At 38.3% G+C, this 59,252-nt stretch overlaps 4 protein-coding genes and 1 long non-coding RNA gene across 7 annotated transcripts; 3 read left to right on the forward strand and 2 right to left on the reverse strand.

Annotated features, from left to right (window-relative positions):
* Nucleotides 1-22,351: 22,351 nt before the first annotated feature.
* LOC147522099 (uncharacterized) lies at nucleotides 22,352-22,996 on the reverse strand. The gene is made up of 2 exons (XR_015212193.1): nucleotides 22,889-22,996; nucleotides 22,352-22,574 (listed from the first exon to the last, which is right to left on the reverse strand). It is a non-coding gene; the product is annotated as an uncharacterized LOC147522099 (long non-coding RNA).
* A 16-nt stretch (nucleotides 22,997-23,012) lies between these two features.
* On the forward strand, nucleotides 23,013-24,246 carry LOC147522100 (expansin-A4-like). Its single transcript, XM_086567167.1, has 2 exons — nucleotides 23,013-23,022; nucleotides 23,442-24,246. The coding sequence occupies exons 1-2, from the start codon at nucleotides 23,013-23,015 to the stop codon at nucleotides 24,152-24,154; spliced, it is 723 nt and encodes a 240-aa protein (XP_086423293.1). The 3' UTR covers nucleotides 24,155-24,246.
* A 1,349-nt stretch (nucleotides 24,247-25,595) lies between these two features.
* BGLU40 (beta glucosidase 40) lies at nucleotides 25,596-32,289 on the forward strand. Of its 2 annotated transcripts, none has more exons than XM_086590974.1 (13): nucleotides 25,596-26,115; nucleotides 28,066-28,132; nucleotides 29,247-29,305; nucleotides 29,411-29,486; nucleotides 29,596-29,667; nucleotides 29,866-29,953; nucleotides 30,059-30,314; nucleotides 30,453-30,568; nucleotides 31,051-31,274; nucleotides 31,389-31,420; nucleotides 31,517-31,619; nucleotides 31,710-31,818; nucleotides 31,949-32,289. In XM_086590974.1, the coding sequence occupies exons 1-13, from the start codon at nucleotides 25,972-25,974 to the stop codon at nucleotides 32,121-32,123; spliced, it is 1,521 nt and encodes a 506-aa protein (XP_086447100.1). In that variant the 5' UTR covers nucleotides 25,596-25,971; the 3' UTR covers nucleotides 32,124-32,289. The 2 variants fall into 2 exon arrangements, with proteins under 2 accessions (XP_086447100.1, XP_086447108.1); XM_086590982.1 differs by lacking the exon at nucleotides 25,596-26,115 and adding an exon at nucleotides 27,832-27,918.
* Nucleotides 32,290-32,300: 11 nt separating this feature from the next.
* On the reverse strand, nucleotides 32,301-33,815 carry LOC147522102 (expansin-A1-like). Of its 2 annotated transcripts, none has more exons than XM_086591002.1 (2): nucleotides 33,599-33,815; nucleotides 32,301-33,002 (listed from the first exon to the last, which is right to left on the reverse strand). In XM_086591002.1, the coding sequence occupies exons 1-2, from the start codon at nucleotides 33,798-33,800 to the stop codon at nucleotides 32,389-32,391; spliced, it is 816 nt and encodes a 271-aa protein (XP_086447128.1). In that variant the 5' UTR covers nucleotides 33,801-33,815; the 3' UTR covers nucleotides 32,301-32,388. The 2 variants fall into 2 exon arrangements, with proteins under 2 accessions (XP_086447128.1, XP_086447119.1); XM_086590993.1 differs by having other exon boundaries at nucleotides 33,587-33,803.
* Nucleotides 33,816-43,627: 9,812 nt separating this feature from the next.
* Nucleotides 43,628-44,008, forward strand: LOC147522103 (G-type lectin S-receptor-like serine/threonine-protein kinase SD2-5). The gene has a single exon (XM_086567172.1). The coding sequence runs from the start codon at nucleotides 43,628-43,630 to the stop codon at nucleotides 44,006-44,008; it is 381 nt and encodes a 126-aa protein (XP_086423298.1).
* The last annotated feature ends 15,244 nt before the right edge of the window (nucleotides 44,009-59,252 follow it).

The raw sequence follows: 59,252 nt of genomic DNA on the forward strand, positions 1-59,252 counted from the left end.
TCGATCCAAAGAAGGCCTAAATTCTCGCCTAGGGTTCGGGTGGTGATCAAGTAAGTAGATGCATGATTTTCTCTAATCGGAAAAACTACTCCTCTGTGTCATCACACACAAATTACTCATGTCAAGGCTTTTGGTTAGATTCTCACAGGATTGATAGTTAAAGTAACTAACCATTGGTTCTAGAAACTTACTACCATGTACAATCGATGATACTCAGTACATGAATATTCATGAAAAGATGTGTAAACTATTGCATGCGTGTTATCTAAAGTTTCTTAAAAACAAATCCTAATTCGGATACTAATGTGAGATTTCTAGACAATTTTCATCATTGAAAAGGAAACAAGACTTTGTCACTAAGTACAATTATTAATATGAAAAAATAAAACTATATACAGGCTACAAGATGCCTAAGTTTTTTTACTCTGAGTTTTTAAAGCACCTCCAAACAGAATGATGCTTAGTCCTCGAAGGATCAATAAATAAAGAGAGAAAGTACCTGAGAGCCGTGAGCAAAATTAGGGCTAGATTGCTGGAACAGAGAGGTTGGAGATCATAATATATTATTCAGAAAGAATAAGAAAATGTTCAATAGCACACTAAACATAGCACATGAAATAATGAAAAACAATAGCATACGAAACATGACAACCAATAGCACACCAAACATGAGGTTTATCTAGATATATGTACAATGGCAAGCGCAAGTTTACCATCCAGCAGGATGTGAAGGTCTGGAGTCCTCTTTAAGGAAATGCATTTCCTTAGCATCGCGCCAATAGATAATAGTCTGCCAAATTTTTGCCCATTCTTTGTCTCCGGATTCCCTCAAATTGGTCTTCATCTTTTCGTCCTTTGGGTAATATCGAACATGCCTCGTATCGAAAGGACGCTTCCATTGACGAAACCTCAATGAGCGAATGATTCTCGTTTCTTTCGGGCACATGGAATCCACCTTGACCCATCATGAAAAGTAGCCGCAAACTATGGGAAATGTGTCTTCATGATCCGCAAGTGGATGATCGTAAAAGTATATAATCGATCCCGAAAAGTCGCGAGCTCGTTTTCAGCCGAGATAACACAACCTAAAATGTTAAATAATGCATGACCCGAGCTAGTGCAATCAATACAACCGCAAAGCACCCTCATTGGTAGTAGAGAAAAATGTCAATCTCCCATAATGTTCGTGAGTACAAATAACATTGCAGTCCCATGTTCATGGTCATGCTTTGCTAATGGAATGGTGATGTTAGCGCCATGGCACATGGCCATCTCCTTCTCGTTTGATCTCAAGACCATCACCATAAGAGTCGCCAAACGCTTTGCCAAAAGGAACGGTAAGAATTATGATAGATGTAATGCCAAGATGCAGTAGGTTCGTGGTATGGAAGGTCCAAAGTTAGGGTAAGTTGTTGTTCAGAAAAGATATGAGGTGTGTCACCAACTCGGATTGTGAACCCGTCTAAGTAGAAACCATGCTCATGGTTGAATGCTGGTGTGTCTTCCATATTAGCATAAAAGTATGCAACCAAACTCGGAGAATAAGTTTGGTCAGGTTGAAGAATTAGGGAAGACCACCCAATGTTTGTGATGTAATCATGGAAGAGATGGCCATAGGCATTGGAATCCATCATAGACTGAAAGGATTGCTCAGGAATGAGTTTGGGAGGTACCATGGATGATGAAGATGCAATGTTTGATGAAGATGCCATGGTGGATGAAGTAAAGAAATGGGTAACGATCTGAGGCAAATTGGATGGAAAAATGAGTATGTAAGAAAATAGACCCTCCCCAGAAGCACATGTTAAAATTATATTAGTCACAACGAAATGATGACAATCCTACTAAGCATTGCATACAAAAGAAGACAAAAAGATAAGACAAAATACATAGTACGACGGAAAAACGTAATAACATATATGATTATATACTTATTGACTTAGTAATATCATGGATTCTTATGTTGATCTTGAGATGCATATTTTGCACCGTGCATCGCTTTAGGTCTTCTATTTGTTGGCCGAGCTGCATCTGAATGTCCCCTTGGCTGGCAGAGAGTGTAGTTTGATTCTTCATAAGGAGAGCGTGATTCTGCAAGGACTGAGAATGAATTCCCATTAGTTCCTCCTGTTCAACATCATGCATTGCTTGACGTTCTTGGAAATCCTTAAGAGTTGTAAAGATGATATTTTGACGAGTGTGTAGTTCCCTCAAGCCCTGATGAAGAAGTTGAATGCCTTCCATAGGATTAAAAATATTAAACATGGCATTTTCATTAAAGACATGGTCAGGATTTAAACTTGGGTCGTGCTGTTCATCTATCTTTGTATTAGGAGTCCAAAAACCAACGGAGTAGTCTGTTTGGAGTACATTTATATGTGCTCTTTGAAGGGGTGTCTCTGGAGAAATTACTGGATAACCCCAACGCATCATAATTTGCGTGACTAAAGTGGGTAGAGGTGCTGACCTTCTTGTTTTCTTGGTGATTACGCTCCAGAGATGTTGGATTAGACAAAAATCATCTCTTTGAGTCTGCAAAATCCAAAGTAGGTGAAGTTGAGGCTTTGTGACTTCGATTGGTGTGGACGCATCCTACCATATTGTGTCCCAACCAGTGGAGCACAACACGTTGATTCTGTTTCAAATAGCGTTGAAGAACACTGTGATGTGTATTTCCGTCTTTGTCATGAGATACGGTAGCTCGTAGTAAAGATTTGGTGGAATCAAATGATGACTCTTGAAAAAGGGACTCCTGGGTATTCACTGGGATTTGAAGTATGTCGGAGAGCATGTCCTTAGTCAACTCCGATCGTCGTCCATAGGCATTGAAGTAGAATTTTCCATTTTCAGATCCGCTAAATTGGTAGAACATCAAAACCAAATCTCGGGAATAACCAGCTGCTGAATGATATAGAAGAGGCATCCATCCGCGATGTATGATTTCGGTGTCAAAATAAGGAGAAAACCGGCCATCTTCGAAAGTTTTCAGGTAGTCTTGTTCAGCCGTTATTTTTCTTGGTTGATCCATTGGTAGTATTACCGAGGGAAGGAGAGTGAAATTGTTTGAATAAGAATGGCTGAAAAAGAAGAGATTTATAGCCAATCAATGAGTCTGTACCAAACTGGAATTCAAGTGTAGTTAATGACCCATGTGATAATGAACAAAGATCAATGGGGATCCATAGTAAGGCTTGTCATGTCAGATTTCCAAAGACAATTAATGAGGTGGGTCAATGTTAGAAAAAATGAAGGAAAGTTTCACAGGGTAGTTAGACTTACACGTAATTTCAGAACTGATAATCATAACGCAGTAATAAAATATGGATCGAGCTGCATGTGTGACAAGGGTTATGTGTATCTTGTAGCGTGCGCTATCTTCTCTGAACACCATGAGTATCAATTAATTATTTTGGTGAGTTTTGTAAGGTGTTTCTTTTTTTTTTTTTTTTTTTTTTTTTTAAAGAAAAAACAACTAATAAGCACAAATATTTAATACGAAGCTTCTCCATTTAATACGTAACCCGTACAAATATGTGAGAATTATTTAACACACCATACTAATATACAAAACAAAAGACAAAGAGATGGTTACATAGATCTAGATGTTCTGGATCATGTTATGCATGAGTGACAGCAGAACAATGATAAACACTGTTATCACGAATATTGTGATAGCCCATTCGCGTTGCTCCTTTTCCCATCGCTCTATTGGATTCATTATGTTCAAGAAATTAAGGATTTGTGAAGAAGAATTTGTGAAGAATGAGAGAAAGGGGTTGAGTGAAAGTGGAAAAGGAGAGTTGTATTTATAAGTAGATTTCTGACCGTTGGGCATCTGACCGTTTGGCATCTGACCGTTTGGATCAGGCCGTTGGTGTCTAACCGTTGGGCTTAGAAAGTAGGCCCATGCATCAAGGAATATATGAGGAAGTACACTACGTGCATAACATAAATAATTTCTCATTCAAAATATATATATATATATATATATATATATATATATATATATATATATATATATATATATATTTATCACTAGAAAAATAAAAATGCAATGCATAAGGGAAATAAATGACATAGTCATTGCTAAGCCAAGGAAAATAAACAGCTACTGGGAATCCTCCGGGTTAGTAGAAGATGAACCCGGTTTTTCTCGTCTTCGCCACGACGAACTTCAGCCGAAATTGACCGGTCCGAATGTATGCATATATAGAAAGAAGCCGATCTTGGAATTGCTTTGCTGATTTGCCATCATCATTCTCTGAAACGGTCTTGGCGATTTCGCATTTCTTCTTTGGAAGTCATTCCGGGAAGTAAGCATCTCTTCCCCGGCGAAGAAACATCCTGCGCGATACTAGTATTCATGTGCCTCAAAGGCCCATAGGAGTATTGATTCGGGCATGGTATCTTCATTAAAACAAAATGCAATGGTGAAGGAGGAGGAGGAGGTTGTTATCATGCTCAATGTCATCTCTAGCTACCGGGTCCCAGTGGTCTAAAACACAAGTCTCAAAAAATTCCAAAATTCTCGAAAGACCTTGTTTCAATGAAAGGAGTAGCGGACTGGAACCCTAAGTTAAGCATAAGCTGAGTAACAAGTACAGCAAGAGGAGCTGACTTGTTCGACGCGGTTGTAAGAATATGGCCCAGGAAATGGACCATACAGAAAGTGTTCTTCCTCTCCTGTAGGATCCACAAAGAGGTGCAAGAAAGTCTTGTTCACGTCGACGCGTCTTTGAAGTTCCAATGACGTTGTGCGCCCGACCATTAGTGATGGCTAATTGGTTACGCCTCGAGCGAATCTTTGGTACACGCATTCGAGCGGTGTTGTACTCTCCCTCGAGAAGCATGTCAAACATCAAATCCCTCATGGTTGGATACTCTGACAATAACAAGGTCGGACTATTAGAGTTTATCGGAATCTGTGCGGTATTCGAAATCAACTCCAGCGTGAGTTCACGTTCCAACCCATCCGCCGTAATCCAAAATTCGTCACCCCGGAAACCTCCATTGTTGTAAAATTTCAACACTAAATCTTCGGAGTACTGAGCTGGAATTCGGTGCAATAGATATTCTCACTCTCTACTAGCAATTTCTTCATCGAAAATTGGGTGAAACATCCCGGAATTGTAGAGATTTCCAAAATTTCGCTCAACTGTGATTCTCCTTCGCCATTTGCCATAGCTGCGTGTAGATGATCTTTTGAGGGTGGAAATAGCTAGGATTGGTGGAGGAGATGGTGCTGGAGGAAAGGGGTTTCAGTTTGGAGGACTTTGGCCCGCGTGTGCGGGTTGAATTCACTGCTGGCGAGTCGCGTGCGCGAGGGGTGTGTGGGGGAGACCAAGATCCGGATTTTGAGGGGGAAGAAATGAGAGGGGTGGACGCGTGGGTGGCTCGCGCGTGGGTTTTGTATACGGATCCGTGATTTTGGGTCGGGTCAAATTTTTGGCCCAAGCCCAAATGAAGTCCAAAAATTCCCCCTATGTCCCGAAATGTTCCGAAATTTCAAACGTGGAAATTCGATTCGTTTTAACTCCAAATTGAACGGATGAGATATCAAAACGATCGGCATTAAAAATGTCATCCACTAGAATATGACAAAATCACATTCAACATTTTTTTTTATGGTGTTTATTTATGTACACATTTATATACAAATGTACAAGTCGAGAGGAACGTGTCAACAACACCGGAAGTCCAAATAAAACAACACATCACAACAGCTTAACTCAGGCAACTTTCATGTCGGCTGCAGGCGACCCAATCCAGCCGACCGTGGCTTAACCTTTATATTTTGGGGGCCTAGGGTTCAGGACGGTACCATCCCTGACCAATGTGCAATGGTCTAATAATAATATTATCCTTAGTACATATGGTATAGCCTCAAACCGCCCCGAAACAGTCACATAGAAAACTGATCGGGGTTGACCTGGTAGAATCCATTGCCCGTACGAACTAGGAAATGTCCAATGGTGCATATCACGACTCTCTTTGAGCACCATGCTGGGTGCTAAAAAAAAAAAAAAAAAAAACGAGTATATACATGTTGAGTCTTTTTACGTCAGATCCTCAAGACGAATGTGAGTCTTTTAACGTCAGATCCTCAAGACGAATGTGAGTCTTTTAATGTCAGATTCTCAAGACGATTCCCAACCTGTGGGAATAACGGGGTGACGACAAAGTTTATCCTGCTGCTGTGGTGTCAGACAATAATATACCTTATACCGGCTCATCTCGGATAATAGATCAAGACCTGGACAGAACCGTTGTTGACAATTCATACACCACCCCATCCTTCGCGCACGTCGCTTTCAAGCAAAAGTACTACGACCATTACCAATTCGAGATGGGTGAGATTTACACCAAATGATGAGTTGGAGTTCACGAGGAAGAGAATAGAAAAGGGAAGAGAAAGAAGGATTTGAAATTTTTGGTACCCATTATTTTCCGGGAGAGGCACGCTTGCTTTCGATTATCGAAGACATTTATACTTTCGATTCCTGAAGTAGAGTTTTGTGGACTAAGGTTCCGCGCTTGCAACCACACACTCTAGGGATTTTTAGAAAAGAAAATAGAAGAGGGCCCGCTACCCTAATGGCATACTTTTCCCTTAAATACAATTAAATACATGGAAAGAAGTACACCAAATAATCTATTAGTCCAGATAGACTGGATCATTGAGAAGAGTCTCTTCGACATCTGGAGAGCGCAACTCATGATAATGTTTAAGGCGCTAGCCATTTACTTGAAATTCGCTACCATCATTTATGTTTTTCACAGAGATAGCCCCATAAGGGGTGACAGCAGAGATAGTGAAGGGACCAGACCATCGAGTTTTTAATTTTCTTGGAAAAATGTGTAATCTTGAGTTGTACATCAAAACTTTTTGACCGACTTTGAATTCTTTTCTCAATATGTTCTTGTCATGCACTCTTTTCATGTTGGCTTTATAGGATTTCGAGAGATCATAGGCATCACTCCGAATTTCCTCAAGCTCATTTAACTGCAATTTTCTCTTTTCGCCTGTCGCGTTAGTGTTATAATTGAGGCTTTTGATGGCCCATAGAGCACGGTGCTCAAGTTCAACCGGCAGATGACAAGTTTTTCCAAAAATGAGGCGATACAGAGACATCCCTATAGGTGTCTTAAAAGTTGTTCCAGATGCCCACAAGGCATCGATAATCGTAGAACCGATCTTTCCTAGATGGATTGACAGTTTTTTCCAAAATGGATTTGATTTCTCGATTAGAGACTTCTACTTGACCACCGGTTTGAGGATGATACGGAGTTGCCACTTTGTCGCGTGACTCCATATTTCTTTACTAATGATTCAAAAATTTATTGCGAAATGTTTTCCCCGTCACTAATTATAGCTTTTAGAACACCAAATCGAGAGAAAATATTTTCTTTTACTTAACAAAACAACCGCTTTTATGATCGTTAGCACGACATGCCAATGCCTAAATCCATTTTGACGCATAGTCAACTGCTACAAGTATGTATAGGAAGCCATGAGAATTTGGAAATGGACCCATGAAGTCGATGCCCCATACATCAAAGATTTCCACAATTAGAATGGGATTTAAGGGCATCATATTGCGTTGAGTAATGCGACCTAACTGCTGGCAGCGATTGCATGCTTTGCAATGCTCATGTGCATCTCTAAACAATGTTGGCCAATAAAAACCACATTGTAGAACCTTGACCGCAGTTTTCTTACTACTAAAATGACCACCACAAGATTGTTCATGGCAGAAGGATAACACATCGTTGTGTTCCCAGTCGGGAATGCAACGGCTGGATTAGTTGGTTTGAACAATACTTGAAGAGGTAGAGATCATCCCAGAAATAGAATTTCACAGTGGATAAAAACTTTTTCCGGTCATTACAAGACCAAGATAAAGGGACTTCCTCAGTAACTAAGTAATTTATTATGTCGGCGTACCAAGGGGACGAAAAAATAGAGTGCAAGTGTTCATCTGGAAAGGAATCACAGATAGGTTCGATATCGGTATCAGTATCAACATCACTGACAAGTCTTGATAAATGGTCTGCAACCACATTTTCGCAACCTTTTTTATCTCTAATTTCGAGAGTAAACTCTTGCAAAAGGAGAATCCATCGGATCAACCTTTGTTTTGCATCTTTTTTCGCTAATAGATAACGAAGTGCCGCATGGTCAGTGTAGACAATAGTTGGAGAACCCACTAGGTAAGGATGAAACTTATCCAACGCATATACAACGGCGAGAAACTCTTTCTCAGTGGTGGTATAGTTACGTTGAGCTTCATTAAGGGTTTTACTTTTGTGATAGTAAATGACAACTAGCTTATCTTCGGCGTTGCCCTAGTACAGCTCCAATAGCATAGTCGCTTGCGTCACACATTAATTCAAAAGGTTTAAACCAATCAGGTGGTTGAATTATGGGAGCGGTAGTTAATGCGGTTTTTAATATCTCAAAGGCTTGTTTGCAACTGAAACTGAAATCAAAAGCGGCATCTTTAAGCAGGAGATTAGTTAAAGGTCTAGCAACCTTTGAGAAATCTTGAATAAATCTCCTATAGAAACCTGCGTGTCCTAAGAATGCGTGAATGTCTCGAACTGTTTTTGGTATAGAAAGTGAAGCAATTTTTTCTATCTTAGCTTTGTCGACTTCGATTCCGTCCTTTGAAACGATGTGTCCTAAAACTATTCCTTTAGTAACCATGAAATGGCATTTTTCCCAATTAAGAACAAGGTTTTCTCTTCACAACGTAAAGACCTTTTCAAGATTTGATAGACAAATTATCGAAAAGAATCTCCATATATTGAGAAGTCGTCCATGAATACTTCCATAAACCGTTCAACCATATCACTGAAAATATGAAGCATGCAGCGTTGGAAAGTACCAGGTGCATTGCAAAGGCCGAAAGGCATTCGTCTATATGCAAATGTACCAAATGGACAGGTGAACATTGTCTTTTCTTGATCAGCAGGGTCTATGACTATCTGAAAATAACCTGAATAACCATCAAGAAAACAGTAATAGGCATGACCGGCTAAACGTTCGAGCATCTGATCGATGAATGGAAGTGGAAAGTGATCCTTACGAGTGACGGCATTAAGTTTGCGATAGTCAATGCATATTAAGCCATTTCTTGGGGATCTGAAATTATAATCGGAAATGCATTCATCTTTATCATTTCGCACAACCTGTAATGCCAGATTTCTTTGGAACCACGTGTACAGGACTCACCCAAACACTATCAGAGATAGGGTAAATAATATCCGCATCTAGTAATTTTAACACTTCCTCTCGGACCACATCTTTCATGGTAGGGTTTAGGCGACGCTGCGGTTCACGCGATGTCTTAGCATTTTCTTCTAGGTGTATGCGATGGGTGCACACATTAGGTTCAATGCCTTTAATGTCATCGAGGGACCATCCAATAGCAGAACGATGTTGTTGAATGGCATTAATTAAACGAGCTTCCTGATCGTCAGTCAATTGTGAAGAAATAATAACTAGGTGACGACGATCGATTTCTTCCAAGCCGCAAGATTTTCAACGAATCGTATTTTTAATTCGAAGGAAGAGGTTTTAAATCAGGGGGGGCGGAATGGGTATTAAAGATTCTTGAGGAAGGTCATCATCCATGCAAGAAACAGATTGATGATCATCCGCTTACTTGACATCACCGTTTTCTAGGGTCAAATAATGGTAATGCCCATACTCTAATAACTCATTTACTTCTTGTGTATAATCATCGCCCTCAAACTCGGATTCACTCAAGGAAAGAAATTGGTACACTTCATCTTCGTGAAAAGAGTTTGTGAAATACTCTTTGCGGAATGTTGTCAACCCCGCTGACCTCACCATCAATGTCGCTCGAAGTTGTTTCATCAACTTGAACACATTCACCTCGACCGAAAGATTTCCGAAGAACATGGTCATGGAACCATCTCTACAGTTAATAAGAGCATTAGCAGTGGTGAGGAACGGACATCCTAAGATGATAGGAATGGAATCACATGCAACTTCTGTATCCAAAATAACAAAGTTTACAGGATAGAATAAATCTTGGACTTTTACAAGGACATTTTCCACAATTCCTTTTGGATACTTTATGGAACGATCGGCTAACTGTAGAGTCATGGTGGTAGGTTTAAGCTCATAAAGACCTAGTTGTTTAAATAAATAATATGGAAGTAAGTTCACACTAGCTCCTAGGTCTAGTAGTGCAGTAGTCGTGTATTTGTCACCTAAGGTGCATGGAACCGTTGGTCTACCAAGGTCCTTGTATTTTACTATACCATTGTGTTCGGATGATGGAAACCGCTCAAAATGAGGAACGCTTGTTGAGGAACATTAGTTCTCCTTTTGTGGTACACATATCTTTCAGAAATTTTGCATGTTTTGGTAATAGTTTTAAGGCATCGAGAAAAGGTAAGTTGATTGTTAAATTTTGAAAAGTCTCTAATTTCAAAGAAAATTCTCATCGGGTTTATTCTTTGCCAAAGCCGCAGCAGAAAACGGTGCCTTAGGGCTGAATTTGGCAAAGGGGTCTACTTGCTTGTTTCCTACATTCGGGTGTTGACTTTGTTGGATCCGGGGAATCTTCCGTAGGTTCATTATTAGAAATAGATTCCTTGGAACCCTCTTTTTCCTTTGGTTGATCATCTTGCATACTTATCTGATTGTCTACAGTTTTTCCAAATCGTAGAGTAGTGATTGCATGCACCTCACCTTGGTTGGGGGTGCTTGTACCAGGGGCATTGGTGAGTTCAAAGGCTGTGTTTGCTGGTTTAGGGTTTGGAAATGCTTGTGCAGGAAATACGCCTTTCTGACTCTTTTCTTGCGCCAATTGTTGAAGTGATTGTTGGATAGACATTAAAATTTGAGACTGTTGGTTCATGTAAGCTAAGAAAGTCTCGTTTGTCCTATCTAAAACGAGTTGCGGAGGTTGTTACAATTAGTAGTTCACGATTATTCTTTGAAAGTTGTTGATTATAGTTGGGATCCGGATTAGCCGGAACAAAGTCAGCGGTTGGTTTGATAGTTAGCATTGGAATTATTTTGAAATTGACCTTGTTGGTATTGTTGATTATTTCCTTGGCGGTATGGAATAAAATTGTTGGTAGGTCGAACAGGTGGATTAGCGAAACCTGGAGGAGCCCCCATTTGTTGGTTATTTTGGCGCCAAGCTAAATTCGGATGTTGTCTCCACGGTGCATTGGGAATGTTGAATGCACATGCCTCCTTCGATTGTTGAGTAGGGGAAGCATATAACAAGGGACAATATGCATCAGGATGTTCAGGACTAAGACAAAAGACACAAGGGGCGGTGTCAACGTTCATGACCGATTTAGGTAGTTGATCGCTTACTTGAACCAAAGGGCATCTACTTTTTAGTTAGGGATTCTATCAAATTTTTATTTCGGGATCAGGTTTTACCTCAAAAATAGATGTGGCCTTTGTAACATTGTCCTTTGATGATCGAGACGACTCAATGTTTACCCGTGTGTACCTTTTTTTTCTTGTTTTTCAAAGAAAAGTATAAGCTTCGTAGCTCCTTTGTCCATGAAGCAACCGCCGTTCATTATATCAAGAGTTTCTTTTTATGATCGAAAAGACCATTAAAAAATGAACGAACAAGGACAACTTTGTCCAGTTGGTGATGAGGACATTCTAACAGAAGATCGCGAAAACGACTCCATGCTTCAAAAAGGATTCATGAGGATTTTGACGAAAAGAATTGAATTTTCGAAGCATTTCGGTTGTTTTTTTCGAAGTGTAAAATTGAAGCATGAAAGCTTGAACTAGTCTATTCCATGTATCGATGGATCGTGGCTGTTGTCCCGCTAGCCGATTGACGCTTTTTCGCTAAAGTGAATGGAAACAAATGGGCAAGAGTTGTTCCTTAGAGACTCACCCGGATGGTGAAATGTTGTTGCCACTTGTTGAAGCTTCACGAAGATGATTGTAAGGTTTTTCATGCTCCAAACTATGATATATAGGTAACAAACTGAAAACGTTTGGTAGGATACGAAAATCACCGACAATGTCCTCAAGTTTGATGCAGGAAGAAGGTCCTTCCTGTAATGCAGTATAGAAGTCCGAGAGGGGCTTCTCTGCTGGTGGAGGATCATCGGCCATAATGACAGAAGTTGATGGCGACGAAGGATTGTGATGAAGGTAATTAGCATAAGAAGAACAATTTTTAGGTGAGAACTTACGCAATTGCTTATCGTATTTTTTTCGACGATAGGTATGTTCAATTTCTTTAGTGGAACCAGACCTTAATCTCATGCAAGCATAAAATTAGATCTAACTTACAGAAGGAATTTAGTAGGACTCGAATTTTATTATTATCTTAAGCATTAGAGTTTAACAACATATGTCAAAGCTGCTGCTAACGTAGCAATGAAGCTAGGAATACGTGTGCATAAACCAACAGCCAGGTCACAAGAGAGATATGAGGGAGGTTTTCCGTGCAAGCACGGTTCTAATTAAGTAACCTCAATCTTTCAAGTTTCCTAGACACCATTGGAATATGATTAAGATTTATGGAATTAAAATTTATACAAAGGCGGTATTAATTTTAATTTATTTTTTTTTTTTTTTTTTTTAAAGATTTATGCAAGGGTTAAAATACAAACATACAAATCTTGTCATCGATCTACTATACATACAATACTAGGTGCGATAGCATGGGAAGATACTCCTATCTAAATACATTAGCATGCATATATAGTATATACTGAATAGGTAAGCATTGTGTCATCGATAAATATTTCCATAATACTCATTGAAATAAATATACATCGAAAGATACTCCACTCATAATGATATGTACACTAATTTGTAAATCGATATTACATTAGTAATACGTATATCAATAGTAACAATAGTAACAAAATTTGAATCACTCATAATATCTAAATACATTAGCATGTGAATATAGTATACATAATAAATAATACGACAAAACTAAACATGCAAAGTATTATACCTAAACTAAAATACGACTCTTGTATTGCATAATAATTGATTTCGACAATACTCATTGAGATTGCAAATGTCATATAGAGAGCGCTTTACCCGTAGGGGTTTAGAAACAACTTACCCAACTCAGATTTTAACCCTCGTTGGAATGTTTTCCTCTTTCTTGACAAAATCGACTTATTAGACAATACCGTGTATATATACGTAGAGAATACTAAACATGCAATAATAGGCACTTATACATATAAATATAGATAAGCATGCAAAACAGTACCATTGGTATGTACATATACATTAATATGCAATTCATACCCACTTAATCGCATATAAATATTTACGGGCGTATTAATATGATTCATGCATATTTCTAGCCTAAGACGTAAATAATAATCCATAAACTAATTTATAATAACTACGTACATGGCATTCATGCAGAAAAACGAAAAATAAAAATAACACTGAAAATTTGGAACTTGTAGCTTCCCGCTAGTCCGCCTTTGAACTGAAACAGACGTTTCAATCCGTCGACGCGATTAATCCCAAAAGAGATTCGAATATTTAGGTACTGGTCCAGATAATTAGGCCTGGCTATGGATCAGGCTATATCAGTGGATGCTGGCGGTTGAACAGGAAAGGCAAAGTAAGAAATTCACCCGCGGACGCGGGTTAGTACTGCGCACGCGACTTCACACACGCGCACGCGTGTCAAGTAATTCAGAATGAGTTCAAATTTTTCCAGAACTCTTATAATTTCCTGCAGTGTACTCGCCCAGTCCTAACTTTTGGTACCTGGAAATGCAACAAAAATTTTTTTAGCGAACAGGTCTATTGCGAGGCAAAAATCCGAAAAAATAACAAAAACGTAATAACGAACGAAAAGGAAATGAAGGAAGAGAATGGGGGTTCCCCCTTGATGCAACTTCCGATCTGTAGCACAAGTCATATGGCTTTAGAACAGCAGCGGCGCCATTTTGATATTAGCTTTTCCTTACATTAGAGGTTATAATCTCTAATTTGGTACAAAAGCAACTCAAAGTTCCTTACTCACGATTTTCGTTTTCGTAGAGCTAAAATAAGGATTCGAACCAACCTAAAGTCTATGACAACTACAAATTGTTTGTTACTCTTAGGGAACTAATAAGTAAGGTTATATTACTAATGCTAGGTTTCTTTCCTACACAACATTAAGAAAAACATTAAAGTTTGAAATCATGCACTTAATACAAAAGACAAATTACTAAAGAAAAAAAAATGGAGAGCTAATCCTCCTCATGTGAAACTAACATTTAGTTGTTGATTTGAAAAGTTTATTGATTCTTCCTAGACTCATAGACAAGCCCCTAATGGAAGAAAACTTGATCCCTAGCATGTATGGCTCACTTAAGAGCTCATACATGCTAGCAAGTGGAACCAAGCAATGACTTATCTCTAAGCTCATTGCTTTGATTCCTAACTAGACACTACACCAACTATCATTTTGGGATAGGATGTAGAGCTAGTTGTTCTTCCTAACAACCTACCAAACCAACAATAATTGTTTTTCCCTCACATGAGTTGGATTAATTAGCTCATGATCTTTGGGACAAGAAAATTACAACTAGAAAAACAAAAAGAGAGAGAAAGAGGAAGAAGATAAACAATCAAACTCACTTGCTTTTTATTTTCTAGAAGAAAACAAATGTTTCCTCCATTAAAACTATTACAAGCTTTCTTACCAAAAACTAAAAACTAACTAACTCCTTTTTTTTTCACTAAGGAACTAAAATAATACCATGTAAGAAAAATAAGTCAAGGGAGTAAATGGAGTGTCCCCCACCCTTGTCTAATTTCTTCTCTATTTGAGAGAAATCTCATTTCCTCCCACGTGAATCATCAAACCACATTAATTCATTTTTATCTACCACATTAAAACAAAGTGACACCTTGCCTTTTTTTCAATATTAACACCTAATCTAATTTATTACATGCAAGGTGTCAACTTTGCACCAATAATTTCTTATTTTTGTCTTGACATGCTCCATGATTGATGACTCATCCAATCTTGTGGCCCCGCATAGTGGGTCCATGTGCAGTCCAGTGGCGGTCCGGTATTTGGGCGCTTTTAAACTTCCCCGCCTATGCGTAGAGTTCATCGCCCTGATTGTCTAAGTAGCTCTCTTGTCGCATTCGGAGTCCTGGTTCGAGAGGTAGGAGCTTTGGAAGTTTGATGCTTCTGTGCGGATTTGGAAGAATTCATATATACGCCGTTCTTCGTGCTTTATCGCAGGTTTAACCAATATTTCCATATTTACTGCAAATACCTGCAAAAGTATGAAAACATATTTATTTCATGATTATTAAACACATAATTAACCAAATTTATATGTCTCAATGGGGTTTCATAATACACTTTTGGGTGCTTATCACCTTGCGAGCCCTAGCTTTTTGCTCTAGTCTCTTACGGTTGATTTTCTTCCTTCCACGCCTCTTAAAGTAATGTGCAACCTCCCCCAACAAAGCCTGTTTATCCTCCAAACTCAAACAAGCAAACATTTCAATAAAACCATTCTTCGTACGAGAACGGATTATAACCTCTGCAAAAACAAGCCAAATAAATCAAAACGTCCAAATTATAATTTAAAACACACACATTACGACCTACAACCAATGACTTACCACGAGATTGTACAACACATTTATCAATTTCCAAACCAGGCGGGCAATATCTACCAACAGCCAACAACGGCTTACGCCCATTCCTCCTTACTCACCCCCATAATAATAGGAGACTTCTCTTTATAAACATGAAAACTAAAGTTCACAACACCCGACCTTCTCACAACAAAGTGCTCTGTCACATCATTTAAATAGATGTTGTAGCCCCTGTCATTCAACAAATCTAACACATGGAGAATCCTCCAACTATTCCCCACGAGTTGACAGGGGGCTTTCTCCAAAAAATTCAAAACCTCCACAGTAAGACGGAAAAAGGGCAGCCTCATCCCAGCCTTCAACTGCTCATAACAAACAACTACTCCTCCATCCCAAGGAACGTAGTCGTTAGTATACAAATTTTTCTCCCCAGCCAGACACATACAGATCGGATTTCACCCAACCAAACTCCTTCCTCAAAGCGGCATAACAATCCACCGACTTAGGCTTCCTCTCATCCACCGTCTCCAACGAGGAAGACGACAAAGCCTCATCACCACTACCCCTCTCCTCAACTTCTTCGTCACTTACCGTTCTCTCTCTCCATTTACCAACTTCAACCTTACCACTAAAACTATCACTAGTCATAGACATTGCACAATCAAAGAAAAAAGGAAAGCTCAGATTTCTAAAGTTGAAAACACGAACGTGATGGCAAGGGATGAGAAGTTTTTTTCTTTGCTTTCTTTCCTTTTCTTTCGCTCTGGATTTTTCTTTTTTTTCCTTTGGTTGAAAAGTGAACAAACAAAAAGCTTTCACAAGTCAAAAAACCCCTCAACTGCCCAAACACCTCGAGACAATCAAAATGTTTTGTGTTCCCAAAACCTAAATCATTACTTGCCCACAAATCGTCGTAACTCTGGGCCCACGAATCCAGCCCAACAGTTCCCGCACATTCCCCGAAACCTAAATTCAAAACAAAACAGCTGTCAGACACGTGCTTTCAAACTTTACTTTTTAAACCGTTCTCCTTCCACGCAACAATGTCCAATGAACGAATAAAAAATAAAGAGGGCTGTATAAGTACCCTCCGTTCTACACTACAAAGCACATGTCCACAAGGTAGGACGTCTTACTTCAGCTCGTCTCTCAATATCATATCGTACCAATGACCCAGCATCCAGGTCGTCACCAACAGCAGTTACAGCCATTCATGGAAAGATATCAACTAGCACAATCTTGGAGCTCAATTAACGCCACAATCAAGGAAACATTAACTTTGTAACAACACATTAATGGTGAATCACCAAGATAGCACACAAGGTGGATCTGTAATTCATAACGGTTTAAGCACACATCTATAAATAGAGAGAGATGAACTACGTAAGGCTTAATTCAAGTTTACCCCGAGAAACTTAATACATAGGCAACTCTTATCCCAAGAAGAGTGCAGCCATTTTCTATCCAACAAATCATCAAGTCGTAGTACCAAAATAACCAACATCTACACTATACAACGTTGTTACTCGTAGATACATGAGTATATGATCTAAAAAGCTAAAAGAGTATGATACAAGACAAGAAACTCGGTGCCTGCTTTAACAAAAAAATATGTAATCAACGTTAGCATCCCTGTTGGCAATACTAACAACAAATCTGCTGATGGATTTCGTGAAGCCCGTAATCAACGCAGTTGAGTTTGAACTGATACTCATATGCACGATACACTGTACACTTTGCCGTCCAAGTCTATGATGTCGTCCTCTAAGGCTCTAAGCATGGCCCCGTTCCCTTCCTAACCCTTGGCCTTTACAGCCTTACTGGGCAGGGAATTCCACAACTGAGCCCAATATTAAGTGCGCAGAAAAAGAATAGGAAACACATGACAGTGTTAAAGTGTTAGTACGAGATGCAATGGTGTGAGACTGTAAGAAGTACTGGAGGCCCATGTACCCAATGACGAAAAAAATTAAAGCCCACAGTTTCAATTGTTGAATGTGACCAAATGCTGAAGGAGAGTATTTATGCTAGGAGTATACTTTTATTTTGATTTTGCACACATAAAGGTAGATTGGGTAATTAGAAAAATACAGCAGCCAATAGACGGTAGATCAACTCGGTGGAGGGTGTAATAAGGTTGCACATCTATTAGTGATCAGTGCTTATCATTTTAGAGACTGTTTTTGGGAGATGGAAGCACCCACTTGGTTATTACGACTTTTGCAGGAAGAACTTATGTTATTTAATATTTAGGTACCTTTATATATATATATATATATATATATATTGGTATTACCTAAAAAAAAACTCGGTCGAGGACCAAAACCTAATAAATGGTATTTTGCTTATCAAATTAAGCTCAAATATGATATTATTGGAAAGACCAAAACCAAAATAACGCGAATTTTCCTGATTTGTCATATGAATATTGATGGAGAAGAAATACTAAAATATGACATGAGGCTTGACTGATCGATCATACATGTAATTACCAGTGGTTGCATTGTCATATTATTTTTTTCTCACACCTACATCTTACAAATATAAACAAGGACCCTAAAAAAAAAAATACTATATTATATGACAATCCATACAAGATTGTGTGAAACTACAACACTTCGCTCTTCCAAAAATATTCGAAAGAAGTTTTAGTCTGTTGAAGCATGCATAGTCCCATACCGAATTGAAAGATGTATATATATATTAACTAAAGGAGTATCTAATAGACCATGTTTTTTGTTACTTGTAACTAGAAGATAGATGTAGGGAGTTTCCATTAGAATTAGAGCCCAAATGATTATATGCCATAGTGGAAACTTGGGCATTGCAGTGCAATCAAGCCCATAATATTTTTTCTTTTCTTTTGTTTCCTTTATTTTATTTGGTATAGTAATGAAGAGTATTTTATTCAAATGAAATTAGTGTTAAATGGTTAATTTTATATAATGACTCTTTCACCAATATGCAATCTTAACATCATATATATATTATATATGATCCATATGAAATTAATGTTATAGAGTCAATTTTATATAAATTACGCTCTCATTAATACACAATCTTATAAGTTATGTTAGAGAATAATATGCAATCTTACAATATTTCATATAATCTCTATCAAATAAGATTTGTTGACAAGTTAATGATTCTTATATATAGTTGAATACCATGTATTTTGAGCTTTCGAGACAATACCAACAAAATAAAATGGATACTAAAGTTTATATTTTTGTTGTAAACATGGCATCAATTCTTGTCATCGCATTTTCACAGGCTGGGTGGGAACCAGCAACAGCTACATCTTATGGTGGTCCTGGAGGAGAAAAAACCCTGCGTAAGTATATATTCAATTTATTCTCCTCGTAATGGAGAAATGGCATCCATATTAAGTTATCGATCAACTATATAAAGGCTAAAATATTTGCTATTTAAATTGGTAAACTTGATTGGACGATTTATTTTCACTAACGTCATGCACGCACATTGTTTGTCTTGTTTAAAGCATGAGAGAGGTAAAATTATCAATATAGGAAAAGAATATGGGCAAAATAGTAAAAACAAATCCATATAAAATGTGGGATGTGACAGCTCACTCGACTCATTTATATGTTTACTCCTATCCTAATTTTAATTAACATTTTTTATACATTTTATTGGGGGAGTTAATTTTTTTTTTATAAGGGTAAAATTGTTAAAAAAACATAAACAAAAAGTCAGATGTTGACAACTCACTCGACTCATTTACATTTTTACCCACATCTCAAATTTAATTGCCATTTCTTATATAGCTTATTGTATTGGGAAATTTTTATAGTGGCAAAACTGTCATACAAAAAGTGACCAAAAAGAGTCACATACAAAATTATTAAAAAACTATTGCGGAAGTTGAGCAATGATTTTTAATTAAAACAGTCAGAGATGAGGTGAAGAGGCAATATTTGTTTCCTCATCACCTATGCATTTTTTTTTTTTTTTTCGCTGAACTTCCTCACTTATGCATAACTTTACAATGGCAGCCTTGAGGCTGTGGGGGCCTAAAGCAAACTTCACAAGTGAGGTCCCCTATGAAAAAATTAATTAGTTGATTTTGCAAATTTTACATGAAAAATATGATTTAGCCGAGTCGAATGAGAGACCTTGTATTTTACAACATTCAAGAAACTAACGGGACTAAAAGTACAACATGCTTGACATGAGCATGAATAGTCATAGTATAGTTTTTTTTATTGTGGATGGGGCCCTAATTTTGAGTCACATTTTGGGGGGCCAAATGGATGCCTGTGCTTAGGGCCGCCCGTGATAACTTAGCTATATCATATTACTTAATCGGCACCATATGGGAATATCTAGAATTGAAGCTCACTCTATTAGTTTAATTGTTTGAGTGCTTTCACCTCTCATCACAATAAGTTAAAATGTCATCAAAGATGAAATGAAAAAATGTTTGAAATGGGAGTATATAATATTCATCCTAGTCACCTACATATTTCCATAACACAAAATTACGTCCATAGACATATATGGACTAGTAATTTCGGTTACAGTATCGGATGACCAATAATTTCGATTTTAGAATATTTTTGGGCTAACGTCAGCAAGTTATTTTTGTTTAATACCAATTATGATTTTCTTCTCCATCTTAAAAAAAAAAAAAAAAAAAAAAAAAAAAAAAAAAAAAAAAAAACTAACTAGAAACTTGTAAATATTTTTGAGATATAGTTGTTTCCATTTTTAAGCTAGTTGATTTGTGTATTGGGGTTAATGATTTAAGATATGAGAAATCATCTATCTTCTTCTACATCTAACAATAAAATACTCCAACTAAAAACTTGTAAATTTTTTTAAGATCTAGTTGTTTCTGGTCATATTTGAGCTAGTTGATTTATATGTAGTGATTAGTAATTTAGATATGAGAAATCATTTACCTTCTTTTCCATCTAGCAAAAAAAAAATTCAACTAAAAAGTTGTCAATTTTTTGGAGATCAAATTGTTTCAATCTTTGTGCTAAGTGATTTGTGTGGTGTGATTAATGATTTAAGATATGATAAAACATCTTATTCTCTCATGACAAACACTCTTCTCACTTTGCAATATGTTTTTTTCACTTTAATTTTTAATTATAGGTTATTGTTAATTGAATAATAATTAGGTTGATTCAACATCGGTTCAACAATCAATTGAATAACGATTGAATTTCATATTCAAATCCTTGAATCTTATTTGAATCAATTGTGTGATTTATTTCGATTTCAATATTATTATCCTCGATGATATTTTTAAGTTGGGACTAGGGAATAATAGTCTAATATATATGCACACACCATTATGCACGTGTACAATATACATGCATACACCATTATGCATGTGTGTAACAAACACTCACTGCATGTGTGCAACAAACACTCACTGCATGTGTATATATTACACTTACACATGCAAACACCATTATACATGTGTACAGTACCACACCATTATACATGAACAATACCACACATGAAAACAACACTATGCATGTGTATACCACACATGCACACACCATTATCTATATGTACAACACACATGTAAATACCACTATGTATGTGAATAACACACATGTAAGAGCATCTCTAGGTGGAGGCATCAACTGCATATATATTTGCCTTCACCATTCGGAATTTCGCTAAAAACTATCTCTAGGTGGAGGCAAATGTTGAGGTATCAACTGTCGTCTAGCCGCATCCGTAGAGGCAAATTTGCAATTTCAGATATAGATACGGTGTGACAGTGGTAGTGTCGCGCGTCATTTCTAATGTCGCGTGTTTTTTTTTTCCTAGCGCAATAGTGGGAATGTCGCGTGGGGTTTTTCTTAAAAAACTATCACCACTTTTTGAGGTTAAAGAGAATTTTAATAATTATAATTAAAGACTAGTTTGGACCCACTTTTAACAAAAAAAAAGTTAAATAAACAAATTGGCCACTATTAACTAGATTTGTTTATATCACCTAAAATTGGTCATTGTTTGCGGTTGTTTGCTTCAAATCTAGCCTCAAACATAACGCTTGATGCCTCCACCACCTAGAGATGCTCTAAAGTTGTATGCTAAATATTATATATATACTTTTGTTTGAATTTGTTTAAATTATATTTACATAATTGTTTTACTTATACAAATTTGCATTTTCCCATTAATTTAAATTTTACATAGTTGTTTTTGAATGTAGATGTGATAGAGTGGTTATTTAATTGGATGTGGTAGAATAGTTATTGAGAATGTCCACATTTATCTTAATTTTAGTGGATCCCAAATGATCAAGTCTGATTGGCTAATTATGTTTTTATTTATTTATTTAAAAAAAATTAAAACACTTAAAAAGGCAAAACCGTCTTTTTCTACGTTTTATGTCCTAGAACCATAATTCCCACCCGCGCATGCCTAGAGCCATAATTCTAGGGCTGGTCATCGAGCTACTTGAGTTGAGTATTGACATGCTCAAGCTCGACTCGCACCTTTAGCGAGCCTGCTCGAGCTCGACTCGAACTTGATTTCGAGTTTAATATTGGGCTCCAACTCGACTCGCTCAATTGTTTGAAGAACTCGAGCTCAACTCGACTCGTCTCGTTTTACACTACGAGCTTGAGTTCGAACTCAAGTTAATACTCATTTGAACTCGAATTTCAGCTTAAACTCGAAAAAAAAAATGTCAACAAGATTGCAGCATCAAATTTAAGTGTATTTTGTCTACTCTGGAACAAAAAAATAGATAACCCTGCATATACCATTGCATTGCTAGTAGATTTCTTCCAATTACAGTATTACATTCCAAAATCCAAAAGAATTTTAATACAAAAAAGAAAAAAGACAACAACAATCTTGCTTTAAATGCGGAATGTGCACATTGATCTTTTAGTGTTTGCACCTACAAGTACTTTGTTCAGCTCTAGCTCCAACTCTCTGAAGAGCATTTGCGAAGTTCTTACTGCAAAATGGGTTGTTTTATAAAAAACTGGTAACTTTCAAATAAAGATAAACTGAAAACCAAAATTATATACCTCAACAATCAACTAATATGTTAAAAAAACTTTTTCATGAAGGATGAATCTCATTGTCAATACCAACAGAAAAACAAGCTCTCAATATGAACTCAATCACAATTTAGGACGACCAATCGGTCACAACTTCAAATCAAATCAAATACCATGCTTTTACCTAAATTTCTACAAATACCACACACCCAAATCAAAATCCATATAGTTGTTTTACCTAAACAAAACATAAAATGTAATTACAAACCTGTGTATTAAAAAAAGTGTCAATATATTCCCTTGAGCATAGCATATAAGATGAGAGTGTGAGAGTTAGGGTTTAAAATTTTGGGTTGTTAGATGTGGCTGTTGATTGTTATGGTTGATGGATAATGACTTTAAGTATGTTGGGGTGTTGGGCTTGGGCAACTGGATAGTGGGTATGGGTCATAGCTTTTGTAGACTTGTAGGACGTAAAATATTGAACTGGATATGGGTTTATAAAACGAGTAGCTCACGAGCTACTCGAGCTCGAGCTTGACTCTAATAGTTCGCGAGCTACTTGAGATCGAACTCGAATTACTCGCTATCTAGAATGAGCTTAAGATTAAGCTCAAGCTTGGCTCATATTTTTATGCGGACGAGTTTGAGTTGAGCCTTCGGCGAGCCGAGCTCGAGTTATCGCGAGTAGCTCGACTCGATGACCAGCCCTACGTAATTCCCTGCCAAATCTGGCCTATGGGTCCGATTTCTGATTTCGAGAAATGGCTTCAGACCAAAAAAGGTCCATATCAAGCATATCTTGTATAAGCCCAACTCAGGCCTGGTAACCCTGATCCCCGTCCCAAAGCAAACTAATCACCATTACCTTAACTCCTTAAGTGCTCTGAATTTAATTAAATCGATCTTAATTTTGGTTCGCTTTTTGTGCATCACAGAGGGAGCTTGTGGCTATGACGACCTAATCAAACAAGGCTACGGCTTAGCAAACACGGCATTGAGCTCAGCCCTATACGATAACGGCAGTTCATGTGGTTCATGCTATGAGATCAAGTGTGACAACTCTCCGTCGTGCCACCCAGGTTCAATCACGGTGACAGCTACAAACTTTTGCCCTGGTGGGGGCGATGGCTGGTGTGACGTACCTAAAAAACATTTCGACCTATCACAACCCATGTTTCTGAAAATTGGCGAATACAAGGCTGGGGAAATTCCAGTTCAATATCGCCGTGTTCCATGTGCAAAATCCGGTGGAATTAAATTTGAAATAAATGGCAATCATGATTTCTTACTTGTATTAGTTTTTAACGTTGGAGGTGCTGGAGATGTTCATGAGGTATCAATAAAAGGTTCTGCGACTGGTTGGATGAAAATGACAAGGAATTATGGACAGAAATGGCAGAATGGGACACCATTACAAGGGCAAACCTTATCGTTCCAAGTGACTACTAGTGATGGTAAGATGGTGCAGTCTGATAACGTTGCACCCACTAATTGGCAATTTGGCCAAAGTTACGAAGGAAAGCAATTTTAGTTGTATGGATTATTTAGAATAAATGTTCTAAAATAAAAATTGTATGATGAGATTGGAATTTTTCTCTTAAGAAATAATAATCATTCTTCTGGCCAATAGCATTTCTGTAAAAATAATCTTTAGAGACGCATATTACAACTCTTTAAATTAATTTGCTCAAGAAATATTTAAAGATAAAGAAAACTTAGAAATCACCACTTCTGTCAGTTTCAATTTTTGCCTAACAGACAAAAGAACGGCATTTTGTAAAAATAAATAAAAAAATGTTCCTAATCTATCATCAAATAAAAAAGCCTGTATTTTAATAAAAGAATGTCTTCAGTGCGTCGAGATGTATGGGCTTTTGGATCAGTATTTCTTTGTTGAAATACACTCTCACTTCTGTGTGTGAGCACCCTAGATTCATCTTCACTTTCTCTTTTCTGCGCACCCTAGATTTACCTTTTTAATAGACGGGTGATGAGATCCCACCAACAAAAAAAACCACTGGTTTCTCAAAACTCAAAAGAGCGTGAACTGTGATTAGATTGCTTCCAGAAATCATGCTAGAACCATATATCTGACATAATAAATAAATAAAAGTCTCAACGACCCCCTTGAACAGTTGAACATACCTACATAAATTCCTGTTATGGCACATTGAGTATTTGAGTGCATTATGGAAACTGGAAAGTAGTCACTGCAGTGAAATTCGTGACACAATGTTCTTAATCTAACTGATTCCATATATGTGCATTGATATTTTTTCTTAAAGCTTTCATTTCAATAATACGTACCATGGCATGGCATACTAATAGTACCATAAATAATTGGGTTAAATAATTTCACTCAAACTCATGGTAAGAAATGGAGCTCAAAGAAAGAAACTATGTTTTTTCCTGCCGGTTTTCCTTCATTCGAACTTGAATAAACTATAAAGTATAAGCTACTGAACTATTCACCCGTTTTATTTTGAAGTAATACCACTTTTCTTTATGAGAAAGCAAATTAAGGGAACAAATTAATTCCAAAATATATGCATAGTACTATAGTAGTACTGTGCTATACAAAATCACTCGAAGCTGTTGAACACTTGCACGGTTGCACCAACAATGTATCTTGTTCTTTACCAAAAAAAAAACAAGATGAATAATGCATCTTGTTTACTCCAGCGTTTGTACAGCTGGATGTATTGTTCAGAATTGGCGTCATTTGTTGATCATTGAAGTGGCCAATAGACTTTTCACAATTAAATTCCTTTCACATTACAAGGCGAGAAGGCAAATCCTCATTCATCATTATAAGCCAAGAAGCAGGGAGATCTACGATTTATCAACACGTACACTAAACACGATAATCACATTTTTGCTGTGAAATAAGTCAAATAACTCGTCTGTATACAATATGAACATAATATATTATGAGTCTGTATAATATAGTACATATATTATGTACTAGGACGAAGGAAAAATATTGAGGGGAATGTCGGCCAACTAATGTAGATGGTGGGTAATGGCCTAATGGGGTATGTTACAGGCGTACAGGAGTTACAGCAACAATTCAAATTAACCACCCAAACACACTTACACACTAGATAACAGGAAAACTAAATTACAAGAACAGCCAATAATAATCCAATCCAAAACTTCAAACAACACTAATTCCAAAGTCATATATGAATACGTGAAAAAGGAGACTAACTTGTATAGTTGCATTTATCAGCCTCCTCTTCCACCACACTCTATATCTTTCTTTCACATTTTCCTTTCTCACTATAAATTCTGATTATTAGTTTTTTGTTCTCAACACAAGAAGTTACGTAGGCCTTCAGAGAAGATATGATGTTCAGAAAATGCTTTCTTCTTGTTTTTGTTTTGTTAGTTTTTGAGACTAGAAGAAGTTCTTCTCAGAATACTTCACAGATTAATAGAGGAAGTTTTCCAAAGGGATTTGTTTTTGGTACTGCATCTGCGTCTTATCAGGTTGGTGCTTCTCTCTTATTTTGATATACTTCTCACTTTTGTGGAATTATTGTTCATAAGAAGAATTTCGATATATGAAAGCCAGTGTTTGTTTTCATAATCAAACTATGTTAAAAACTTTATTTTTGAAGAAATATCGAGGGATTAGATCAAAATAAGACCTTGTTTAATTTTCTATTCGTGATGTAGTACTTGCAGTTATGTTTGTTATGGATAAGCTAAAAATCCGTATACATTTCCGGAACTCTTTCAGGTTATTAACTACCAAGTACCAACACAACTCTGTTCATCGAAAAAAAAAAAACTACCAACACAACTCTTGTACCTGGTTTGCTGCTCACACCGAACGGATAGAAATCCACATTTTAAAAAAAAAAACTATAGCTCATGTGGTAGTTAAGTTGTTATATACTTATATCTCCATACGTGGTAACAGACAATATATCATGTAAAGGCGTGGCAAACTAAAGGCATGTTAGTTTTGCCTTGTCATTGGAACTTGCATAAGTCACGGATGCTGAAGTTAGATCTCTCTGTGAGCCTGACACAATAGGACACAGAGATTTTTCAGAAGGGCATCACCTTAGCTAGAAGCGTAAATGAAGACAACAATTGCGTATACTATTGCCTTTTTACAAAGTTCCTATGGCCTTAATGCCTTATACACGGATTTATAATTTGGCATTAGCCTATAGGTTAGACGTTGCGAATTCAAGGTACATAGTTTCATCATACATGATCACATGGACGGGGAGGTTGGTAAGTGAAAAAAACAGCCAAAATAAATAGATTGTTGATTACAAGTTTATAAGGTAAGTGTAAACCCCCATGGATAACCAAATGGAGGTTCCATAACATATTTATTATAGGTTTTGTTAAGTTCTTATACTGCTACTGCTGTGTGCGTAGATTGTAAGTAACTCTTCATATATTCCCCACAACCACCTTTCATCAATACAAATTTTTGTTTACTGAGAAAAAAAAATATATAGAACAATAACCATAGCCAAAATTAAGCAAGCAAACTTATGATCCCGTTTAAAGTTATGTTATGTTGTCGGATGGTAGGATGGTACTAGGGCTATACAGCACAAAATGTTAAAACACCGTGTCAATTTATTTCCTATATGTAGTTTTTTTTTTATCCACACATATATTATGCATTGCTGAAAAGGATGGCATCTGTAGCCATCTCGCTCGGACTCACATCAGAATTATTTTCATTACAAACAAAACAAGAAAATTATTTTAGATGGGTACCCATTTTAGATATACGGATTTCAGTTCGGAATCGCAAACTATGACTAGGGCTATACAGCACAAAATGTTAAAATTGTCGTGTCAAAATTTATTTCCTATATGTAGACATTTTTTCGTCCAATGCAAGAAAGTATTATGACATTGTTGAAAAAAATGGCATTTGTAATACTTTGCCCATGAGATATTGACTCACATCAGAATTATTTTCATTACAAACAAAACAAGAAAATTATTTTAGATGGGTATTTATTTATTGTTAAAACTTTTATTAGTACAGTATATTTGAAAAAATAAATGTAGTTTGGTTTCTATTTAAAAAAATATTTTTTGATCCAAAAATTGTCCCAAAAACTGTTTTATGAAATATCTATAGTTTGACTTAAGGTAAAAACTATACATCAAATATTTTCGTCGGAATGCCAAGAAAGTATGACTCGACAAGTGTTAAATTAAAATCGGGGTTTTGTAATACTTTGCCCATGAGATATTGAGAGATGCACGTTCTAGAAAGGTCAAAGTTATTTAACGAAGAAAAAAATAGAGGTTAAGGTTTTACCAAGAATCACCACATGCTCATGTATCGCGAAATTTTGAAAACATTTTTTATGCAAAACAAAATAATTGACAATTTTTTTTGCTGTACGTTCTTCTAAGTTCCAATAATTTTACTCGATTGTTTTGTTCATCCAGTATGAAGGTGCAGTAAAAGTGGATGGGAGAGGAATGACTATCTGGGACACTTTCGCGCATCGGTTTGGTAAGTTTTTTTTTTTTTTTTGAGAGCCTTCAAGTGTTCATTTTTTCTTGTTAGATTGACTCACAATCCAAATGGAACGCATGCATAAATTGCATCACATGGTTAATTGATGAGTAAAGCTATCACTATCCCGAGTTTTTAATTGTTTTTAAATTATTTCTTAAGATTGATAAAGGGTGATCTTTGACACACCCATAAAAACACTTTGGCATTCCATAACTAACTTAAGTTTTTGTCATATCCTAATAACCGTTTCAATCCAATAATATCTCTCAAATTAATTTAAAATATTTTTAATAAGAACAAAAGGATTAAAAAATAATAATAATAACAACATGTCTTTTTGTACTTGTTATTTAAAAAAAATAAATCAATATCACTTTTTTTCTTTTGAAAGAAGAATACGATGAACACGTTCTTTTTAAGTTACAAGTGAACGTAGAGTATCTAGGGTTTAATTTGTATAGAGTCCTACAATGTATATTAAATAAACAATTTGTTTTGTCTTGGGTACACCTAATAAAAAAAATAGTAATTTAAAATTAAAAACCTAATAAATATGTTTAAAATTTATTTTATTTATTTATTTTAAAATTAGAATACGAAAGTGTTTTTATACCCTTGATAAACTGATACTTCACGGATATTCTCAACACAGACAATATTGTAAAGACATTAAACCTGGATAAAATGAATTTTGCCTGGAAAAAAAAAAGAAAAGAAATATAACCTGATACTTCGACGACAATTCATCATTGGAAAGTAGAATGTATAGGGATCAAAATATAGTTCTTTCCTTCTTCGTTTTGTCTTTTCTCAAAAGATTAACAAATTTTTCATTCAACTTAGCCAAGAACACGAAATATATAGCCCAGGCTGATAGTATTGCTGAACAGCAAAAAGTCTACGTTGGAAATGTCTACAAAAACTTTATAGCCCAAGACCAATCTTAAGCCCACCGACCCTTATCAAGGGCCCACAACAACAAACTCATAAAATTGGAAAGAGGGGGAACAGAATGCCTATGGGACTGAGACAGTATCAACTTGTTTCATTTTAAAATTTGCAATTCGTTCTCTGTTTTTTCCCGTAACTTTAAGCCTTCGTCATTCAGGTAAGGTAGCTGATTTTAGCAATGGTGATGTTGCTGTGGACCAGTATCACCGTTACTTGGTAAGCTTATTTACCTCTGTATGTGAGACGACATATTATAATTAGTACCTTTGTTTTTAGAGTAACAAGTTGTTTTACTTTTTGTTTTCATTTGTTCAAATATAGGACGACATACAACTTATGAAAGACATGGGAATGGATGCTTACCGATTTTCAATTGCATGGTCTCGGATATTCCCTAGTACGAATTATCAAGATGGAGTTAGTTTTTATTCTTTTTCGAATGAATGAACGCTCATTTTATGAAAAAAACAACTTACATAATGTTAATATTGTTTTTTCTTCTACAGATGGAAGTGGAAATATAAACCAGGCAGGGATTGATCATTACAATAACTTCATCAATGCTTTACTAGCCAATGGTACTAGCAAACTTTTACTGTTGTACAGTGAACTACAGAACCCTAAAGAAGATATCATTCTGGAAAAAACATTGAAAACATTCGTAACAAGAAGAAATCATTTTAGAAATGTATAGTCATTAAGCAATTGGTTAATGGTTGCTTACTGAGACACACATTATTAAATATTGGTGTTAACTTGAGGGACTGAATCTGCAGGAATTGAACCTTATGTGACACTTTATCATTGGGATCTTCCTCAAGCCTTAGAAGACAAGTACAAGGGATGGCTTGACCCTCAAATCATGTAATCTTATTATTTACACGATATTTAATAAATCCATCCAAATTAAAAACTTGTTGAAGTCGACATTAAACTTTATCAATTGAATGGCGACGTTCATTTATGCAGAAAGGACTATGCAATCTATGCAGAGACGTGCTTTCAAAAGTTTGGTGATAGGGTGAAGCATTGGATAACATTCAATGAACCACATACATTTGCAATACAAGGCTATGATGTTGGCCTACAAGCACCAGGCCGGTGTTCCATCCTTCTCCATCTCTTCTGTAGAGCTGGGAATTCGGCAACCGAACCCTACATTGTTGCGCACAATGTTCTCCTCTCTCATGCGGCAGCTGTAGACATTTACCGGAAAAGATACAAGGTAAGTTTATTTTTATCTTTCGGTTTGGACAGCACAGGAGAAAAAACATATAAATCATATAACCATGACTTTTAACCATGTTGCACAATTGAAGTTTTAACCATCCAGTGAGTTATATATGTGTTTGCCTATTTGCAGTCAAAACAAAATGGATCCCTTGGCATATCTTTTGATGTTATTTGGTACGAACCATCAACAAACTCAACGGACGACATTGAAGCAACACAAAGGGCTCAAGATTTTCAGTTGGGCTGGTAATACAACTTAGCGTGTCCTGTTTCTTTTCATCAACTGTTCTACATTTTTCATGGGTCTAATCAATAAGTCAATGTCTAAAGCTGTGTACCATGACACAAATTTGTGCTTAGATTTGTATATCAGTGCTTCTTCTCTGCTGCAGCAAATTCCTATATATATGGTTTTGGCCACAAAAAAATATACTGGTTGATAGAACCCAGCCCTCATCCAGCTAGAAGTGTGTATCCAAAAGCAACACCGGTGGGTGGGTGGATGGATGAGGGTTCTACAAACTTTTTGATAAGACCTAGGATAACCACTTCACGGTACTGCTCTGTCCCAGTCCAGTGTCACTGCTGGACTTACTATTGCCTATGGCTAGGGTGATAGGAACTAGGAAGTTCATTCACCTTAGTTTGAGCGGCACTGTGATTTTGCCTGAATAGTACATTCTAAGGACTATTCTGCAATTTAAACTAATGACAGGATCGCATTGCAGGTTTTTGGACCCTTTGGTTTTTGGCGATTATCCAAGTTCAATGAGGGATAGAGTTGGAGACAGATTACCAACATTTTCAAATACTGAGGCTGCCCTTGTTAAAGGATCTTATGATTTTGTGGGGATAAATCACTATACCACCTTTTACGCGAAGAAAAATTCAACAAGAATAATAGGCAATCTATTGAACGACAGCCTATCAGATTCCGGTGCAATTACTCTTCGTAAGTTTTAGCAACTTTGTCGTTTATTACAATATTCCTGTAACTGAAGCCAAATGGCTCCTACGGATGTTATTGGAAGCTTACCACACGCATTATTTTTCTCTTTTTTTTCAGCTTTCAGAGGACTTAAACCAATAGGAGATAGGGTAAGCCCTAGGAAAATGATTGCTACCTTTACAAGTTTGCAGCGTCTTTAATTACGCTTTTCTTTCTAGATATAATTTAACGTTGAACTATTACAGGCATCATCAATATGGTTGTACATTGTACCTCGTGGGATTAGAAGCCTAATGAACTACATTAAGCAAAAATATGGGAATCCGCTTGTTATAATCACCGAAAATGGTAACAGCCATGAAGTGAAACATGTGTTATATATTAAAAAACCTTACTAGGCATAAGCTGATTGCGTATGTCTATTTCTGAACTTTGCAGGGATGGATGATCCAAATGACCCATTTAAATCTATCAAAGATTGTCTCAAGGATGAGAAAAGGATCAAATATCATAATGACTATCTCACTAACTTAGTAGCCGCTATCAAGTAAGTATGCTTAATTATATTCACCACAGAAGTTGGTTTTTGTAGCAGGTCGGATTCAATACAATTAAGATGGGCCTTTCAATCTTCAGATATTATCCAGGCCTTATTTTTCTTGTTTTCATGTATGCAGGGAAGATGGATGCAATGTAAGAGGATATTTTGCATGGTCACTCTTGGATAATTGGGAGTGGGCAGCAGGTTTCACTTCTAGGTTTGGGTTATATTTTGTGGATTACAATGACAAGCTCAAGAGATATCCCAAGGATTCTGTTCAATGGTTCAAAAAATTCTTGACCACCACTTGAGCTTATAAGGTGTTGCACGTGTGCTATTGTTTCGCATTAAGAATGAGAAAATGATTGATTACTTTTTATGTTCAAGCAAGTCAGTGCTCTTCATCCCTAAATGTTGTTCAGGTGTTAAGACCCAGTTCAAGTTGTTATACATGAAAATTGGATTTTATGGAGCTAATCAAGATTATGTAGACTAACAAGAGAAGTTCATATTATTCATTCAATTGCGTACATGACTTTAGCCTTCGAACGCTTGACATCAAACTCGTAACTCGCGTCATCTAAACTGTCCTCCACGAAAAGTCTGCCCGAAGCGCCAGCCGCCAGATGCGACATTATCAGACTGGACCATCTGACCATCACTCGTAGTCACTTGGAAGGACAAGGGTTGGCCTAATAATTGTGCTGAAGTTTGCCAATTTGCGCCCCAATTATGCGACATTTGTATCCAATCCGTCTCTGTTCCCTTGATCTTAACACTTGAAATATCACCAACACCTCCTACATTGTACACTAGTACCAGTATCCAGTAAGGATTGCCTTTGATTTCAAATTGCATGCCACCTCTTTTTGGACATAGCACGCGTCGGTAATAAACTGGAACAATGCCAGCTACATATTGTGCAATTTTGCGAAACATGGGCTGTGATAGATCAAAATGCTTTTGAGGGGGGTTACACCAATTTCCTGTGGGCTTGCTGTAGTTTGCTGGACAGAAATTTGTTGCAGTTACATGAATCACACTATCTAGACACCATTTCGATGACTGGTCGCAAACAATTTCATAGCAGGCACCACATGTAAACCCATCGTTGAAGAGTGCAGCGCTTAAGGCTGCTGTTTCAAGGCCGTAACCTTGTTCAATTAAATCGCCATAGCCACAAGCTCCCTCTGTGTGATAATCAAACCGTAACAAAATATTTAGCCATTGGGGATTGAAAAGCAAAAAACACTACCTCATAAGGCTTGAAATCCGAACCTTTTGTTTATGGGCCACTGAAGCCCAAAAGTAGTAAACTATACCGAATGAACGGTTAGGGTCAAGGTTTTTATGTAGTGGGCCCAAAGTGTGCTACGGGACCGAGCCATTTTGTTGATTTGTTCTGCCCATACACTTCTTCATGCCTGGTCAATTTGAGGGGATTTTTCATTTTTCCTCTTTTAAAGTTTTGTCGAACTTATGATCTAAATTTCAGTGAGAGATTTCTCTACGTATTGGGAATCAAACGCAGTTCCAATTTCTCTTTTTCTCCATCTTTTTTCAGGAACATTAGATCGAGTACTAAATTTTGATCATGGAGATCAGGGAAAAGTTTTGAACCAAGCCAATTATATATTTGGATTAAGGCTGTTACCAAGGCTACGATACGTATATACTGAACCTAGAAGTGACATAAATTTCATTAGAAACTACCTATATTCATTTTTTTTTCAGTAAATAATGAATGAAAGTTGATCCAAGTTAAGAAACTCACGCATGGTTTCACCCCCTTGCATGTCACCATAAAATGTTGCATGAGCAGCTTGCCATCCATTTCCTTGGGGCTTCCATGCATTATCTCCAAGCACACCTGCAATCGCATAAAGCCATGCCATGACAATGATCAAAAGCAAAGAAACACAGCTCATTGTTACAAATTCTGTACTCACGAAGTACTTGAGCTTTACACGGTTGTTTAGGGAGCTCATGTATTTATACACAAAATTGAGGTGGCCGGTCAAGTAGTGAAGGATAGAGTGAAATTAATTGCATTTGATTCTCTAGTAATTAACGATAAGAAAGATTTCTTATTCTGGCATTCGCTAATACGAAAAATCTATCGCGTCCGTTCAATATAGTATGTATGGCATGTTTGTAGATGATCTCGATGGTTTGATCAATGGGTAGTTTAATTATTGGCCTTTTTAGTTGACTACTCAACAATGAAATTCTTACATGTGTTCTTAGTCTTCCTCAGGAGATTCCAATAGTTAATGTCAAATCTACGGCTGAACATGTGGTTTTACTCTTTTACTTCTAGTCAAAATGTGTGAAAATGAAGGTTGAGTAGCAGAAAGTGAATCAACATTGGAAGTAATGGGTTAGTTCAGCAGCATGTGTATCGGGTATAACCTGTTGAGTATGGTGTAGGACGGTCATGGTTGGGATGGGATATGGAAACAAGAGTGGGAGAAATGATTGGGTTAGAATTGGCGCATGGGCTATGATTGTTATCAACTGGAGAAGATATACTAGTGGAAGGCAATTTAAGGTGATGTTTTGATTCACAATGGAGTCACCAGTATCCAAAGAAAAAATGGACGTTTTGTACCATGAAATTTGCTGTTTTTATTAATTTGGGGCAAGAATTTTTTTTTAGCAAATTGGATCATGACCTTTCTTTTTGTATCAGTTTGAGCCACCGGTATAGTTCCATTAGAAGATTTGTCTATGTGTATAAACGGCTGCCTATGTGCGCTAACAAAAGATGAGTGTTGGTATTCAAATTGACAGCTAACAAAATCTAATGTGGCACTTACGTGACAAGCAACATCACACTTGTTGCACGTGATGTTATCTCCTTCCCAAATACGATAAGTTCAGTGCCAACAGTAAAACAAAAAGTTTGCATAATGAAAAAACAATAAAAAAACAAAATATGTCTCTTACTATGTTACCCTATTGCAAGCCAATGTCATCTAAAAGGTATTCCGTCAAATGTAATTTTTTGTTTGAACTGCATTTTTGATAACAACATGTGGCACTAACTTAAGTGTTCATAGGCCACATTAGTTGGTGGCATTTTAATTAGAAATAAAAAAACATGGGCTTTTTTGTTATTTTTTTAGTAACAAAACAAAAAATAGTAAAAATAGTTGGCTTATTAGGTGTGCACTTCAACAGTTCCACATGAGCATTTGGCCGAACATATATACATCCGACACGCCACATAAGCATGTGAAGTAATGGAATGATAACGGTGGGCTAACTTGATTAAAAAAAAGTCATGACCCAATTTGCTCAAAAAAAAAATTTATTTGCCCAAAGTGATAAAACCAACAAAGTTCATGGTACAAAACATCTATTTTTTCGTATCCAAATCATCTAATAATAATGGAGTAACATAAGAAGAAGTGGACTGAAGTTTAGACATATCTTTAAATGGGAAAATGCCTTCATAAAAAATAACATCATGTGAAGTGTATACAAATTGAGTTGCACGATTGTAAACCCGATACCTTTTTTACCTTTTGATAAGAATAACCAACAAAAATACTAGATTTAGCACGTTGATTAAATTTGTGTTTAATATTAATAGCATTATGGCATAACACAAGCTGCCAAAAACACGTAAGTGACTATAAATTGGTGGTAAGATTTAAGATTTTATATGGGGATTTACCCGATAGAAGAGGTGTGGACATTTTATTTATTAAGTAAATTGTTGTGACAATACATTAACACAAAAATGTTAAAGGTAAGTGACATGAGCTTGAAAGCGTAATGCCCAAGCCACTTATAATATATGATGGTGTTTGCGCTCTACAACACCATTTTGTTGGGGAGTCCCAACAAAACTTATTTGATGAAAAACACCATTTTAAGATAAGAAAGTTTGCATATATTAGGACATGCAAAAATTCCGAACGATTATTTGATTGAATTTTTTTTGAATTTATGAAAAAATTGCGCTAGAGGCCATGAAAAAGATAATGAACTTTGGAGGAAAATTGTGTTTTGACCATGGCAAAAAAATATTTTAACAAACTTTAAGTTTGAGACTTTACATGCATAAGATAAATCCATGTGCATCTAGTATAATCATCCACAATTGTTAAAAAATAATGAGAACCGCCCATTTAAAGATAATTGTGAAAAATTAAAGGACCCAAAATATCGCAATTAATGTATTAACTCAAAAGCATTTATTGTAGCGATTGAACTAGATGGAAAAGGTAAACATGTTTTTTTATATTGCTTGAGGCCAAACATCACAAACATGATTATTCGAACAAGAAATGAAATCAAACTACTTAACTAGATGTTCTAAGGAACGAAAAGGAATATGGCCTAAACGCCAATACCAAAGATCAAGAGTAGGAGGCACAACAACTACTAGTGTCACTGGTGACTCTTTGTAATAATAAAGACCATCATGGGATGCTCCCTTGTCCAATCGTCTTCCTCGTTGATAGGTTTGAAATGAACAAGAGTTAGGCAAAAAGGCGTTACAACACAATTTTCAGTTTTGCAATTGGTGAGTTAACTAACATACAATAAGTTGTATTTAAAAGATGTTATATGAAACACATTATGTAAAGTGAGATTTGGAGAAAGAATAACAAGGCTAATATGTGAAATATGTGCATCTGAACCATCGAGTAGTTGAACAAAAGATATATGTCCATTGTCGAACCATAAAGACACGTCCAGCAACACAAAGTGGTCCTTTCTCTAGGACCATTTGTCTGTCCTCATCATCAGTAAACTTGAAGTAGAACAATTCTCAATCATTAGCTATCTCATAGTGAGCTTTTGTCTTCCATGATCTTTATTTGAAGTCATCTTCGTACTGCATTAATGAGCTTTTTGAAGGCCTTTTTTAAACTTGTATAGAGGCTTCTTGGTGCTTTCTTTTTCTCCCTTCTTTGTTGTTTCCTTTAGCTAGTATAGAATTTTACACATAATTGAGTGAGGACTGACGGTTAATGCCATCGCCATCACTGTCATATGCCACAAAATACCATAATCACTGGCAACAAGTCAACAACCAACTTCAGGCTTTGAAACAACTCTAGGGGCATTGTTTGATTAATAAGTAAATTAAAGATCTCTCAAGATCGTAAACGTGATAAAGTGGTAGTGTATTACAGTATTACTTTGTAACCCACCATCTCCTTTTTTGTTCTTCAGCCATTATTTATTCTGCTTGTACTTCATTTAATCTGAAACTCATTCTTCTTAATAGTAGAATTTATGGATATTTGATGGAATTTGTATCAAGTTCATGTTATCCTTGTTATTCTAACCTTTTCTTGTTATTCAATGTATGCCCAACCTTTCGATTATCCAATTGCCAATCTGTTTAATTCATGGACTAATAATGACCTCTCCATACATTTTGTAAATTTCACTGATGGGCCTAGTGTAAGACCCATCCTTCTCCGTGGAAGCATCGGTCCACGTTTTGCCTGCAGATTTTATTGTAATGGAGATTCCAGCTTTTTCTTATTTGCCATTTTCATTGTCCAAACAAATAGCGTGTTTGGTATCACTTCTCCTTCAATAGGTTTCCCACAAGTAGTTTGGTCTGCCAATCGAAACAACCCCGTTAGAGAAAATGCAACATTATTGCTCACTAGAGATGGAGACTTGATATTGCGAGATGTCAATGGTACATTAGTTTGGTCTACAAACACTACTGGGAAGTCTGTTATAGGCTTAAACATGACTGACATGGGAAACCTTGTGTTGTTTGACGACAATATCAACACTGTCTGGCAATCTTTTGATCATCCAACAGACGCATTAGTTCCAAGGCAGAAGTTGGCGACAAGACAACAGCTCACTGCTTGTGTGTCAACTTTGAATAGGACCGAACTCACCAAAGGAGGTTTGTTTTCTCTTTCTGTTACAATGGAAGGCCTGTTAGCTTTTATCAAGTCAAATTGTCACACCCCGAATTTCGACAAAATCGAAAAAAAAATATTTGTTTCCGACTCTTCAATTTTTGAGGTGTGATACACTCTCAACTTCCAAAAACCCATCGATTTTAATCTAGATAAAAAACCCTACAACTCTAATTAAACTAAAAACAACCAAACCAATTTTTCCCAAAACTCTCCATCGACGCCATTAACGTCTTCTTCAACCTTCAACAACACCTACCCAATCAACCAATCAACCAACAACCAACATCAATCTCTTAATCCCCCGACCTCAACCAACAACCCAAAACAACAACATTATAATTTTTGCCTACATAATAAAAAAAAACGCTTTTTGTTCAAACAATATAACTAACTATATATTTTACATTTTTGGATGATTTCTTTGTTCTTTCTGAAAAAATAATAGCTTTTGTTCTACTTACTATTACTAACACATTTATTTTTGGTTCCATTAGGCCAACCCCGCTTTTAATTTCAAAGATCCGGACATTATAATTCGCAATTATAAGCAACAAATAAATTTCCAAAGTTTTAGTAATTAAGCAAATTAATATAATGACATCTAACTAGTTTAACAATTCGACAAGATGAGAAAAAATAAATGACATTTACCGAAAATTCGACAAGAACAAAAAAACTGAAAAGCGAAAAAAACTTTGACAAGAAAAAGCTTTTTCTTCATATCCGTAAAACTCTAGGTTCGGTGAAATAGAAAAACATAACTACTCACCTCTCGTATTCCCGCAAAGAGTGTATAGAAAAAATGATGGAGATAATCCAATCCTAAGCTACCTACAAGATGCACAATCTGTGTCTCCATTTTTTCTTTTAGTTAATTTGTCTAGTTCTAATCAAAAACTTATTTTTCTTAAAAATCCCAAATTTATGATAAATTCTTCCATTCTAAAGAATTTATATTATGTTTAACATTTTAGAAACTTACTATTTTACCAAATATCTCTATTCCTAACTATAGAATATTTTTCTCTATTATAAGTACTATATTTATTATATACCTTATATTAATATATCTTTTGAAAATTTTCCAAATATTAAAAAATTCTACACAAAAATTCAAAATATTAATTTTCCCTCATTTCTCTTTCTATCAAAAAGTCAAACCCACATTTACTAGCATGTTGACCAAGAAATAAATATCAAATTTTGAAATACTAAATATTATAAAATAATGGAAAAATAATTGGAGTCTTACTTACACAACTAACTCAAAAGAATCTCGTCCCGATATTCGGAAATAAGGTAAGTTATACGGACAAATAACGTTGGTTATTAACTTATAACCTGCACAAGAATGTACATAGATTAAACTTAAGCAAGATAACGTTGATATTAATTATTTTTAAATAATTCCAGAATATATGTACGTCCTCATGCCACTACAAAATCTATTATAGTTTAACTGTCTATATTAAAATAAATTATTACTACTTTCATTTAAACACAAGACAAATATATCGTTTCTCATTAGCATGCAGTTTCTTGACACGTAGCAACCTCTACGAAAAAATAATATTCTACTTAAACTAATCAATAATGTGGGGTATGTTCATCCTTGCATAAAACATTAGGGAGTTTTTCATTGTCATGCACAAAAGAAAAATTAGTGTCTAATACACTTAAAACAAAAATCACTAATGTCATTGAAACTACAATAAAAAAAAATCTCAAACATTTTAATTAAGCGTATGAGTCAAATCGAAATGGAAAAATCTAATTACAAAATACAAACAACAATATGAATTAATAACGATCACTACTCTAAATACCAATGTATCATCATCAATAACGTATTAAAACACTCTTATCCAATTTTACATCAATTTCCTTTCATGAATATATCAAAATTTATTTATTTTTACTAGTAAACTATATATATATATATACTAAACAAACAAATCAACTTTCTCTTATTATCATAAATGACCATCTAAGCAATGGACATACTACGTATTTTATAAGAAAATTGAAACAACAAAATGCATATAATTTATAGTTTCCTTCGTGACAACTAATTATGATAAATCATGAGACTAAATGTGGTGAAAGAAAATATCGACACACCAACACACTTTAAGTAAACAATAATATAATTAATTAGTTGGAAAAAATTATAGAGAACAGATGAATTACACTAATTATTATGTATTTGAAATCTATTGAAATGCCACAGAATAGTAACCACCTCAAACAATAAAATTTTATATTTACTTTAGTCATGCTCTCAGAAACCTTTTTATTTAATTATTTTATTGTATCTATAAATGTTGTTTTTTAACATTATCAAACAAAATATAAAGGAACTCTAACTCAACTTTATGCAACTATAATTCATCAACATAAGAGGAAGATAAACAATCAAACATATAATACTCTCATTCAAGCAAGCAACAATGAATCATTTAAAACTATATAAATCTTAAACATGAAAACAACCATCGAATCCTAATTCAAGAATGCAAATTGATTAAATATAACACGTATTCTATAAAAAAAAATCATATTCATCTATAAAAATTATATAGACTAAAACAAAGCAATTAAGAAGAAATATTCGACGTTTATTATTATTATTATTATTATTATTATTATTATTATTACTAATTATTTTAAACAGTGAAAATGTAAAAAAATTAATCTCCATATACAATGACAATTAAAATAAGACTTGCTACCGTATAACACGAATTTTAAAATAAATTTAGGATAATATAAACTAACTTCTAATATATCACCCACAATAGGGGTGTTCATGGGTCGGTTATGGGTCGGTCCTTATCGGTTTCGATTCTAGGTCTATTTTTAGCAGTTCCTATCGGATTCGATTCTTTCGATTTTTTTCTTATATTTTGAAAACCCAAACCCATACCCATTAATTAAGTCGGTTCCAATTTGGGTTTCGGTTCCTTCTCGGGTTATACATTTTTATTGTTAAAATTATTATTTTTAGTTATATAACCGATATAAAAGTTGGTTTACGGTGACTATAACACTTGTCATCGATATTTTTGTCCTCTCATAAAAAGTAATGGTCCTAAATTCAATAATAGTATTTGAAAGTTTTCTAAAAACTTTAAATACATTATCATACATTATACGTATGTGAATATTTTAAATCGAACATGTGTATATTATACTATACGTAATGCGTCATATATAGAATAAATACAATATGTACCACAATTGTTAGTTAGCATTACACATATTCGTTATCCAATATATATACATGTAATATATCAAGCATATATATATTAACGCTCATGCATTAGTTAATATAGACAGTGCATTAGTTAATTCATAGTATACGACTATACGTGTAGACGTAGACACATAAACATTATTATTAATATTTATAATACACATATTTAATGTAAATTATAAAAGATGCATTTAATAAAACACATTCACTATTATGTTAAATGTTATATATATTTAGTATAATTTTACACCTAACAAATATAGACTATATATAATAATAATGTTTGGGTTTGCCTTTATATATATAATACTAAATTCTATATATCAAAATCATAATAATCGGTTCCGATTTCAGTTCGGGTACCCATCGGTTTTTTACTATTTGGTTCTAACGGTTTCGATTCTTTATCGGTTCAGTTCTAGAAGACCTACTTTAAATGGGTTTAACATTTTAAGACCCAAAACCGCTATAAACGGTTTCGATTTCGGTTCGGGTTTGGATAATTGGGTACCCACGCAAACCCCTAACCCACAACAAGTTATATTGGCCTGAACAAAGTTCAATATATTAATATTTATGAAAAAAATAATAATTAAGGCATATGTTTAAGAATACTTGAAGACGCAAAAATCAATGTGAAACTAATTTAACAATACTAATCAATCATGTCATAATTTATAGGCACTACACACTTATAAGACAAAATAAAATAAAAAAATGTTTGCTATTGAAGTAAGATCATCATTATATTAAGACATCCTCTACATAAATTCTAATATGGTTTATGACTACTAATTATCACAACTATTTTAATTAATCATTTATAACGGCATTAAGAAAATAACCTACATATGCATGTCGTATTGGTGAAACAATATTATCATCATATACACACGGTAATAGTTCATCTATATACAATAATATAAGAAAGCGTGTATACGCAAGTATACACATCTCAAAAAATACATACATACATATATATATATATATATATATATATATATATATATATATATATTTTATTTTATTTTTTTACTATTTCTAACTAATCACGTTTAACAAATTAATCTCTTATATTTATCCCTGGTATATGATCTAAATAATCCTCTTCGTCACTCTCAACAACTTTTTTGAGCCTTAAAAGAACAACTGAAATGATTATCATAAGCAATACACAAAAAAAAAAAAACTCCAAGGCTTGACCCCAATATAACTGTGGTCCGGTTTGTTTTGGTTCGAGAAGCCGGAGCATTCGGTGAAAATTCTATATGGGGTACTTGAACTTTGATGAAAGCCGATGAGTTATAATGGGTCTTATCCTTTTCATTATTCATTAAGGGAAAGAGTTGGGGTGGCATGAAGTAGTATCCATTGGAATCATTTGAACCATATTGAAACAGAGCGACGTTACAAGAACAGTTATTTAGACAGGCTTGTTTGCAGTTTTCAATGTCAGTATTTGCGATATTGTTTGGATAGTAGAAATATGTAGCGTCTTTTTACTTCTATAAGGCAGTTCTAGTTTTTCATTCCGGTTATTAAGAAATTTACTATTTACACACATTTTTTATTGATCTTGTTAAAAAAAGTGTACTAAAAACACAAAAATACCGCCACGAACGAGTTGGTTTTTAAATATTGATATAAATTATTATGTCATTTAATAATAAAATTAAGTAAAACTATATATTTAAATAAATAAGTTATATTTTTATATTATTTATAACATTAAATATTATAAAAATTACATAAGAAGAGGAACACAAGAACCATTTAATTTTGCAGTTTCATACCTACTTTTAAAATTGTGGAACATTATTCATAACCACTGGTTCCTAGCGGGTATTTTCGGTCCTGGTTTTTCATTCCGGTTATTAAGAAATTTACTATTTACACACATTTTTTATTGATCTTGTTAAAAAATGTGTACTAAAAACACAAAAATACCGCCACGAATGAGTTGGTTTTTAAATATTGATATAAATTATTATGTCATTTAATAATAAAATTAAGTAAAACTATATATTTAAATAAATAAGTTATATTTTTATATTATTTATAACATTAAATATTATAAATATTACATATTATACTAATAAATATAATTTAATAATAATATATAAAGGAAAGTAATGTGATGTTATTATTATTATTAAATTACTTTCCTTTATATATATTATTATTAAATTGTATTTATTAGTCTAATATGTAATTTTTATAATATGTAATGTTATAAATAATATAAAAATATAACTTATTTATTTAAATATATAGTTTTACTTAATTTTATTATTAAATGACATAATAATTTATATCAATATTTAAAAACTAACTTGTTCGTGGTGGTATTTTTGTGTTTTTAGTACACATTTTTTAATAAGATCAATAAAAAATGTGTGTAAATAGTAAATTTCTTAATAACGGGAATGAAAAACCAAAATCGAAAATACCCGTTAGGAACTAGTGTGGTTATGAATAATGTTCCACAATTTTAAAAACCGGTATGAATTGAAACTGCAAAATTAAATAGTTCTTGTGTTCCTCTTCTTAAAAGAGAACAACAAATAGAAGCCTATTAAGTTGGATCCTCATTACAAGTTTACAACTCAGTTCTTATCAATTGCAATTGAGAAGAGAATTGAAGAACATGTACTGTGTTGGGTTGTCTAAGCTGATAGAGAAAGATCAAAGCGAATTTATGACCACAATGAGAGGAACTCCTGGGTACTTGGCTCCTGAATGGTTGAATTCTGTCATTACAGAAAAAGTGGACGTATATATAGTTTTGGTTGTAGCCCTGGAGATTGTGTGTGGATTGAAGAATCTGGACTCCTCTCAGGCTGAGGAGAACATGCATTTACTTAGCTTATTGAAAATAAAAGCAGAAGCAGACCTCCTATATGATATTGTTGACAAACACAATGAAGACATGTTCTTACATAGAAAAGAAGCAAAGGAAATGATTAAGGTTGTTGTGTGGTGCCTTCAAAGTAATTTCATGAAAAGGCCTTCATGTCAGTTGTTGTGAAGGTTTTGGAGGGCGTAATGGATGTTGAATCTGACCTAGATTATGGTAGCATATTCACAACATCCATACTGAAGATAGCTCAGAGAGAAGAAATTTTTCGAACATCAACTCCATTATTGCCATCTAATCTATCAGGTCCTAGATAGGAAGCAACCCATGGAAGATGTTCCCATCAGGGATGTTAAAGGGTATGTTCTAAAAATGGATGTTATTTTTTTTATATCTAAACTGTACAACAATTGTTTTGGATAAGGAATTAAGTGGTTAACACTGGTACTTCTTCGTTGTCATGTTTGTAAGGAAGTCTACTTGTACTCTTGCCTACACAACCTGGTTTAAGAAGAAAGCTAGCGCCAGAATGAAGAATAGTCAATCCAATTTTAGTAATGATAAACCATCCAGTTCTTATAAATTACAATTTGTCAGTAACAAACAAAATGACCTAAATCTTTATTTTAAGTTAGTCTAAATAGAAGAATAGCTTCAGGTCACGACGTCATGTAGCAATTGACGATAAACGCAGTGCTATAGAAGACTGAAGAGTTCAAATTGTTCGTGTAGGGGAGCGATATCCTCATAGGGCATCGCACTCGCGAGGAGCATAAGCGAACTGAAGATATCGACCTCCAAGACAGACACGAGAACAAGCTCTAGCAGCACACGAAAAGCAACATAGATGAATCCAAGGCGACCTCCAAGACCGACCTGCGAGCGGCTCGAGTAGGTGGTGCGAACGAAGATATCTCAAGTCTGAACACTTTGCCGCGATCTACGAGCGGCCGGATAGAAATACACCCCACCGGGTGTAATGATTGCCAAGATCTTAGTGGTAATCTCATCACCGGGAAATAGGGACTACCGCATCTACCCCCAATCATAACAGGGCATATCCAAAATCCAATTCAACACTCATCCGCGATCTCCACCCTACATTTGCACAAAAGAATACACGTGTCAGAAGGATCTCCTCTCCCTGAACTCTATAAATACCACCCTAACTGAACTACGCCGGACTCGATTCTTCTCTCCCCAAGAAAAGGAAAAACGAGAGAAGATACGTAGGCAGTTCGCTCACAGCGACCTCGGTCACATCCAAAATCCAAACCCCTCCCGTTCTTCCTTGTTGTAATTAGGAGAAGATCAAAACACTCCTTTACATTGGCGCCGTCTGTGGTCTCGATTACTTGAGAAACCACCACAAACTACCTCTTCCATTACCAATTCTCAAGCCCACGAAGCATGGCCAGCCTCGAAGCTCAAGTCCAGAGCCTTGCACACCAGCTGGGATTAACAAATGAGAGCATTTCCTTGCTCAGGGAAGAAAATGCTACCTTAAGAGCTCAGGTGGATGTTTACCAACAACAGCAAGCCGGTAATGGTGCCGCCAGCGGCATCACTGAAGTCAATCAGCAGATTAACGAATTATCACAAAAGATTGATCAGAACGCCGTCAAGAAGGACTCCACACAGATTGTTCACAAGATGCTCAAGACATATCGCGCGTCTCCGTTCAGCGCAGAGGTTCTCAATAAACCCTCTCCGCAAGATTTTATCCAGCCACGTTTTCCAATGTATGATGGCAGCACGTGCCCTGGTCAGCATGTGGCTCGCTACATTCAGAGTTTGGCACTCTACAGTTCACCTGAGTTCGATCATCTCCACTGCAGATTATTTCCAGCCAGTCTCAAGGATGGTGCTCTTGATTGGTTCTTTTCACTGGAATCGGATTCTATTAGAACCTTCGAAAGCGTACTCAGCGATCTATTTTGCCGGCCGACGCGTACCTGGCGGCATCGGAAGAAGGCAGATCTTGATTCACTATTTCAGTTATCTTTCCGAGAAGACGAAACTATTCGTGAATTCCTAGGACGGTTCAAGGCCGAACTGCTATGCATGGAAAGCGGCTTAAAAGAGTCTTTCGCCACACTCGCATTTTCTAATGCTTGTCGCGTGCGTAACACCGACCTCTCCAGGTCGTTGATGAAAGAGCGCCCAGAGACACTCTTTGAACTGTACGCCCGCGTGGACAAGTATATCAAGTTGCAGGAAACTTTGAAGCGCCACGGCTTAGACGAGAACCACGAGGTAGCAGCGGTCTCGGATCGTACCCCACGGGTCAAGAAGCGCGCCAGGTCGCTTGCACCAGCAGCTCGTGCACGATCAGATAACAGCAGAGAGTTCGCTGTCCTGACACGTTCCCCCAGTCACATACTGGATAAGATTAAGCGCGCCTCATTTTTCCGGCCAAACATCAGGCAGCCCGCAGATCGACCTGGCAAGCCTTTTTGTGCATTTCATAAAGCAAAGTGCCATGAAACCGATGCATGCTGGGGGCTCAAGCATTATCTCCAAGACCTGGTGGAAGCTGGTCATATCAAACAATACACTAGCATTCCTGATGGCGACCTGCGTCACAAGTTGATGGCTCGTCGTGTACGTAGTCGATCTCCGCCTCACCGTCACCACCAAAGGTACGAATCGCCCTCGCGCGAGGGGGCGGCTCCGCGATCGTTCTCGCGTCCGCGAGAAGGCAAAGACTTCGTCCGATCGCGGACAATGCTCGCACTATTCATGTGATTACCTTTCCGGACGATTCCGTGACCTCTTCCCGAGAGAAACGACGTCGGGTTGGCGCTCTTCAGGAAGTCTATCATTTTACTTCACAGGCAGCCCACGCCCCGCGTGGTTCAGGTCGCAGCGCAGGAGATATCATTTTCACAGAGGCCGACTTAAGCAAAGTCTGCCTCCCTCATAATGACGCATTGGTAGTTCATGTCAAAATCAGCGACTGGACAGTCAAGCGCGTCCTGATCGACCCTGGCAGTTCCTGTGACATCTTATTTTGCCACACCATGCAAGAGATGAACCTCCCCAAGTCCGTTCTCGTAGACCCAATCGCCCCCCTTTACGGGTTCAATGGCTCCAGAGCCGACCCCATTGGTGACATTATCTTACCAGTATCGGTGGGATCTCGAGAGGATAAGATTACCTGTAATACATGGTTTTGCGTTCTCGACATTAAGTCGTCCTACAATGCAATACTAGGGCGACGCTGGATCCATCAGATGCAAGCAGTCCCATCAACATTGCATCAAGTTCTACGTTCCAGGACCTGGGGAATGATGGAGCTTAGAAGCAATCGACTTGAGCGACATCAGAACCGGATAGTATCAACCAGTGAGACTGCCCGTGGACTGACACCCATCATACACGAGCCCACCAGTTACACAATGGCACATGACTTAGTGGCGAGTCCGGACTTCGACCGCCAGCGCGAACCGGGGGCTCCAAAGAAGCCAATGCCTGTAGTCGCTCCCCGACTCATTCCTGCACAAGCAAAGCTACCCAGCATTGATACAAAATCAGCCGCCCCATCGACTAGGGTGTCAAGAATCGTTTCGGATTGTGGTGGGCCAACACACGTGCCAACAACGGCCGTACCACCAGTGTCCATACCTCCAGTGCTGTATCCACAGCTCGGGGATGCCCCCATCAACGCTGCTGCTCAAGTCGTTCAGACCCCAACTGCTAGCCAGACTAGCCCAGAGCACGTTCAAGACCCCCTTGAGAGCGAATTACCAAGCAGCGCTCCACCATCCGTTGTAACACCTCCAGTGGCAGAAAAAGAAAGAGTGAACTTAGGCACCGCTGACGACCCCAAGTTCGTCTATGTAGGGGCCAACCTCGACCCCACATTAAAGACCCAGCTTGTAAATTTTTTATCTATGAATAAAGATGTTTTTGCTTGGTCGTATATTGATGTGCCCGGAGTCGATCCTAAAATCGCATGCCATAAATTAAATGTGAACCCCAATGCTAGACCAGTCCGACAACGACCTCGTCGACTATCCCTGCGCTTTCAAAAAGCCATCAACGACGAGGTCGAAAAACTCAAGCAAGTCGGTTTCATCAGAAAGGTAGACTACCCCGAGTGGATTGCAAATATTGTCGCCGTCCCCAAAAAGAATGGCACAGTAAGCCTATCGTCGACGATTTCACAAATGTCAATCAAGCCACGCCAAAAGACAGTTTTCCCTTGCCTCGCATTGACCAACTTGTCGACCAAACCTGTGGTCATGAGCTCCTCTCCTTTATGGATGCGTACAGTGGGTACAACCAAATCCCACTCGCCGAGGAAGATCAAGAGAAGACTTCGTTCATTACGGAGCAAGGGATCTATTGCTACAACGTCCTCCCGTTCGGCCTGAAGAACGCCGGAGCGACATACCAACGCCTGGTCACTGACATGTTCCAAGACATGTTAGGCGACACCATGGAGGTCTACATTGACGACATGGTTGTCAAAAGCAAAAAAGCTGGTGATCACCTCACCCACCTCGAACAAGCGTTCTCCAGACTACGCCGTACGGGCATGAAGTTGAACCCAGAAAAATGCCTCTTTGGAGCGTCCTCCGGCAAGTTTTTAGGGTATCAGGTGTCGCAGCGTGGGATCGAGGCAAATCCTGACCAGATCCGAGCGTTCTTAGATATGCCCGATCCACGGACAAAGAAACAGATACAGAAATTGTCGGGAATGGTCGCGGCGCTCAACCGGTTCATATCAAGGGCCTCAGATAAGTGTAGACCGTTCCTGCAGCTCCTCAAAAAAGGCGAGCCGTTCTCATGGAGCGATCAATGTCATCATGCATTCGCTACTCTCAAAGAGTATCTCACCACGCCTCCCGTCTTAGCCAAACCAATATATGGAGAGACACCGGGCTTTATCCGTCAGATCCGATTTTCACCATCAGCTCGATTCTCTTTTTAAAGAGGAGAACAATTCAGAAAAGCCGATCTACTTCACGAGTAAGACACTCACGCCAAAAAGAATTACGCCTTCCGAACGAGCCGTGCATTTTGCTTTGTTGTATTCCGCGCACGGAAGTTCAGTCAGTACTTTCGTGCACATCAAATCAAAGTTCTTACCGACCTTCCATTGAAGAAAGTCCTTCACAAAGAAAACAATACTACTCGAATGGTAGTTTGGGCAAGAACTTCGAGAGAACACCACATAGAGTTCGTCCCCGCGACTTCGAGAAAAGGTCGTCGTCGTCCGATTTCCTAGCAGATTTCCCAAATCGAGGACCCCAACCGGGAACAAGAAATCTGCGCCCTCCATTACACAAAACGAGAGTCAAATCGCCCGGTCTCTCTTTGTGGATGGTTCGAAGTAATCTCGATTGGAAGTGGCATCGAGTCGCCTTAGTTTCCCCGACGAAATATGATTGAAAAGTCGGTCCGCATTGACTTTGCAACTTCCAATAATGAGGCGGAGTCTGGCGCTAATTAGGGGGACTAAGGATGGCGCCGCAGCTCGGTGTCGAAGAGATCCAAGTCTTTAGTGACTCGCGAATCGGTCGTGGATTTAGGTTGCAAAAAGAGTACACTACCCACGAAGTAACCTTTCCAAGTATCTTCGTGTCGTTCATCGCTTATTGCCTTCTTTTAAGCGGTACACATACATCATTTCGCTGCGTGAGGAGAACCGCCCACGCAGCATTTTAGCTTTACTTGGCTACCCGGACCCGAAATGCGTTCCCCGACAAGTTCTCATAGAAGTCGCCGATCGACCGCATACCAAGTCGACCACACCTTGATGATAAGGGACCTATTTCCTCTCCGCCACCATCGGTTGAGCCAAACATGGATGCGCCCATCATCGATTATATCCAAGACGCACGCCCCTCCAGGAGGGCGTACCAAGGCCGCGGTGTCCCATATCAAGCTCGTCGTTATTGTTTAGTCCAAAACAAGCCGCTCAGAAATCCACTGGTGGCCCACACTTTACGGTGCATTACCCCGTAACGGTCGGTTGATTTTTGCAGAAATCCACGGCGAGAATGTGGAAATCACGCCGGGCGGCCGCCATTAGCTCACAAGGCCATCTCTCGCGGATATTTCGCCCCCGATGCGATCGATGCTAAAGCATACGCCCTCAAATGTCTCAAATGCCAAACGTTCGCCACAATATCATCCAACCTCGCCGCGAATCGATCAAAGATAGCGAGCCCGTAGCCATTTCACATGGGGGCATGGACATTATGGGACCATTCATCCCACGTAAGAGTACCGGCTTCCGCTTTGTCCTAGCCGCCACCGACTACTTCACCAAGTGGGTCGAGGCCATTCCTCTCGCGACACGCCAAAGATTCTCATGTCCGAAACTTCATCCGACTCACATTATCACCGATTTGGTTTACCACATACACTAGTAATGGACAATGGGCCTCAATTCAAAGGCGAACGGTCGAGTTCCTAGCCAAGTGGAAGATCATTCATGCGTTCTCTACTCCGCGAAGACGCTCGTGAGTAATGGCCAAGCGAAGCCGAACAAAGCAATCCGGAGAATCTAAAGAAAAGATCGAAAGAACAAAAGCCCGCTGGCCAAATCAGTTGAAAATATTCGTGGGCTCACCGCACCACGTACCGATCTAGCAATGGCGAATCACCATTCTCCTTGTGTTATGGCACGTGGCCGTAATTCCTACCGAAATGCGATCCTCACCACTTCGCTCCGTAACTTGTAGAATTCGGACACAACGACTTCGCTTTTAGCGCCGAAATCGACCGCCAAGAAAGGCGCGATCTAGCTGCCATCAGAGTCGCGTCTTATCAGCAAACTCTGAAGAACTCCTACAACAAGCGAGTACATCCTCGGTCTTTTCAACCTGGAGACCTAGTGCTAAAAAAGACGCAAGACGACTCCAAGCTAGCCCCTAATTGGGAAGGCCCATACATCGTAGAGCGCGTTGTAGGCAATGGCGCATATTGGATAAAAACCCAAGAGGGAAAATTGTTACCTCGCCCATGGAATACTTATCTGCTAAAACGATTTTATCAATAAAGCTTTTCTACCTATGCAGTCTGTTATTTCAGCATTATAAATCTAAGGTCACATTTGTATAATTACTTCGGCTAGCTATTCCACCCCCTGGGAGTCACAACGTCATGCAACGGTCATCCGATGCGCAACCAGTATACTCCCCCATTCCACCACGCTTTAACGCCACACGCCTCCGTGGAGCGCACTCTCTTCGGAGCTTACAGTACATAGCCTCTCTACACTTCTTGTCACGTCGAGGACCTATATTTCTAGGATCGACTAAAGCGAGAACGCTCTCCGTGAGCAGACAGCTCTCTGGAGCTTACAGGCTACATAGCCTCTACACTTCTTGTCACGTCGAGGACCTATATTTCTAGGATCGACTAAAGCGAGAACGCCTCCGGAGCGCGAGCGCTGGGAGCTTCACAAAGCTACATAGCCTCTACACTTCTTGTCACGCCGAGGACCTATATTTCTAGGATCGACTAAAGCGAAACGCCTCGCGGAGCGCATAACTCTTCGGAGCTTACAGGCTACATAGCCTCTACACTTCTTGTCACGTCGAGGACCTATATTTCTAGGATCGACTAAAGCGAGAACGCCTCTCGTGGAGCGCACGGCGAGCTCGAGCTTATGCTACATAGCCTCTACAATTCTTGTCACGTCGAGGACCTAAATTTCTAGGATCGACTCATGCGAGAACGCTCTCCGTGAGCAGTCAGCTCTTTGGAGCTTACAGGCTACATAGCCTCTCCAATTCTTGTTACGTCGATGACTTATACTTCTAAGGTCGACTCAAAGAGAACACTCTCTGCAAACAGATACTCCGTTATCGCAAACCACATGCCTCATACACAGAACGTTAGTCATACACATATAGGAAATAACATGCATGCGGAGTATAAGCAATAACAATACACGACCAAACGTTGCAACAGATATGTTCACCGATCTGCTGAGCTTACCCAGGCAATCCAGATCGGCGTCTATTACAAAGTAAGCAAAATATCGAACTGCCACTTTCGTGGAAACCAGTTCTCCGAATCAAAAGGCGAACTGCTCAGGCAAGCCTGAAGACACAGCTCTATTGTTAACTCTCATATAAGAGAGGAAAGCGTACCGGTACTTACATTTTTCAACTGTCGGAGACTAGGGTCGATCACATCTTCAAACATCACTGATGACATGCTTATCTTCTGGTGGTGCGCTGGTAGAAGCCGTGTGCCGGGCAGATCTTAGCATCACCCGCATCTCTGGCCCTGACTCATCACCCACGGTCGCTTTCTTCAGGGCCTCATACTTCCCGTCCAGAGCGGCGTAACCGATACAAGCTTCGGAATACGCCCTCTTCGCTTTGCGCGCCACCTTCTGGCATTTCTTCGCATAAGCAGTCACAACAGCCAATTCCCTTTCCAGCTCAGTCATATCCGTCACCAAGATAAATAAGTTCTCAAGCAATCGTTACGCCGTACTTGGTGGACATCACTTCTAGTTTCTTCTTGTCCACCCCCCACGCAGCTCGCATCAACCCCAGCTCCACGTGAGTTTACCACTAGTCTCGATGCGCCGCACAAAGATCTTTCAGCTTTATCATACCCTCGCAAGAAAAACCGTGATGAGCCGGTTAGAACACCGGACTCCACGGAGCTCCGCACAACAGCCTTTAAGGTATCGAGCTCACCAAACAAGCGCCATATCCATCGCCCCCAAAAGTGTCCCCATGTCCTCGCCCTCCACCTCTACTTTATCACCATCTAGCACAATCCCCTTCGAACGCTTAGTCGCTGGAGCCGAAAGTGGAAGCTACAATCCGAACGTTTCACCATCCGCTTCTTCCCCGTCTTCCCCAGGTAGTAGAATTCGCTCCCCACATCCTTACATTGCGGGGACGAACTCTCACCTATGATCGGGACGACCCTTTGCTTCCCCAAATTGCGGCCAACGAACGACCGGCGGTTAGCTTTCACTCGCTATGGCGACTGAACACAATGCCGCCCGGCGACTATCTCCCTCGTCGCTTATGACCCTTCGTTTCTCCATCGAACCTTTCTTTTCCCCGATCGCCATGAACATGAGGCTCAAACTCCATTTCCTCCATTGATAGTGGTGACGTTTCTCTCACAAACGCACGACATCTAGCCATCCTAACCTAGCAGCAAAGTTACTGCGGCATGAGCTAAAACTTACTCTAGGTATTTCTCAAACAGAGTAACACGCGCAGCTAAGAAACCACGTACCTGATGAAGCAGCAGCGACAGAAAGGCACAGCGAAAGGGCAGAGCAAAGACGATGAAGGGAAGCTTAGGCACAACAATGATAACACCCCTTGATGATATTCGAGGAGCGGTTTATATTCCTTAGGAAACGTCTTTTCCTAAGTGCCTCATAATCACCTTGAGACGCCAAACGCCATCTGCCCGCCATCATTATGTCCCATGAACCGCTCGTCTCCCTACACGTGTCATGCACGCAAGGGAACACTGCAGTTGGCGGCACTGAATACAGAGCAATTCGACCTACGTCTCGAGCCAGACTCCAGCGATCTGATGCTCACGTTGCGCGTAGCATTTCGCAATCGAAAGCACTCCAACAACAGGACGCTCCTCCCATCTTACCAATCATAAGTAAGGAGGTTGTCACCACAATGTGCCTACCACGTTCCATTATAAGCCGTATAATCCTGCATAACTATGAGCGAGCAAACGACTCAGACATACACAAGCAAAACAAATATCTACCATCGCATGCAAACAAAGGACGACCTGTTTAACAAACTTTTCATACAAATTTCAATCTTGAGCCGAAGTTCTTCGAGACTACTCGTAAAATCCAACCCGCCCCACACGAAGTTAACAACATTTGGCTACCCGAATCAGCAAGAGACACCCACTCGCTTCAAGATTACAAAGACACAAACACAAAAGGAGAACCGCCTGTGTTACCCCAGAAACCAGCCTCTATTGTATCACAAAGATATAAGCCGATAAAAGACAAGCAATAACTTTTACAACTCGTCATCTCCGCACGAGCTACCCCTCCACGCCAAAAGCTTCATCGATCTCAAAGATCTCTCCCGGCCCACAATAATCGCTATGCCATCCAACTCTAAGCTCATCAACGCCAGTGTGCAAATAAACTTCCATTTCGAGCCACCCCGCTTCGCGCGCCACCACAGAGGCAATCGCCCCCACCGGCATCCCCTTCGACCTCCTCCACCGAGGGATCGGGACGCGACAAATGGCGTTCCTCCTTCAAGCCATTGTAGTCACCTCCACCAACGAAGTTCGTCCGGCCCCAATATGTCATAGGCCCGGTTAGCGTCTGAGCGAAAGCAACCTTCTTGCGATGGTAAGGCATAATCGTTCAAATTTACTAATTTCCACGGTAGTCGCTTCTGGACATTATCTTCAAATCCTTCTAGCTTTTGCCTCGACTCTTTCGCTTCTCGTAGATCTTTCAACATCTTGGCGGACTCGGCTTTCACGAGCTTTCTTCAAATCTTCCAGTTCTCGGCGCTCCATCTCAAGGGCGGCCCCGACGTTTTCAGCCTCCTCCTTTCACCACCATTTCCTATCCCCTTCGCGAACTGGGCGATCTCTTTCAACTTCTGGAATCCACTCACCAGCTGCACGAACTTACACATGGTTAGCACAACAACAATTTGCATAAGCAAACAAGTTACCTCAGATGAAACTACGGACATACAAAGCATTGCGCAATTTCCATTCGTTTCAAGTTGTCGGCCAACCCCTTCTCATCTAGCTCTCTGCGGTTGCCATCCAGAGCTATCTGTTCTAGCAAATAACCTGCTATCTTACTGGATATGAAGCAACGATTAAACTTCGTTTCACAATTAAGTCTTCGCCCATGCTTGTCCAGATAGACAAAATGTCCTCCGTCATCATCCGCACACAACCGCTTTTCCGGTCACCTTCACGGAGCCTTGGCCTTTCTTTCACGGATCGATCGCGTCCCGTCGAGGCGACATCTTGGACCCCACTCCAAAAGTGGCCAAGTCCATGACCTGCCAGTCGGGCCCCACTACGGCGATACCGTGGGTCCCAAATTCGTACCATCATCGATCCGCCCCGCTTAGCGCCATCCCCACGAAGCGTGTCGAGCATTTCGCAACTCGTCCGGGGCGCCTTTGCTCGTAGACGCGTCGCGTTCTCCTCTCCGACCGCCCCTAGCACGAAGCGGGTCAAAACCATCGGCTCCAACTCCACAGAGAGCCTCGACGAACCCCATTCGTGCCGACCGCCTCGATCCTCCAAATCGAGGTTCCCCCCAACAGGGCGACGCCCATGCCCCATGCACCCCGCCTCTCCTCTCGTTTACCAGTCACTGCTCGCGCCTCCATCACTCCTTTGCCTTTAGCGAGCTCGAGCTCGCTTCATGCTTTCCTTTTTCCGGATTGCCGGTCCACCCTTTCTACAAAGAAATGTGCAACCCCGGCAACTTCGCTTTGTTTTTCCGCGACGACTCACCGAAAGCAAATCTTTCTATCTCCCCACGACGGTTCACCGCTTCACAAAAACTCGCAGCCAAAGCAAAACAAAGACCGTTAGAACAACTATCAAACGCTCAAAAATAACAACCGTAAAAGTGTTCCTACCCACCGGATATGTTACAAAATCCTAGTTCGCAGATATACACCCGCCACACAAGAATTGCCAACTAGCAACAACGGTCTCTTAGTCCAGCCTCATTGCTTACTCCATCGATCACGCCAGAACGCTGTCGTCATGGTTTGCAAGCTAAAGTTCATGTTCCCCGATCGACGCATTCACATAATGCTCCACTATGTCACTACCCTTATGTCATATTCCCCACTTTCGCGTTCAACAGTCGAACACCTTAAATAATCGCCGTGTTACCCAATTTAACCGACAGGGAGACTTCCAACAAAGCGCCAAGAAGTCGCGATACCGCCGAACGGTATGTGCATATCGCTCTCACCGCCCTCACAGATTATAACTCCACCGCTCGCGGGTTATACTCCTCACTACTTAACATTTTCACTCAATCGTACTTTCAGATATCTCCGTGTCGGGACCTTTTAATCCCATATGCTACCCTCGCCTCGGAAAAGAGTTAGCAAAGACGACGGTTCACACTTCTGGGGCATATCGCTTGATGATGGCGACACCTCCCCGACCGACGTGATCGCCACGCCATCTCCTCGACCTAGATCGGGCATTACCCCCGCCTATCCTATCCTCTTCTTCCAACTCAACCCCCACGCCAACACTTATCGCTTTCTTCATCCTCGTATTCCACAACTCAAAGATATCTCTCGGACCTCCTCCGATCGTATCATCATCGAATCGACATTATAACAACTCTTTTCTATCAAATATTCAGTCCTAAACCCTAGAGCCTTACAATAACCTACCTACTTAAAATAACGAAGCGGACGTAGAGGGAAAGCAAATGGAAATTGGAAAGATAACAGCAACAGGAGCACTCACCTGAGAAACCCTAGCTGGCGTTTTTGCGGAGGAAGAAAACACAAAATAACTTTTTGGTATCTCAAATCTGATTTTGTATAAACCGCCCGCTCGCTACCAAGGAGTAATCATTACGCCTCACGCTTATAGCCCGCGACATGTTCCAAGGCATCGTCCTTTTCAAGCCAGCTTTACATAACGCCGGCGACCGTTTCTTTTCCAACTGCTACGATTCTGTCACGTGCAAGTAAGGTAAAACTACCTTTTTCCCACCAATTCACCAGGCCACAACATTCAAAAGTGGCGCCCTACCAGTCGGTTCATCCACTACTGTTTGCTCATGCTCCACCACGCTCGTCCGACTCTTTCTCTCAAAGAACGCTTTTTCCTTACATCAACGCCCTCTATCGAGAGGGGTTGGGTAGTAGGAGCCGATATCCTCATAGGGCATCGCGACTCATGAGGAGCATAAAGCCGAACCCAAGATATCGACCTCCAAGACAGACCTGAGAACAGCGCCCCTAGCAGGCACACGAGTGCGCAGCATAGATGAATCCAAGGCGACCTCCAAGACCGACCTGCGAGCGGCTCGAGTAGGTGGTGCGAACGAAGATATCTCAAAGATTTAACACTTTGCCGATACGTAACGCCGATAGAAATACACCCCACCAGTGTAATGATTGCCAAGATCTTAGTGGTAATCTCATCACCGGAAATAGGACTACCGTGATCTACCCCCAATCATAATGGGCATATCCAAAATCCAATTCAACACTCATCCGCGATCTCCACCCTACATTTGCACAAAAGAATACATGTGTCGGAAAGGATCTCCTCTCCCTGAACTCTATAAATACCACCCCACCGAACTACGTCGGACTCTTCTTCTCCCCAAGAAAAGGAAAAACGAGAGAAGATACGTGAGGCGAGTTCCACAAATGACCTCGGTCACATCCAAAATCCAAACCCCTCCCGTTCTTCCTTGTTGTAATTAGGAGAAGATCAAAACACTCCTTTATAGTTCGCATTTTGTTCCTGAGGATAATATGGTCTGCAAATATATATTATATAATCGCATGGACTACTAGTGTCTAAGTGTACAAGGAAGCCCTTGAGGAGTGACAGGCTAGGATGTTCCAACTGGTAAAAGCCATCTGCTCATTGCCATAACGCACAAAATGATGGAGGAAAATAATTCAACACTATCCTTTGCATATTATTGTCGGATCTAAATCCATCTAACGCATGTTTTATATTCAACTTCTTTCAGGATTTAATGTGGTACAAAGAGATTAAGAGAGATTATCAAGCCAACTTTATTTCTTCTTTACATGAAAGCCAATTGGGTTTATCTCCTTTAAACAAGAAAACCAAAATTCAAAAGTCACTCTTATTTTAGTTTAAGGAGAGAAATCTTTGGTGACATATTGAAAAAATCAACATACTTCTAGCTAGGCTAGCTAGGCCATCAGCCCTCTAAATCATTGTCAGGTCCAATGATTGTCAGTTCCTTGGGATTTCTGGTGGAATGGAACCACAAATTCTACTACTTGGCACACTATGAGTTGGGAGAAACTATGCAAATCAAAGACAAATGGTGGTTTGGGTTTTAGGAAAGCCAAATAAATGAATTTGGCCATGTTGGCTAAACACAATTGGAGACTTATTACAGATGAGAATTCAATATGGTCTAGAACTTTTAATAGTATTTATAAGTGGGATTGTTTTAATAACCAATATAGTAAGAAGAAAAAACCACAATCTTTTTTTCTGGAGAGGTATGATGTTAAGTATGAAAGCAGTAATGGAAGGATTCATGTGGTTACTTGGTAATGGCTCTAGGATTAAATTTTTTTCTGAACCTTGGTTATCTTTTCTTGATAAACCTTTTATTTTAGAAAACCACCTAAACCAAAAAAGAGTCAACCTGAACCTCACACGTAGAGTATCTGACCTATCTAGGGATAATGAGGAGGAATGAGACATTACTAGGTTAGGAGAATTGTTTCCTAATTTTATCTCTGATTGTATTAAAACCTTAACTATCAAACCAAATGTCATTGATAAAATCATTTGGTGGAAAGATAAGAAGGGAGTTCTTACAGTCAGGTCTGCTTACAAGTTACTTGCCAAATAATATGAGAAGGGTGAGAGCTCTAGAATAAATAAAAAAAAAGTATAAGGAGGACCTGGAAAATAAAACCTAATGCAGCCACTCAACTCTTTACATGGAAAGCTTACATGGGAGGTCTACCCACTGGAGCAGTATTGATGCAAAAGAAGTTTAAGGGTGATGTAAATTGTGTTTTCTATGAAAGACACGTTGAAACTGATTATCACATTTTCTTTGGTTGTGAGTGGATTAGAACACTATGGTATGGATCCAACATAAGTTTGAGGGAAAATGCAAAAGAATAAAAGGATATCCACGATGTTGGCATACCTTTGATAATCGGTTTAGATAACTTGATGATTTCATTAATCAACCCCTTGGAGAGAGACAAGGATCTACAACGCTTCCAAGATCAAACCAATTCTATGGTTTATGTATGATGCATGAAATCTGGAAAGCAAGAAACAAACTCAAGTTTGAAAGAAAGATGAGCAGTTTCCCGAAGCTATACACGATTGTGAATCAAACAATCAAGAGATTCACGTAAGTCTTTATAAATCTTTGGTTTACATGACAATCTTTTGAGAACAATCCATCCCATAATGGCTAGGATCTTAGTCATGTTATAAACAATACTTTAGATTTTAGCTTGAGCCATAGGGAGTTATACAGTAACATACAGGAATGTAAAACCCCGTTTTTATTTATCTAATTAATTGTGGTATTATTATTTATTGATATAATTTTTGTAAATTTTGAAAATATAGAAAATAGAAATTTTGGTTTAGCAAAACTATGAGAGAAACGTGGGATAGTTATCTAGGATAACTCACATAACTAACTTTTTCTTTCTCTCCC

This window comes from Coptis chinensis, chromosome 1, assembly GCF_015680905.1.
Source record: "Coptis chinensis isolate HL-2020 chromosome 1, ASM1568090v1, whole genome shotgun sequence".
NCBI classification, from domain to species: Eukaryota; Viridiplantae; Streptophyta; class Magnoliopsida; order Ranunculales; family Ranunculaceae; genus Coptis; species Coptis chinensis.

Excerpts from the sequence above, each read along its gene's own strand:
- BGLU40 (XM_086590974.1), top strand. The coding sequence starts at position 25,972 with ATGATGTTCAGAAAATGCTTTCTTCTTGTTTTTGTTTTGTTAGTTTTT. Across the intron at positions 26,116-28,065 it reads CTGCATCTGCGTCTTATCAG|TATGAAGGTGCAGTAAAAGT; the intron begins GTTGGTGCTTCT and ends TTGTTCATCCAG. Across the intron at positions 31,620-31,709 it reads TGTTATAATCACCGAAAATG|GGATGGATGATCCAAATGAC; the intron begins GTAACAGCCATG and ends TGAACTTTGCAG.
- LOC147522102 (XM_086590993.1), bottom strand. The coding sequence starts at position 33,800 with ATGAGCTCCCTAAACAACCGTGTAAAGCTCAAGTACTTCGTGAGTACA. Across the intron at positions 33,003-33,586 it reads GCAAGGGGGTGAAACCATGC|AGGGAGCTTGTGGCTATGGC; the intron begins GTGAGTTTCTTA and ends ATTATCACACAG.
- LOC147522103 (XM_086567172.1), top strand. The coding sequence starts at position 43,628 with ATGTACTGTGTTGGGTTGTCTAAGCTGATAGAGAAAGATCAAAGCGAA.